Raw genomic sequence first — 72,089 nt, forward strand, 5'->3', positions numbered from 1 at the left:
TTCGGACGGCCCACCGGGATTCGCTCCCACATCCAAATGGAGAGGGCCCATACACATCCACACATACCGGACGTGACTTCCGCTCTCTGGGTCGCGTCGTCAAGCTACAAACCATGTTCAGATGATAAGATGTCAAAATGTAAAGCAGCACACGTCTTATATTTGAAAGAAAGTGATATTCAGTTACCGAACGGTATAGGTAGGCGAGTCCGGCGGCCCCCCAGCTGTACCCCGCATCCCAGTCCTTTAGGAAGTCGAGATACATCCATAGGGCAGAGTTCCCGGAGCAGTCCGGAAACACTACCTCCGTGAGAATGTACCACAGGTAGGCCCTGGCGTACTGCTCCACCACCCGGGGCTCGGCATCTTCCGGGCACTTGCTCCGGTGCTCAAGGAGCCATGACAGCGGTATGCCGGAAGTCCGGTTGCTCTTAGCGGGGGGGGGGGGGGGAGGGGGGTAGTTGCCGATGAGGCTGACAACCCTCTCGTGCCAGTTCGCCCTCTCCACTCTTCCTGTGAGAGCACGACCCTCGAGCGGTAGTGCCATAATCATCGCCCAATCCTCGAGGGTCACGGTCATCTCCCCACATGGAAGATGAAAGTTGTGCGTCTCTGGCCGCCACCGGTCGATCAAAGCCGTGAGAGCTGAGTGAACGAGCGTCGGCGGCTTATGCTTGAACTGCAGGACGAAACCCAATAGTCGGGCTCTCCTGAAGAACGATGCGTACCGATCGTCGTACTCCATCTTAACCGTCGTCTTGTGAGCCCTCATCCGCAGTGGCGACAACATATGTGAAAATCAATAACCAAAGCATAATTAGCATGGACATAATAGTTAGCAACTTGTTTTCATCAATTCGAAAGATTTGGTTTAAAATGGTAATTACCACTCCATTCTCAATGAAACGGGCACGGTGACGCTTGTCGAACCTAGGGTCAAGCATTGTGTACTTCATGCCGATGTCGTTCGCAAGAGGTGGCCTCCTAAAAGAATTGCATAAGCATATCAAAAGATTTTTCAACATGAACTAGGGTTCAACATTAACTACGAAACATATCGATGCATAACAAAAATTAATCACATCCAACCGAACCTATGAGTTCAATCTTTGAATAATCATATATCAAGATTATCATGAACATGAACTAAATACAATACATATATCAAGAACCAAATAAAATACTTTTATGAAGATGCAATCACCATGGTTCAAATGCATCATAACACATATTTCTCCAACAACATCCAACATGCATCATCTCATTTTTTGTTAAAAACAAAAAAAATGAACTAGGGTTCATCTTGAGGATTCATACACTACATATAACAAATATATCAAATATTCATCTCCAATATTCATCATACACTACATCCAATACTTGCATCATAGCATAGGAACATGCATCATCTATCATAACAAATACCTCCAACATCCATCATATAAAAAAAACCATTCAAATCAAATATGAACTAGGGTTCATCTTAACACAACCATACCAACTATTCAATATAGTTCATATCTAACACAATATAACATCTAGAATCAACCTAAATCAATCATAGGGTTATTTTTTTTCAAATAGGAGTGATTTGAATCGAATAATGCGACGAATCGAAAGGTGTTTGATTAAAACTTATTGGAGGGATTGAAAGAGCTTACTTTTCTTTCTTCGGGGCCATCTCGATCCGCAAAATCCGTCAAGAAACGAAGAAGATCGGAGGGGGGACTGGAGGGGATGAGAGAGGGCGAGTTGGAGCAATTGCTCTGTTCTTCGTGATGGGGGGCGGCTAGGTGGGAGGGGAGAAGGGGGTGGGGGCGGCCGGCCCGCGGTTTATATATGTTCACACCCTACCGCCAGAGACTCTGGCGGTAGGTTCAGACATCCTACCGCCGGGAGGAGCGGCAGTAGGGTGTGACGGAGGGGGCACGGAGGCCGTTATCGTTGCTGACGTGGACAAGTTTGTTACTGCCGCAGGTCTCGGCGGTAGGCTATATGATCCTACCGCCGTGCCTCGTGGCGGTAGGGGAAATGGTCAAATCTCGAAAAACTTTCAAACTGGGGTTAGATCTCGATTTTGTTTAACAAAAAAGTCAAAACACGAAATTTTGCCATGGCAGGTGGGCCGGGGCCAGCTCGCGTGGGTGTGCGTGCGGCGCCGTTGACCCGGGCGAAGCAGCGGCACTGGCACGGCGGCTGCGCCTGCACGGGGGAGGCCGGGCTCGGGTTCCGAGACGAGACGCCCTGTCACGCCGTCCGTTCCCCGGGCCGGATCCCGCGGGCGGCACGTCCAGAAGCGAGGGATCCCTTCCGCTCCAAACGTTGCGCTGCCTCGGCCAGCTGAGCAGCTTGTTTGCCCGATTAACGCTACTCCTAGTAAACCTTATCCTTACGGTCAGAGCAGGGCCCCGAACGAACGAAGATTGACGGTCTGTCCCGCCCCCGCGCCCCCTCCACGTTGCATCCATCGCGCGCCACGCGGGCCTGTCCCCTCCGTTAACCTTCCCGATCAACGCCGCCGTGCCCGCGGCGCCGTGCCCGCGGCGTGTCACGGCGTTTTAACCGATGCCGTTATACCACCAACTGTTTGTTTAGCTCAGTGGACCGGCATACTTAGTAGTACCAAACAAACAAACGAACTCGTGACACCAGCACCTGCATCGCCGGCGCCCGTTCCGTGCACCGCCACGCCTCACGCGTCCGTCGTGCTCGCCCCGCAGAGTAGCTTGCCGCGCCCGCGCACCCGCCGTCCACCCACGTCACGCCACGCCCCGGCGGCGACGCCCCCGAAAACACACGGACCGCGTCGCGCTCGCGCCAGCCCCGGGACCGCGCGCGCTGCCCCCAACGGGCCAAGGCAAACCGACAAGCCGCCCGTCGCCGTCGCACGCCACCGGCACCGCGTCGCCGTCGTCTCCGCACCCCCGCCACGCGCCCCGCCCGTGCCTCCTCCCTCCCCCCGCAACTAGTCCAGGCGACCCGCGGGTGATTTTTCTTTCCCTCTCGCTCGGTCCGCCCCTGCCGCTGCCGCGGCGCCAGCGCCAGCCCCACCACGCCGCCCCGCGCGCCGCGCCCCCCATCCCCATTTTTTAAACCCCCCTTGTCTCCCTCCACTGGCCTCCCCCCTCCCCGCTCGCTTCCCATCTCGGCCTCTGCTCGTGGCCTGCCTCTTTGCCTCCCTCCTCCCACAGCCGTGTTCCCCTGGCCGTCCCGAAGCACCCGCGCCCCCACCTCCGCCGGAGCTCCCAAGCGCGCGCCGCCGGGCCGACAACGAGCACCTGGTGCTCGGGGGAGCCGGAAGCTGGCCAGCAGCGCTAGCCCGCGGCCGCGTGCTGCATGCGCGGAGGCGCCGCGCGCGAGCTGCACGGCGACGGCGCGGCGGGCAGCGACGCGGGCATCTCTCGCTTTACGCGGCGGGCGGGCGCACCGCGGCTCGCTCCTCGCCTGATCGCGGATTTTATACTCGCCGCCGCCGCCGCCTCGTGCGGCCTGCTGTAGCTGGAAAGGCGCGCGGGCGCCTTCCGAGCCAGTGGCAGCGCCTAGCTGATAGAAAGGTGGAGGAGGGACAGGAGGGGAGGTGGATATTCGCGTATCGGAAGGCCAGATTTGGATCGGGATCTCGCCGGGATGAAGGACCAGGGATCGGCCGGCGTCTCGCCCGGCCCACCGGAGGGTGCGAATCTCCTCTGCCCATGCTTACTCACTCTACTACTTCATTAATTAATACTCCAATTCCCCTCAAGGACCCATTAGTACAAGCTTAAGCATTTCTGCATTTGCTAAGTTCATTCATGGCCATTGCTATTGCTGTACCGTGCACCCAGAGTCAGTCAGCTGTAGCGGTTGGTTGCAACTGATTTCTGTTACATCCTGCACAAGATTTGTACTTTTCTGCATGAACTTCCTATGAATGTTTGCAAGATAAGCATGTACTACTGTAAAGTCTGATGGATGCACTGTAAGTAACCACTGGGCGCGCGTTTGCGAAGCAGGGGAGAAGAAGGCCATCAACTCGGAGCTGTGGCATGCCTGTTCCGGGCCTCTGGTGGCGATGCCGCCGGTGGGCAGCCTCGTCGTCTACTTTCCACAGGGCCACAGCGAGCAGGTGCGTCATTTATCACTCAATAACTGTAGGAAACATGCCAAAAATCATGACTAGTTTCTGAAAATTCCCCTTCTCGAACGCCACTGAAAGTTCCCCCTTCTTGGGCAGGTCGCCGCTTCGATGCACAAGGAGGTGGACATCATCCCCAATTACCCTTCCCTTCCTTCTAAGCTGATCTGCAAGCTTCTGAGCCTCACCCTACATGTATGTGTTTATTTTCCCCCCTTTTCTACCGTGGTTGCAATGTGACAGCTTGCCTTTTGTTTCTATTCTATTCCCGTTTTACTGATTGGGCACACATATTTGTTTGCACAGGCAGATTCTGAAACGGACGAAGTTTATGCTCAGATGACGCTTCAGCCTGTTAACAAAGTAAGTTAGCGGATTTCTCTTGATTCCCGTGCTATGTGTTCTCTTTGAAATTTCTCATAACATCTCTGCATATGCATGTCAGTATGACCGGGACGCAATGCTGGCATCTGAGCTGGGTCTGAAGCAAAACAAGCAGCCGGTGGAGTTCTTTTGCAAGACGCTGACGGCGAGCGACACAAGTACTCATGGTGGATTCTCGGTGCCACGTCGTGCGGCGGAAAAAATATTCCCACCACTAGTAAGAATAATTACTTCATAACCTTGAAATAACTTGGATCAGAGTATGAATTTATCAGATTTAGTAAATACCTGCCTTACCAGGGTAACATGTTCGATAGGACTTTACGATGCAACCACCCGCTCAAGAGCTGATGGCCAAGGATCTTCATGACATTCCATGGAAATTCCGACACATTTTTCGAGGTATGTATGCATTTAATGTCAAATATAAGTTGATAAGCAGTTCCCTGCCATATTTTTTGTTGTGGAGCAATTACTTATGTTTAGCCATATTTTTACAGTTAGTGGGTACAGTATCTCGTGCAAACGTGAATTTTGTGAAATTTCACATTTTAACCGAACTTACAAATTGTACCCTTCTAGTGCTACAGTTAGTGGGCACAATTTCATTTCGAAAACTTTGCTGTTAATTTTCATGGACTTAGTCACCAATTTGCATTTTTGCCAGATATGTCCTAGTATTAGCGTTCTTTTTCTTGGAACTTTAAGGCAGTCTTTGCACTGGGACATGTTGGCTGGTCAATCAACAACATCGTGTACTTATCCCTCTACTTTTGTGCACATGCACATGCAGGTCAACCGAAGAGACACCTTTTGACAACTGGTTGGAGTGTCTTTGTCAGTACAAAAAGGCTTTTAGCTGGTGATTCAGTTCTGTTTATAAGGTAGTGTCATCAAATTCCGAATTTAAATGGCAGAGTTCTTAAACTATTTACAAGGAATAAACTTCCTTTTCAGGGATGAGAAATCTCAGCTTCTCTTAGGCATACGGCGTGCTACAAGACCTCAGCCAGCTTTATCGTCATCAGTTTTATCGAGCGACAGCATGCACATTGGGATTCTAGCAGCAGCAGCCCATGCCGCCGCAAACAGTAGTCCTTTTACTATTTTCTACAATCCAAGGTAGTGTAGTTGTTACTTGATATTCCGCATGCACACTCTGTTGCTATTCAGCACAATAAACTCATAATGTTTGTTTTGGATAGGGCGAGCCCATCAGAATTTGTCATTCCTTTAGCAAAATATAACAAGGCTCTGTATACACAAGTTTCTCTCGGGATGCGATTCAGGATGCTGTTCGAGACTGAGGATTCAGGGGTCCGAAGGTACATGGGCACAATCACGGGTATTGGTGACTTGGATCCGGTGCGGTGGAAGAATTCTCATTGGCGAAACCTTCAGGTGTGCCACTGGTCTCATTTTCAATTCTGCAGTGCTGTCATATCCATATCACCCAGCTATGTTTAGTAAGAAAACATCTCCATCAAATAGTCAGCTTACATTTACACAAGTCAACCCTGACACTGAGCAAATATTATAGATACCAATAATCTGATACAAACGTAAATGATATTTGCATTTCTCCTGACTTGATCTCCTTTTTCCAAGATAGGTTGGCTGGGATGAATCAACTGCATCTGAGAGGCGCACTCGTGTTTCGATATGGGAGATTGAACCAGTTGCCACACCTTTTTATATTTGTCCACCACCATTTTTCAGGCCAAAACTTCCTAAGCAGCCAGGAATGCCAGGTGCATATACTTCTGCTTATTGAGTTCTTTCTATGGCAGTATGATTTAGGAACAGTACAGTATTTTTGTTGGTATTCTCAACCTTTGGGCGTTTCGGCCTTTTAATCCTGTTATCATTCTATTTTTGTTGCATTCATAAGCTGGTATATAGGACATTGCAAACTTAAGTTCTATATAAGTGTGGGAAGGTATTTTCCTAAATATGGTACTTCGTGCATGTGTATACTCATGAATTAACAGCAAGAAGTGTGGAGTATTTGTTGAATTATAAATATAAGTTGAATAAACATACAGACTTATATTTCAAGCATATGGTTGCTCTTGCTTGTATGGAAACATGTGATCAGTAAAAATTGTGAAGTTCTTGCTTTTAATACATATGCTGAAGTTAACTTCTTGATCAGTTTTAACTTTTAAGCACTTTTCTGAAGACTTGTTTGGTCATTATATAACTTGCAAACTTAATATATCTTGCAGATGATGAAAGCGAGGTTGATAGTGCTTTCAAAAGAGCCATGCCATGGCTTGGTGATGACTTTGCCCTAAAAGATGTCCAAAGTCAATTATTTCCAGGCCTGAGCTTAGTTCAATGGATGGCTATGCAGCAGAATCCTCAGATGCTACCAGCTGGTGCCCCAGCTGTGCAGGCGCCGTACTTGAACTCCAGTGCAATGGCTATGCAGGATGGGATGGGCACTGGCAATGACGACCTGATGAGAAGATTCAATATGCAAGGCCAAAATATTGGTTTACCTAACTCACAGCAGGTTGGCTCAAAAATGGATCACCCCGCAATGGCTCAACATCAACAGCAGTCCCACCAACTACAACAGCAGCAGCAGGTCCAGCAATCACAGCAAAGTTCTGTGGTTCAGCAACAGCAAGCCCAATTGCTGCAGCAGAATGTCATTCATCTCCAGCAGCAGCAAGAACATCTCCAACGTCAGCAGTCACTGCCACAGCAGCAGCAAGAGCATCTCCAGAGGCAGCAGTCACAGCCACAGCAGCAGTTAAAGACCGCTGCAAGTATGCCGTCAATGGAGCAGCATAAGCTGAGAGAACAACAGCCCCAAGGTGGACAGGCTGTTTCGCAAGCACAAATGTTGAGCCAGATTTTCCAGCCATCTTCCTCTCAGCTACAACAGTTGGGTTTACCAAAGTCGCCTACCCAGCGCCCAGGATTTCCAGGTTTACCAACTGCGTCTTCTTTGCAGCAGCCAGCTCTAGGCCAGGCACCACAGGTCCAGCAAGCAGCAGAATATCAGCAGGCCCTTTTACAGAGCCAGCAACAGCAGTTACAACAACTGTCACAACCAGAAATGCAGCTCCAGCTGCTTCAAAAGATCCAGCAGCAAAATATGTTATCTCAACTGAACCCGCAGCATCAGTCGCAATTGATGCAACAGTTATCTCAGAAAAATCAGGAATATCTCCAGCAACAGATTTTGCAACACCAGCTGAGCGGCTCTGATGCTATGGTCCAGTTCAAACAATCACATCAAACACCTTCAAACAACATCACAGGATCTCTGACGCCCCAGCAGCTTGTAAGGTCTCACTCAGCACTTGCCGAGAGCGAGGATCCATCAAGCTCAACTGCTCCATCTGCCAGTCGTCTTTCTCCAATGAATTCATTGAGCAGAACACACCAAGGGAGCAGAAACTTAACTGACATGACAACATCGCCACATATTGACAACTTGCTTCAGGAAATTCAAAGCAAGCCAGATAACCGAAACAAGAATGATATGCAGAGTAGCAAAGAAGCGATCCCTGTACCCAATCGATACCCAGTTTCAGATCAACTGGATGCGTCATCTGCCACGTCCTTTTGTTTAGATGAGAGCCCACGAGAAGGCTTTTCCTTTCCCCCAGTTTGTTTGGACAGCAATGCTCAAGTCGACCCAAGGGATAACTTTCTTATTGCGGAAAATGTGGATTCACTGATGCCGGATGCCCTGTTGTCAAGAGGGATGGGTTCCGGAAAGGATATTTGCAATCTTCCTTCTGGGCAAAGGGATCACAGGGAGGTTGATAATGAGCTATCCTCTGCTGCATTCAGTTCCCAGTCATTTGGTGTGCCTGACATATCCTTCAAGCCTGGATGTTCAGGTGATATTGCTGTTAATGATGGTGGAATGCCAAGCCAAGGATTGTGGAATAATCAAACACAGCGGATGAGAACTTTCACAAAGGTTGGTACTGTTTACTTTTAAGAGAGTGTTTATCACGGATACCTACACGTGCACTCTCAAAATTGTGAAGTACCCTGTGAAGTATATTTAGTACACACTGCACTAGCCACAACTGATCCTACATGCCTCTTAACTTGAATATGTGTACTTGGTTCTGGATTGGGGAATTATGCTTAGAAATACTTGAAGTTTTTCTTTAACTAATAGTTGGTTTGTATATAGCCCTGCAAATTCATAAAACATGTTGTTTTTCAACTCCTTTGCAAATCCTTTAACCCTGCAAATTAGTAGAACCATTTCTTTTAGCATTGGGTATTGAAATCTATTTAAATAGGGCCAGGGAGGCTGTTATGTAGCCTAAATACCCAATGGTCAATTGGTACAAACTAATAATCTGAATTTGAAGCATTCCATGGAGGTTGTGTTTGTAACATTTTCTCCATATCCATGTCTATTTTGATCATGAGTTATCCTGTTTTGCTAGGACTAAATATTATCCTTATGTCCTGGAGCATCACTAACTCCTGTTCCAAAGTCACATGTGTACAAGTCCTAACCTAACAATCGAAGCGTCCTTAGATCATTATTTACACCCAAGTTATTCTTAATTCCGTATTCGAGTAGCATTAATTTTTGTTATGTGCCAAACTTTCTTGATTTGAAGGTTCAAAAGCGTGGATCTGTGGGGAGATCAATCGACATCACACGGTATACAAATTATGATGAACTTCGGCATGATCTTGCATGCATGTTTGGTATTCAAGGCCAGCTTGAAGATCCGTACAGAATGGACTGGAAGCTAGTCTATGTTGATCATGAAAACGACATCCTCCTTGTTGGGGATGACCCATGGGAGTAAGTTCTTCCCTTCCACTATCATCTATCCAGTATTATCCGCAACGCTTTCTTAAACCGCCCACCTCAATCCCTCATGATTCGGAAAACTTTGTCAACAGGGAGTTTGTGAGCTGTGTGAAGAGCATCAAAATATTATCATCTGTTGAAGTGCAACAGATGAGTTTGGATGGCGACCTTGGCGGTATCCCTTCACAAACACAAGCCTGTAGTGCTTCCGATGATGCAAATGCATGGAGAGGATCCTGATGTACATACTAAATTGATGTGCTTCTTACCATTGTTTAAAGGATACCCAGAGGTTTAAGGACCCAACACACAGCTAGTATTATTCTGAGGTTAGACCTAGAGCCAACTCACTGACAAAATTGATCAAATGCTTCTGGTGAAAGGTGTTCAGCGAACCGCCTTATTGCGGAGCTGTTGCGTCTTGTTCCCACTAAAATACGGTGATCTATCTTCATGATCAGATTATTTTCGTTTTTGGCATACAGAACTGCTCCGAATTTCATAAGCTACATGTGTTTACCTGGGACTTGCAGCCATTGTAATGTTACAAGTTGATCAACTATCTGAATGTATATATGTGCGATTTATGTACCTTCCGATGTAGTAATAGTTCCACTACTTATACTGAAGTAAAAAGTTGTATTGGCCAGAGAAATCCTGCTCCAGTGTCTAAAGAATTACTACAACACTTGTGTTTTGTTCTCTCCATAGTGTAGATGAGCCAGCACCAACTCACAATTGTGAATGTTTGCCTTTCATGCCGTTCCTAGTTTTCACTTTGGGATACGTGTGGTGGTTGGACCCACCAGTGCTTTTGTTGTATCGAGGGAGAGAAAAACATTGGGAGTCTTCTGCGTTTTCTTGAAAAAAAAAAAAACATTGGGAGTCCCTAATGTCAGACTTGGGTAAATACCACCGGTGCTCTTATTTACTGCTTTTGTTGGAGTAGGGCGTTTTGGTGACGGGGCTCCATGAAGGCCCATTTTTTTGAAAAAATAATAATCAAAATCAAGACTTTTCGGTTTAATAAAAATCTGAAACAAATATGCATGTGTATAAGGATGAAATATATAAGATGTGTGTGTGTGTGTGTGTGTGTGTGTGTGTGTGTGTGTAAATATACAAGATGAAATGCCTTGAATTGCGATTTGTACAAAAATAAATAATTTCATGGACTTTGAGGATGAATAGTAATATAGTATCATGTGCTGAAAATAATAATACTCCTACTCAACCATTGGGCTTGCTGGTTAAATTCCGTTTAGTGACACTGCAACAAAATTGCAGTGTTACTACCGTACCCATTCTTTTGGTGACAAGTCATTTAACTTACATTGTTCCCGGCTTGCATGTTATTATATCGAGTGGCTCACCATCTGGCCAAGCACTCTTATGATACTCAATCTAATTTTTGTGTGTGGATATACTCAATCTAATTTTGATTGGAATGAAGATCCTTCCAATTTCATTATGCTTTTTTGTAATAAATGATGTAACTGTGTTGGCTGAGAAACAAAATACCCAGAGGCTTTCCCTTCAAAAAAAAAAATGTTGATCCCGGCTTGCCGGTTAAACTATGCATTAAAGTTACGCTCCATATCACGGTTGGCCACTCTTTTCCTTTTGTGCAGTCCCTTTTTTTCTTCTTCTAATTTGGTGTTTATTGTGGTTTGATGGCTTTGATGCCGTTCACCGTTGTGATCGTCTCGTCGCAAATGCCCAACAACTGCCATAGTTGTGCGGGTCACCGCACCCGATCCTACCGAAGTGGTTGAGGGCGAGCTTGTAGGGTGCCCCGTTTTAGTCGAACTCCGGATGAGACAGGCATTCTCCCTGAACGCGGTTTCTATTAACAATGAAACTAGGTTTTAGAGCTACCAGATGAGGAACCCCAAAAATATTTGAAACTGCAAATATTATTACAAACTAGAGTAAGAATGCAATATGGTAACTCTGTGTTTGCGCATAAGCATAACCACCATGGCTTTCATCCATATGGAGCGCGCTCCACTCAGCTATAGTTGCAGTAACTGGACTTTTGTGAGACTGGTTTTTCTCCTATGCATGGGAGATATCGTGCATGGCATCACCATTAACTCCATTATAAGCACATGGGCTCCACCCTATCCCCTAACCAAGATTCTTTCTCTCCCTTCAATCCATCCATGCATTTTAAGCTCAGTCTCTAATTGGAAAGTATCCTAGTTTTTAAACATAAAATTTGATTCATGATCATCTTACATGTTTGTGTTCCTGGCAACGAGATCTTTTCAACAAGACTAACCTTGAATATTATTTGATCATTTTTGAAACATGAATTTTAAAACTTCATGAAACTACAAAAACTATGATTGTTAGACTTTTTTTTTTGTCAATTTGCACAAGTTATTTTCCGTTGTTATTAATAAACTTACTAATGTGTGCAAGAACACAACGTGGGTATATATCCACGCGAAAACCATCATGTATTATTCCATACATGCATGTTTCATTATGTTTCGTAAACTCAAAATTTAAAATTTCAAACATATTAAATGTTGAACTTGTTTCAAAGATATCATCGAAAGAAAGACACACGTTCATACAAATTATTTACCCTGTATTTATTTTAAGGAGAAAAGTGTATTTTTCGTCCCTCAACTCTTAACGAAGTCTAGATTTCATCCCTCAACTATGAAACCGGACAACTTGCACCTCCAACTCTTGAAACCGGGCAAACTAAGTCCCTCTCCCGATTGCAAGCGGTTTCTAAATGACATGGCGTGGTTTTGACCGGGTCTGCGTCCACGTGGCAATTCCCGATGGGTCTTCTTCTTATTCCTTCTCGTCCTAACTCAGCTCGGCATTTTGTCGAGCAGTTCCAGTGCGTCGAGCAATATGAGGAGAATGTGGGCGCGGAAGCCTCCGGCGAAGTGGCATTGGTCCCTGACGACCTCCGCAAGGCAGCTCTGGTGCGGTGTCCCCCAGCGTGCCGCTCGCGCCGTCGAAAACGAGCTCGGCTGCTTGAGCAGGACGACGGCAGCAACGCGTGTCGCTGGAGCGGGAGCTCATGGCCACGCGTGCACCACCACACACCGGCTTGCCGGTCACCGTCCGTTGGCTGCATGCACCGCTGCGAGCCACCGCTCGAGCTGCCGCACAGTTGTTGTCCGCCCCGCGTTGCTCGTCAACACCCCATCCGCGCCTTGAGTCCTTGACCAAGCTCGCCGTGCCGAGACATTGTTGGCCCTGCTGGCCCTCGCCACCGGATCCGTCCCTTGTCCAAGCTCGCTGTGCCGAACCGTCCTCGTCCTTACTGGCCACGCCGATGTGTGCAGGGGAAGCCGGAGGTGTCGGAGCCTCGGAGGAGATCCATCGTTTATGGTCAGGAGAGCAGCATGGCCATGCGAGCGCACGCACACCACCTGTTCGATGTTTTGCCTCAATGGAGTTCACATGAGCGCTACGTGTGTTTTCGTTTTCTTTTCTTCTTTGTACCTAAAAGCTTGGTCACGTGTCACTTTGGACTGGTAAAAACCACGTTGAGTCAGCATGATACTGCTCGAGGGATAAAACTTGTCCGGTTTCAAGAGTTGGGGTGCAAATTATCCGATTTCGTAGTTGAGGGATGAAATTTAGACTTTGTCAAAAGTTGAGGGATAAAAAATATACTTTTCTCTATTTTAAAATATATGGTTGTTTGAAGTTTAAGATTCAATATAAAATCCACGTCCACATATACTAGTGCGTAGGAGAGAGAACTAGTAGATGCAGCCTTGCTCCATAAAGGTGTCAAATGGATTTAGATAGAGTCAATTACACCATAGGTGTCTACACTTGGCAAGAAAATTCAATTTGATGCCGAAACTTGCGGCATACGGATATGTGGTGACAAAACTTGGTTTCGTCGTGCAAATACGGTCAAAATCACGTTTGGATACGAACTGGGTGCTGACGAGGCCCGCCAACGTGGTGCGGGACTCACTGTCAGTGGCTGGACCGTGCGGGCGCGCGCGTGTGGCCCTGGTTTTCGCAAAAAGCCCTTGGAATTTATTTACTTCTCACAAAAAAGCCTCCTAAAAAACACACATTCAGAAGCTAAGAACACACATGCAAACTGTCAGAAACAGTTGTCAGAAACACGCATGCAAAACTTGACTTTGTCAAATGGTTGTTTGAAGTTTAAGATTTAATATAAAATCGACGTCCACATATACTAGTGTGTAGGAGAGAGAACTAGTAGGTGCAGCCTTGCTCCATAAAGTTGCCAGCTGGATTTAGATATGAGTGCATGCATCTCTAACAAGACGGACGGTTTAGCCATGCACCGGATATCATATGCATGGTAGAATCACTTTTCTCCGTCTTTTGCCCACTGTTTGTTTTTCACATGTGCGAACGTCATGTCACTGATAATTACTCCCTCCGTTTCATATTACTTGTCCTTTATTTAGTACAACTTGCATATATATCATGCAAAATATTTTTTCCCTTTTCCTTTCTTCAGTTGTGGGTAGATCTTCTTTGTTGTATTATGGGACACTGCACTTAACCTAATTAAACCCGCAGGCTCTGGTGTACTTCTCAATATGTTTCCAAGTAATATATGTAACCTTACATATATATACCTACCATAATGCATAGGGTCTGGCTAGGAATCAGTCGACTGGGACTTCGCGAAGTCTCAATCGGCTGACGTCAGCGTACATTTTTTATGGCGCAGCACTTGTTTTCAGCTTACTTTTCCTAGAGGAACTAAGCCAGATTTTGCTCTACGCATCGCTGCTTGTTTCTCCACTCGCGATCGTTGCATGGGCCTGCAGATCGGCCCATTTTTCTTCTTTCGCATTGCACGTCACGTGCTCGTGCTATGTTCCTTCTCTTCTTTTTTTTAGATCAGTGTTGCTTCTCTTCTTTTTTTTAAGATCTATGTTCCCTCTCTTCTCTGTGTACTTCTCGCATATTTTTTCTCATCATTTTTTAAAATGGGTTTGAGTTGTATAAAAATATATTTTATGACAAAGAAGTAAAATATCAAAAATGGAAAAAAGAACACAAAATATAATTCCTACTCTCCATATCATCTTGCTCGCTCTTTGTTTTTCCTATCATTCTTCAAAAAACAATTTGTATTGTAAAAAAGATCTTTCATGTTAAAAAAATTAAAAACAAAATTAAAAATCTTAGTTGCATGTAGGGTCTGTCTAGGTCTCCATTGACTGAGACTTCGTGAAGACTCAGTCGACTGATGACATCAGCATACGTATATGACATCAGCACATGTACAAACCAGACCTGCTTCGTTTATGTGACTGTTTTTGTGTTTTTGCTGTTATGGGCTGGCTTTGTACTTCTACTGGGCCTTTATCTCATCCTTTTCTTTTCCCTGCGATCTGTTGCTTTTTGCCGGATTTTTTCCTCTTCTTGTACTTGGGCTGTATGACTGCAAATATAATATGTGTTTTGCTATCCAGCTACAACCTCAGCGTTTCTCAAAAAAGCTACAACCTCAACGAGTGAGGTAACTTTTTTTGTTCAAATCATAGCATTTTTTTTCTGGAAAAATTCTTGTATATGCAATACAGTGCATGCTTGTAGTGTTTTTTTAGATGGGCATATAACTTATTGTCATTTTTTGTTCATAAAAAAATACAAAGGATTTGAACACAAAGAAACGATATTGAAGAAACAATAATAATTTTGTGCTTCCTATTGCTTGCTGACGAGCTATGAAGTTGTTGCCCGCGGTTGTTAAAGTACGTAAGGACAAAGGACAACACACACAGGTATATATAGTGTATACATCATTTTTGTTACATGAACAATTTCCAAAAATTACATGAACATTTTTTAAGAACCGTGAACAGTTTTAAATTTTATGGACAGTTTACAACAAATATGAATTATGTTTTCAAACACATAAATACTTTTTTTAAAATACATGAACATTTACTAAGAATTGCATGAATAATTCTAGAAAATGTTTCATCGCGTATTGAAAAAATGTTCACCGCATATCGGAAAAGTGCTCAATAATTATTTTTAGAAAAAACTTGAACATGTATTTTTTAAATATTCATATACACACAAGGAAATATATTTCTACTAATGGGAAATGAAAATCATATTAAAGGGGGAAAAGAGCAAATTAACCAGATAAACAAGCGGAAAAAAAATAAAAATAATAAAATAGAGAAAGGAAAATTAAAAATGAAAACCAAGGATAAAAACAGAAAAAGGGGAAAAGGAAAAGGGGAATGAGAAGAAAAACTGAAGTTAAAAAATTAGGAAACAAATTCACAGTTGCAGTCTTGTTGTATCGCTTGCATTTGCGGGATGATTGTGACACATGCAGTTGAAGGTTTAGCGGCATACATGCAAGTGGCCAATATCCCTTGGCGCAAGTTGCAGTCGAGCACAACACTTGCAGTTGCGTGCCTAGTGACAGACATGCAACTGCCGCCCTACCCCCGATAAACACCACAGAGTTGCAGTCGGGGTGATACTTGCAGTTGCATGCCTAGTGGTAGACATGCATCTGCCACCAACCATTGACAAAAATACCACAAACCGCATAGTTGTAGTCGTGTTGCACACATGCACTTGTACTCAGGGACGACACTGGCAGTTGCGTGCCAAGTGGTAGACATACAACTGTCCCTCCCCACTGGCAAACACCATAGAGTTGCAGTCGTGGGCGACACTTGTAGTTGCATGTCTAATGACAGACATGCAACGGTCCCTTCCCCGACAAAACACCACAAGTTTGTAGTAGCGTCGAAGACATGCAGTAGCACTCCGGGGAAAACTTCCGATTGCGTACATTTTAAGACGACATGCAACTGCCCCCTCCCCACCAACAAACGACACAGAGTTGTAGTCGGGGGACGAACTTGCGATTGCATGCCTAGTGACAAACATGAAACTGCCCTCTTCCAGCAAAACACCACAGAGTTACAGTCACATTGAAGACATGCAGTTGCACTCGAGAATGACACTTACAGTTGCATGCCTAGTGATAAACATGCAATGCCCCTCCCCCGACAAAACACCATAAAGTTGCAGTTGCATTGAAGACGGGCATTTGCACTTGGGGGCGACACTTGGAGTTGCGTGTCTAATAGTAGACATGCAATTGCTCCTCCCACCGACAAACACCACAGAGTCGAGGGTGACATTTGCAGTTGCATGCCTACTGTCAGACATGCAACTACCCACCCCCCCTCCTGTCATGCTCCGACAAAAAAAGGTCAATTGCAGTTGTTTGGGTAGAGTACATGCAGTTGCATTCTGGGGCAACACTTGCAGTTGCATGCCTAGTGTCCGACATGCAACTACCTTACTGCGCCCACACACACTCTCCCGCCGCCCTCCAGCAAAACAAGGGTCGATTGCAGTTGAGGGTGACACTTGCATTTACATGCCTAGCGTCAGACATGCAATTGCGCCCCCCACCTCTCTCGCCGCCCACTGACAAAACAAAGGCCAGTTGCATTTGGATGTGTCGGCATGCAGTTTCACTCGAGGGTGACACTTGCAATTGCATGCCTAGTGTCAGACGTGCAACTTCCCCCTCTCCCGCCACACTCCGACGAAACAAAGGTCTGTTGTAGTCGGATGGGTAGACATGCAATTGCAGTTGGGGGCGACACTTGCAGTTGTGTGCCTACAGTCAGACATGCAACTACGCCCCCTCCCGATGTCCTCCGACATAACAAAAAGACTAGTTGCAATCGGGTGGGTAGGCATGCAGTTGCAGTCAAGGATGACACTTGCAGTTGCATGCCTAGTCTGCAACTACCCCCTCTCCTGCCGCCCATCGACAGAACAAAAGTCAATTGCATTCGCTTGTAGACATGCAGTTGTAGTCAAGGGCGACATTTGCAATTGCATGCCTTGTGAAAAACATGCAACTACCCCTCCCCTCTTCCACTGTTCTCCGATAGAACAAAGGTCAGTTGTAGTCGAGGGCGCACTTGCAGTTGCATGCCTAGTGTTATGTATGCGACTTTACGGTGCGCTCGTAAAAAAAACATAGCACATAAACACAATAAAAAATTATTTTTGGGTAATACACAAAGAAACAAAGTAAAAAAAATATAGACAAGATACAAATAAGCAAATAAAACAAAAGTCCATGTAGAAAAGGCAACGACAACTCAGAATAAAAAAAATTAACACAACAACATGTGAGAATAAAAATTGTTCATGTGTGTCAAAATGTAGTTCTTAAAAAATTGAATGTTCCATATTTCCTAAACAAGAAAGATAATAAATAAAAAATGGAAATACAAGTAAAGAAATAAAAGGAAAGTCTACTAAAAATAAATGAAAAAAGAAAGTTAAAAAGCTAGACAAGTACACGTGTATACTGTATACATACACATAGAGTCAGCTGCCCCATTAACTTTCTTTTTCTGTACATACACGGTGCACACAACCCAGCAAAAAAGAAGAAGAAAACATACAAAGATTTACATGGACAGCTATGACAATATAAAAACAGAAAAGCACAAGAGAACGAGCTGCAAGCCACAATCCACAACCCACGTAGCGGAAGGCATACTATGCTGCTGCCAGCCTCTTAGATAGGAAAAGCCTAGTGTGTTTTGAAAAAGAAAACACATCAGCGACTGAATACAGTTCGATGAAACTTGGCGGCTAATCTCGTCGACTGAGACTTTGTAAAGTCTCGGTCGACTGATTTTTAGCGTTCCCCTTGCATGTAAGAGATGCAACCGGCCACCGCCGAGGGGAGTTGCGTGTCAAGGGTTAACATGAAACTGAATAAAAAAGGACATACAACACCCCCACCTCATTTACCCCCCACCCCAACACACAAAGTTGCAGTTGTGCTGAAGACATGCAGTTGGAGTTCGTGTCGACATATGCAGTTGTCTGTCTAGTGGAGGACATGCAACTCTCCCCCTTCACCGACGAACCACTACTAAGGTGAAAATCGTGTTGGAAAATATGCGGTTGTAGTCAGTAGTTGTGTGCCTAGTGGCAAATATGCAACTACCCCCTCCCTCGGACAAAAGCACCACATAGTTACAGTGGGAGGCAACACTTGTAGTTGCACGCCTAGTGGCAGAGATGCAACTGCCCCTCCCGACAAAATACCACACAGAGTTGCAGTCAGGTGAGGCACTTGAAGTTGCGTGCCTAGTGGCAAAAAACTGTCCACTCACCCCGAGTAAAAACATCACATATGGTTGCAGTCGGAGGCAAGACTTGCAGTTGCATGCCTACTGGCAGACATGCAGCTACCGTTTCCCGAAAAAACACCACAGAGTTGCAGTCACGTTGAAGACATGAAGTTACAGACGGGGGGCAATACTTGCACTTGCATGCCTAGGGATGAACATACAACTACCACTCCTAGAAAACAACTTAGAGTTGCAGTCAGGGGCGACACTTGCAGTTGCGCGCCTAGTGGCAGACATGCAACTGCCCTCTCCCCCCAACAAATAACATCACATAGTTGCAGACGTGGGCAACACTTGTAGTTGCATGCCTAGTAACAGACATGCAACTGCCCCTTCCCAACAAAACAACATAGAGTTGCAGTCACATTAAAGACATGCAATTGCAGTCAGGAGCAATACTTGCAATTGCATGCCTAGTGATTGACATGCAACTTCGATTCCTAGAAAATACCTCAGAGTTGCAGTCAGGGGTGACACTTGCAGTTGCGTGCCTAGTGACACATATGCGACCACCTCACTTTTCCGACAAAAACACCACAGAGTTGCAGTCGGTGGCAACACTTAAAATTGCATGCCTGGTGGTAGACATGCAACAATCCCTCCCGACAAAACACCATAGAATTGTAGTTGCATTATAGAGAAGCAATTGTAGTCGGGGGTGACACTTTAGTTGCATGCGTCCCTAGTGTCAGACATGGAACTTTCCTTCCTCCACAAAAAAACACGACATATTTTCTTTTGGGGGCAACACTTGCAGTTACATGCCTAGAGTCAGACATGAAACTATTCCCCCCCGGATAAAAACACCACAGAGTTGCATTTGTGTTGACTACATGTAGTCGCAGTCAGGACTGACACTTGCAGTTGTGTGGCTAGTGGCGCACACATGCTACTGCCCCATCCACAGACAAAACACCACTGAGTTGCAATCGCGTTGAAGACATGTTGTTGCAACTGGAGCGACACTTGTAGTTGCATGCCTAGTGATAGATATGCGATTGCCCCCTTCCCCGACAAACACCACTGAATTTTTGTAGCGTTGAAGACATAAAGTTGCAGCCCGAGGTGACACTTTGCAGTTGCGCAGCTAGCAGCATATATGCAACTACCCCTACCTCCAGTAAAAAACCAGTGAGTTGTAGTCACGTTGAAGACATGAACTTGCAGTTGGGGTGACATGTGAAGTTGCATGCTTAGCAACAAACCTGCTACTTTCGCGTCCCTCAATAAAACACCATAGACTTGCGGGCATGCTTAAGACATGCATTTGCAGTCGCAGGGGTGGAGGACACTTGCAGTTGCATATATAGAGCTAGACATGCAACTACAGAAAAGAGACATTTTCTCCCCGGGACAGAAAAAATGCATTTATTCCCTGTGGAATGAATCATATTTGTGTGTTTTTTTTCCAGGCGATGGGACAATAACAAAAAAAATGCAACCATTAGTGTTGCCAGGTTTGTGGACACGAGCTATTACACGTACATTTATCAGAGCATCCATCCCTAAAAAAACCTAGAAAAGACGATATTATCGCACACATACATCCGAAACATGTAATTTGCATAGACGTCAAAAAGCCTACATAAAAAAACAAAACCAAAAAAGGAATGATTCAGAAACCCCACAGACCGACACTGCATGCACGCGAAAACGAGAACAAAGCAAATGTGCCACACGGAAAACCATAATGCCCACTGGGAGAAAGCACAAGACTTATTACATTTCATTTGACATGTGAAGGACTTAGATACGCGTTAGACAATAGTCATCCAGAAATAGCATAATGCACGATTTTAAGCCGTGCTCCAAAAAAGTATCAATAAAATAAGAAAAAAAAATAAACTAAAAGAAGAAAATAGAAGTGACATAAGAAAAAAAAGGAAATTGAAACAGATTTTTTAAACAAAAACAGCAGAACAAAAAATCTATATAACGGTTTGCGAGTTGACAAAGATTTAGCAAAGCCAAAACAAAATGAATGGGTTGATAAATAAAATAAAAAACAAAATGACTAAATTTGAACAAAGAAAATGGAAAATAAAAAATAACTAAAGCTAATAAATACTAGGTATGTGAAGTTTATACCACTACTCAAACCTACACGTTGCAAAAGTCGTTGATAATACAAAAAAAGGCCAAAAGGGGTCACACGACCCTCTCGATCAAAAAGGAGAAACAGAAAAAAGCAATGGCATCACTGCTCACGGGACAAAAAATAATCACATAGAAACTCAAGTACATGAATGAAACGACGGCCCAGGAAGAAACGAAAAGCCCAGAAGAAAAGATAGCGAACAAATCTCACGTAACTCGGTCGACTGAGACTTCAGTAATTCTCAGTCGACTGAGAATTAGCACAACCGTAATGGGGTCTGGCTAGGAATCAGTCGACTGGGACTTCGCGAAGTCTCAGTCGGCTGACGTCAGCGTACATTTTTTATGGTGCAGCACTTGTTTTCAGCCAGGTTTTGTTACTTTTCCTAGAGGAACTAAGCCAGATTTTGCTCTACGCATCGCTGCTTGTTTCTCCACTCGCGATCGTTGCATGGGCCTGCAGATCGGCCCATTTTTCTTCTTTCGCATTGCACGTCACGTGCTCGTGCTATGTTCCTTCTCTTCTTTTTTTTAGATCAGTGTTCCTTCTCTTCTTTTTTTAAGATCTATGTTCCCTCTCTTCTTTGTGTACTTCTCGCATATTTTTTCTCATCATTTTTTAAAATGGGTTTGAGTTGTATAAAAATATATTTATGACAAAGAAGTAAAATATCAAAAATGGAAAAAAGAACACAAAATATAATTCCTACTCTCCATATCATCTTGCTCGCTCTTTGTTTTTCCTATCATTCTTCAAAAAACAATTTGTATTGTAAAAAAGATCTTTCATGTTAAAAAAATTAAAAACAAAATTAAAAATCTTAGTTGCATGTAGGGTCTGTCTAGGTCTCCATTGACTGAGACTTCGTGAAGACTCAGTCGACTGATGACATCAGCATACGTATATGACATCAGCACATGTACAAACCAGACTTGCTTCGTTTATGTGACTGTTTTTGTGTTTTTGCTGTTATGGGCTGGCTTTGTACTTCTACTGGGCCTTTATCTCATCCTTTTCTTTTCCCTGCGATCTGTTGCTTTTTGCCGGATTTTTTCCTCTTCTTGTACTTGGGCTGTATGACTGCAAATATAATATGTGTTTTGCTATCCAGCTACAACCTCAGCGTTTCTCAAAAAAGCTACAACCTCAACGAGTGAGGTAACTTTTTTTGTTCAAATCATAGCATTTTTTTTCTGGAAAAATTCTTGTATATGCAATACAGTGCATGCTTGTAGTGTTTTTTTAGATGGGCATATAACTTATTGTCATTTTTTGTTCATAAAAAAATACAAAGGATTTGAACACAAAGAAACGATATTGAAGAAACAATAATAATTTTGTGCTTCCTATTGCTTGCCGACGAGCTATGAAGTTGTTGCCCGCGGTTGTTAAAGTATGTAAGGACAAAGGACAACACACACAGGTATATATAGTGTATACATCATTTTTGTTACATGAACAATTTCCAAAAATTACATGAACATTTTTTAAGAACCGTGAACAGTTTTAAATTTTATGGACAGTTTACAACAAATATGAATTATGTTTTCAAACACATAAATACTTTTTTTAAAATACATGAACATTTACTAAGAATTGCATGAATAATTCTAGAAAATGTTTCATCGCGTATTGAAAAAATGTTCACCGCATATCGGAAAAGTGCTCAATAATTATTTTTAGAAAAAACTTGAACATGTATTTTTTAAATATTCATATACACACAAGGAAATATATTTCTACTAATGGGAAATGAAAATCATATTAAAGGGGGAAAAGAGCAAATTAACCAGATAAACAAGCGGAAAAAAAATAAAAATAATAAAATAGAGAAAGGAAAATTAAAAATGAAAACCAAGGATAAAAACAGAAAAAGGGGAAAAGGAAAAGGGGAATGAGAAGAAAAACTGAAGTTAAAAAATTAGGAAACAAATTCACAGTTGCAGTCTTGTTGTATCGCTTGCATTTGCGGGATGATTGTGACACATGCAGTTGAAGGTTTAGCGGCATACATGCAAGTGGCCAATATCCCTTGGCGCAAGTTGCAGTCGAGCACAACACTTGCAGTTGCGTGCCTAGTGACAGACATGCAACTGCCGCCCTACCCCCGATAAACACCACAGAGTTGCAGTCGGGGTGATACTTGCAGTTGCATGCCTAGTGGTAGACATGCATCTGCCACCAACCATTGACAAAAATACCACAAACCGCATAGTTGTAGTCGTGTTGCACACATGCACTTGTACTCAGGGACGACACTGGCAGTTGCGTGCCAAGTGGTAGACATACAACTGTTCCTCCCCACTGGCAAACACCATAGAGTTGCAGTCGTGGGCGACACTTGTAGTTGCATGTCTAATGACAGACATGCAACGGTCCCTTCCCCGACAAAACACCACAAGTTTGTAGTAGCGTCGAAGACATGCAGTAGCACTCCGGGGAAAACTTCCGATTGCGTACATTTTAAGACGACATGCAACTGCCCCCTCCCCACCAACAAACGACACAGAGTTGTAGTCGGGGGACGAACTTGCGATTGCATGCCTAGTGACAAACATGAAACTGCCCTCTTCCAGCAAAACACCACAGAGTTACAGTCACATTGAAGACATGCAGTTGCACTCGAGAATGACACTTACAGTTGCATGCCTAGTGATAAACATGCAATGCCCCTCCCCCGACAAAACACCATAAAGTTGCAGTTGCATTGAAGACGGGCATTTGCACTTGGGGGCGACACTTGGAGTTGCGTGTCTAATAGTAGACATGCAATTGCTCCTCCCACCGACAAACACCACAGAGTCGAGGGTGACATTTGCAGTTGCATGCCTACTGTCAGACATGCAACTACCCACCCCCCCTCCTGTCATGCTCCGACAAAAAAAGGTCAATTGCAGTTGTTTGGGTAGAGTACATGCAGTTGCATTCTGGGGCAACACTTGCAGTTGCATGCCTAGTGTCCGACATGCAACTACCTTACTGCGCCCACACACACTCTCCCGCCGCCCTCCAGCAAAACAAGGGTCGATTGCAGTTGAGGGTGACACTTGCATTTACATGCCTAGCGTCAGACATGCAATTGCGCCCCCCACCTCTCTCGCCGCCCACTGACAAAACAAAGGCCAGTTGCATTTGGATGTGTCGGCATGCAGTTTCACTCGAGGGTGACACTTGCAATTGCATGCCTAGTGTCAGACGTGCAACTTCCCCCTCTCCCGCCACACTCCGACGAAACAAAGGTCTGTTGTAGTCGGATGGGTAGACATGCAATTGCAGTTGGGGGCGACACTTGCAGTTGTGTGCCTACAGTCAGACATGCAACTACGCCCCCTCCCGATGTCCTCCGACATAACAAAAAGACTAGTTGCAATCGGGTGGGTAGGCATGCAGTTGCAGTCAAGGATGACACTTGCAGTTGCATGCCTAGTCTGCAACTACCCCCTCTCCTGCCGCCCATCGACAGAACAAAAGTCAATTGCATTCGCTTGTAGACATGCAGTTGTAGTCAAGGGCGACATTTGCAATTGCATGCCTTGTGAAAAACATGCAACTACCCCTCCCCTCTTCCACTGTTCTCCGATAGAACAAAGGTCAGTTGTAGTCGAGGGCGCACTTGCAGTTGCATGCCTAGTGTTATGTATGCGACTTTACGGTGCGCTCGTAAAAAAAACATAGCACATAAACACAATAAAAAATTATTTTTGGGTAATACACAAAGAAACAAAGTAAAAAAAATATAGACAAGATACAAATAAGCAAATAAAACAAAAGTCCATGTAGAAAAGGCAACGACAACTCAGAATAAAAAAAATTAACACAACAACATGTGAGAATAAAAATTGTTCATGTGTGTCAAAATGTAGTTCTTAAAAAATTGAATGTTCCATATTTCCTAAACAAGAAAGATAATAAATAAAAAATGGAAATACAAGTAAAGAAATAAAAGGAAAGTCTACTAAAAATAAATGAAAAAAGAAAGTTAAAAAGCTAGACAAGTACACGTGTATACTGTATACATACACATAGAGTCAGCTGCCCCATTAACTTTCTTTTTCTGTACATACACGGTGCACACAACCCAGCAAAAAAGAAGAAGAAAACATACAAAGATTTACATGGACAGCTATGACAATATAAAAACAGAAAAGCACAAGAGAACGAGCTGCAAGCCACAATCCACAACCCACGTAGCGGAAGGCATACTATGCTGCTGCCAGCCTCTTAGATAGGAAAAGCCTAGTGTGTTTTGAAAAAGAAAACACATCAGCGACTGAATACAGTTCGATGAAACTTGGCGGCTAATCTCGTCGACTGAGACTTTGTAAAGTCTCGGTCGACTGATTTTTAGCGTCCCCCTTGCATGTAAGAGATGCAACCGGCCACCGCCGAGGGGAGTTGCGTGTCAAGGGTTAACATGAAACTGAATAAAAAAGGACATACAACACCCCCACCTCATTTACCCCCCACCCCAACACACAAAGTTGCAGTTGTGCTGAAGACATGCAGTTGGAGTTCGTGTCGACATATGCAGTTGTCTGTCTAGTGGAGGACATGCAACTCTCCCCCTTCACCGACGAACCACTACTAGGTGAAAATCGTGTTGGAAAATATGCGGTTGTAGTCAGTAGTTGTGTGCCTAGTGGCAAATATGCAACTACCCCCTCCCTCGGACAAAAGCACCACATAGTTACAGTGGGAGGCAACACTTGTAGTTGCACGCCTAGTGGCAGAGATGCAACTGCCCCTCCCGACAAAATACCACACAGAGTTGCAGTCAGGTGAGGCACTTGAAGTTGCGTGCCTAGTGGCAAAAAACTGTCCACTCACCCCGAGAAAAAACATCACATATGGTTGCAGTCGGAGGCAAGACTTGCAGTTGCATGCCTACTGGCAGACATGCAGCTACCGTTTCCCGAAAAAACACCACAGAGTTGCAGTCACGTTGAAGACATGAAGTTACAGACGGGGGGCAATACTTGCACTTGCATGCCTAGGGATGAACATACAACTACCACTCCTAGAAAACAACTTAGAGTTGCAGTCAGGGGCGACACTTGCAGTTGCGCGCCTAGTGGCAGACATGCAACTGCCCTCTCCCCCCAACAAATAACATCACATAGTTGCAGACGTGGGCAACACTTGTAGTTGCATGCCTAGTAACAGACATGCAACTGCCCCTTCCCAACAAAACAACATAGAGTTGCAGTCACATTAAAGACATGCAATTGCAGTCAGGAGCAATACTTGCAATTGCATGCCTAGTGATTGACATGCAACTTCGATTCCTAGAAAATACCTCAGAGTTGCAGTCAGGGGTGACACTTGCAGTTGCGTGCCTAGTGACACATATGCGACCACCTCACTTTTCCGACAAAAACACCACAGAGTTGCAGTCGGTGGCAACACTTAAAATTGCATGCCTGGTGGTAGACATGCAACAATCCCTCCCGACAAAACACCATAGAATTGTAGTTGCATTATAGAGAAGCAATTGTAGTCGGGGGTGACACTTTAGTTGCATGCGTCCCTAGTGTCAGACATGGAACTTTCCTTCCTCCACAAAAAAACACGACATATTTTCTTTTGGGGGCAACACTTGCAGTTACATGCCTAGAGTCAGACATGAAACTATTCCCCCCCGGATAAAAACACCACAGAGTTGCATTTGTGTTGACTACATGTAGTCGCAGTCAGGACTAACACTTGCAGTTGTGTGGCTAGTGGCGCACACATGCTACTGCCCCATCCACAGACAAAACACCACTGAGTTGCAATCGCGTTGAAGACATGTTGTTGCAACTGGAGCGACACTTGTAGTTGCATGCCTAGTGATAGATATGCGATTGCCCCCTTCCCCGACAAACACCACTGAATTTTTGTAGCGTTGAAGACATAAAGTTGCAGCCCGAGGTGACACTTTGCAGTTGCGCAGCTAGCAGCATATATGCAACTACCCCTACCTCCAGTAAAAAACCAGTGAGTTGTAGTCACGTTGAAGACATGAACTTGCAGTTGGGGTGACATGTGAAGTTGCATGCTTAGCAACAAACCTGCTACTTTCGCGTCCCTCAATAAAACACCATAGACTTGCGGGCATGCTTAAGACATGCATTTGCAGTCGCAGGGGTGGAGGACACTTGCAGTTGCATATATAGAGCTAGACATGCAACTACAGAAAAGAGACATTTTCTCCCCGGGACAGAAAAAATGCATTTATTCCCTGTGGAATGAATCATATTTGTGTGTTTTTTTTCCAGGCGATGGGACAATAACAAAAAAAATGCAACCATTAGTGTTGCCAGGTTTGTGGACACGAGCTATTACACGTACATTTATCAGAGCATCCATCCCTAAAAAAACCTAGAAAAGACGATATTATCGCACACATACATCCGAAACATGTAATTTGCATAGACGTCAAAAAGCCTACATAAAAAAACAAAACCAAAAAAGGAATGATTCAGAAACCCCACAGACCGACACTGCATGCACGCGAAAACGAGAACAAAGCAAATGTGCCACACGGAAAACCATAATGCCCACTGGGAGAAAGCACAAGACTTATTACATTTCATTTGACATGTGAAGGACTTAGATACGCGTTAGACAATAGTCATCCAGAAATAGCATAATGCACGATTTTAAGCCGTGCTCCAAAAAAGTATCAATAAAATAAGAAAAATAAAATAAACTAAAAGAAGAAAATAGAAGTGACATAAGAAAAAAAAGGAAATTGAAACAGATTTTTTAAACAAAAACAGCAGAACAAAAAATCTATATAATGGTTTGCGAGTTGACAAAGATTTAGCAAAGCCAAAACAAAATGAATGGGTTGATAAATAAAATAAAAAACAAAATGACTAAATTTGAACAAAAAAAATGGAAAATAAAAAATAACTAAAGCTAATAAATACTAGGTATGTGAAGTTTATACCACTACTCAAACCTACACGTTGCAAAAGTCGTTGATAATACAAAAAAAAGGCCAAAAGGGGTCACACGACCCTCTCGATCAAAAAGGAGAAACAGAAAAAAGCAATGGCATCACTGCTCACGGGACAAAAAATAATCACATAGAAGCTCAAGTACATGAATGAAACGACGGCCCAGGAAGAAACGAAAAGCCCAGAAGAAAAGATAGCGAACAAATCTCACGTAACTCGGTCGACTGAGACTTCAGTAATTCTCAGTCGACTGAGAATTAGCACAACCGTAATGGGGTCTGGCTAGGAATCAGTCGACTGGGACTTCGCGAAGTCTCAGTCGGCTGACGTCAGCGTACATTTTTTATGGTGCAGCACTTGTTTTCAGCCAGGTTTTGTTACTTTTCCTAGAGGAACTAAGCCAGATTTTGCTCTACGCATCGCTGCTTGTTTCTCCACTCGCGATCGTTGCATGGGCCTGCAGATCGGCCCATTTTTCTTCTTTCGCATTGCACGTCACGTGCTCGTGCTATGTTCCTTCTCTTCTTTTTTTTAGATCAGTGTTCCTTCTCTTCTTTTTTTAAGATCTATGTTCCCTCTCTTCTCTGTGTACTTCTCGCATATTTTTTCTCATCATTTTTTAAAATGGGTTTGAGTTGTATAAAAATATATTTTATGACAAAGAAGTAAAATATCAAAAATGGAAAAAAGAACACAAAATATAATTCCTACTCTCCATATCATCTTGCTCGCTCTTTGTTTTTCCTATCATTCTTCAAAAAACAATTTGTATTGTAAAAAAGATCTTTCATGTTAAAAAAATTAAAAACAAAATTAAAAATCTTAGTTGCATGTAGGGTCTGTCTAAGTCTCCATTGACTGAGACTTCGTGAAGACTCAGTCGACTGATGACATCAGCATACGTATATGACATCAGCACATGTACAAACCAGACCTGCTTCGTTTATGTGATTGTTTTTGTGTTTTTGCTGTTATGGGCTGGCTTTGTACTTCTACTGGGCCTTTATCTCATCTTTTTCTTTTCCCTGCGATCTGTTGCTTTTTGCCGGATTTTTTCCTCTTCTTGTACTTGGGCTGTATGACTGCAAATATAATATGTGTTTTGCTATCCAGCTACAACCTCAGCGTTTCTCAAAAAAGCTACAACCTCAACGAGTGAGGTAACTTTTTTTGTTCAAATCATAGCATTTTTTTTCTGGAAAAATTCTTGTATATGCAATACAGTGCATGCTTGTAGTGTTTTTTTAGATGGGCATATAACTTATTGTCATTTTTTGTTCATAAAAAAATACAAAGGATTTGAACACAAAGAAACGATATTGAAGAAACAATAATAATTTTGTGCTTCCTATTGCTTGCTGACGAGCTATGTAGTTGCTGCCCGCGGTTGTTAAAGTACGTAAGGACAAAGGACAACACACACAGGTATATATAGTGTATACATCATTTTTGTTACATGAACAATTTCAAAAAATTACATGAACATTTTTTAAGAACCGTGAACAATTTTAAATTTTATGGACAGTTTACAACAAATATGAATTATGTTTTCAAACACATAAATACTTTTTTTAAAATACATGAACATTTACTAAGAATTGCATGAATAATTCTAGAAAATGTTTCATCGCGTATTGAAAAAATGTTCACCGCATATCGGAAAAGTGCTCAATACTTATTTTTAGAAAAGACTTGAACATGTATTTTTTAAATATTCATATACACACAAGGAAATATATTTCTACTAATGGGAAATGAAAATCATATTAAAGGAGGAAAAGAGCAAATTAACCAGATAAACAAGCGGAAAAAAATAAAAATAATAAAATAGAGAAAGGAAAATTAAAAATGAAAACCAAGGATATAAACAGAAAAAGGGGAAAAGGAAAAGGGGAATGAGAAGAAAAACTGAAGTTAAAAAATTAGGAAACAAATTCACAGTTGCAGTCTTGTTGTATCGCTTGCATTTGCGGGATGATTGTGACACATGCAGTTGAAGGTTTAGCGGCATACATGCAAGTGGCCAATATCCCTTGGCGCAAGTTGCAGTCGAGCACAACACTTGCAGTTGCGTGCCTAGTGACAGACATGCAACTGCCGCCCTACCCCCGATAAACACCACAGAGTTGCAGTCGGGGTGATACTTGCAGTTGCATGCCTAGTGGTAGACATGCATCTGCCACCAACCATTGACAAAAATACCACAAACCGCATAGTTGTAGTCGTGTTGCACACATGCACTTGTACTCAGGGACGACACTGGCAGTTGCGTGCCAAGTGGTAGACATACAACTGTCCCTCCCCACTGGCAAACACCATAGAGTTGCAGTCGTGGGCGACACTTGTAGTTGCATGTCTAATGACAGACATGCAACGGTCCCTTCCCCGACAAAACACCACAAGTTTGTAGTAGCGTCGGAGACATGCAGTAGCACTCCGGGGAAAACTTCCGATTGCGTACATTTTAAGACGACATGCAACTGCCCCCTCCCCACCAACAAACGACACAGAGTTGTAGTCGGGGGACGAACTTGCGATTGCATGCCTAGTGACAAACATGAAACTGCCCTCTTCCAGCAAAACACCACAGAGTTACAGTCACATTGAAGACATGCAGTTGCACTCGAGAATGACACTTACAGTTGCATGCCTAGTGATAAACATGCAATGCCCCTCCCCCCGACAAAACACCATAAAGTTGCAGTTGCATTGAAGACGGGCATTTGCACTTGGGGGCGACACTTGGAGTTGCGTGTCTAATAGTAGACATGCAATTGCTCCTCCCACCGACAAACACCACAGAGTCGAGGGTGACATTTGCAGTTGCATGCCTACTGTCAGACATGCAACTACCCACCCCCCCTCCTGTCATGCTCCGACAAAAAAAGGTCAATTGCAGTTGTTTGGGTAGAGTACATGCAGTTGCATTCCGGGGCAACACTTGCAGTTGCATGCCTAGTGTCCGACATGCAACTACCTTACTGCGCCCACACACACTCTCCCGCCGCCCTCCAGCAAAACAAGGGTCGATTGCAGTTGAGGGTGACACTTGCATTTACATGCCTAGCGTCAGACATGCAATTGCGCCCCCCACCTCTCTCGCCGCCCACTGACAAAACAAAGGCCAGTTGCATTTGGATGTGTCGGCATGCAGTTTCACTCGAGGGTGACACTTGCAATTGCATGCCTAGTGTCAGACGTGCAACTTCCCCCTCTCCCGCCACACTCCGACGAAACAAAGGTCTGTTGTAGTCGGATGGGTAGACATGCAATTGCAGTTGGGGGCGACACTTGCAGTTGTGTGCCTACAGTCAGACATGCAACTACGCCCCCTCCCGATGTCCTCCGACATAACAAAAAGACTAGTTGCAATCGGGTGGGTAGGCATGCAGTTGCAGTCAAGGATGACACTTGCAGTTGCATGCCTAGTCTGCAACTACCCCCTCTCCTGCCGCCCATCGACAGAACAAAAGTCAATTGCATTCGCTTGTAGACATGCAGTTGTAGTCAAGGGCGACATTTGCAATTGCATGCCTTGTGAAAAACATGCAACTACCCCTCCCCTCTTCCACTGTTCTCCGATAGAACAAAGGTCAGTTGTAGTCGAGGGCGCACTTGCAGTTGCATGCCTAGTGTTATGTATGCGACTTTACGGTGCGCTCGTAAAAAAAACATAGCACATAAACACAATAAAAAATTATTTTTGGGTAATACACAAAGAAACAAAGTAAAAAAAATATAGACAAGATACAAATAAGCAAATAAAACAAAAGTCCATGTAGAAAAGGCAACGACAACTCAGAATAAAAAAAATTAACACAACAACATGTGAGAATAAAAATTGTTCATGTGTGTCAAAATGTAGTTCTTAAAAAATTGAATGTTCCATATTTCCTAAACAAGAAAGATAATAAATAAAAAATGGAAATACAAGTAAAGAAATAAAAGGAAAGTCTACTAAAAATAAATGAAAAAAGAAAGTTAAAAAGCTAGACAAGTACACGTGTATACTGTATACATACACATAGAGTCAGCTGCCCCATTAACTTTCTTTTTCTGTACATACACGGTGCACACAACCCAGCAAAAAAGAAGAAGAAAACATACAAAGATTTACATGGACAACTATGACAATATAAAAACAGAAAAGCACAAGAGAACGAGCTGCAAGCCACAATCCACAACCCACGTAGCGGAAGGCATACTATGCTGCTGCCAGCCTCTTAGATAGGAAAAGCCTAGTGTGTTTTGAAAAAGAAAACACATCAGCGACTGAATACAGTTCGATGAAACTTGGCGGCTAATCTCGTCGACTGAGACTTTGTAAAGTCTCGGTCGACTGATTTTTAGCGTTCCCCTTGCATGTAAGAGATGCAACCGGCCACCGCCGAGGGGAGTTGCGTGTCAAGGGTTAACATGAAACTGAATAAAAAAGGACATACAACACCCCCACCTCATTTACCCCCCACCCCAACACACAAAGTTGCAGTTGTGCTGAAGACATGCAGTTGGAGTTCGTGTCGACATATGCAGTTGTCTGTCTAGTGGAGGACATGCAACTCTCCCCCTTCACCGACGAACCACTACTAAGGTGAAAATCGTGTTGGAAAATATGCGGTTGTAGTCAGTAGTTGTGTGCCTAGTGGCAAATATGCAACTACCCCCTCCCTCGGACAAAAGCACCACATAGTTACAGTGGGAGGCAACACTTGTAGTTGCACGCCTAGTGGCAGAGATGCAACTGCCCCTCCCGACAAAATACCACACAGAGTTGCAGTCAGGTGAGGCACTTGAAGTTGCGTGCCTAGTGGCAAAAAACTGTCCACTCACCCCGAGAAAAAACATCACATATGGTTGCAGTCGGAGGCAAGACTTGCAGTTGCATGCCTACTGGCAGACATGCAGCTACCGTTTCCCAAAAAAACACCACAGAGTTGCAGTCACGTTGAAGACATGAAGTTACAGACGGGGGGCAATACTTGCACTTGCATGCCTAGGGATGAACATACAACTACCACTCCTAGAAAACAACTTAGAGTTGCAGTCAGGGGCGACACTTGCAGTTGCGCGCCTAGTGGCAGACATGCAACTGCCCTCTCCCCCCAACAAATAACATCACATAGTTGCAGACGTGGGCAACACTTGTAGTTGCATGCCTAGTAACAGACATGCAACTGCCCCTTCCCAACAAAACAACATAGAGTTGCAGTCACATTAAAGACATGCAATTGCAGTCAGGAGCAATACTTGCAATTGCATGCCTAGTGATTGACATGCAACTTCGATTCCTAGAAAATACCTCAGAGTTGCAGTCAGGGGTGACACTTGCAGTTGCGTGCCTAGTGACACATATGCGACCACCTCACTTTTCCGACAAAAACACCACAGAGTTGCAGTCGGTGGCAACACTTAAAATTGCATGCCTGGTGGTAGACATGCAACAATCCCTCCCGACAAAACACCATAGAATTGTAGTTGCATTATAGAGAAGCAATTGTAGTCGGGGGTGACACTTTAGTTGCATGCGTCCCTAGTGTCAGACATGGAACTTTCCTTCCTCCACAAAAAAACACGACATATTTTCTTTTGGGGCAACACTTGCAGTTACATGCCTAGAGTCAGACATGAAACTATTCCCCCCCCCCCCCCCCCCCCCCCCCCCCCCCCGCCCCCGATAAAAACACCACAGAGTTGCATTTGTGTTGACTACATGTAGTCGCAGTCAGGACTGACACTTGCGGTTGTGTGGCTAGTGGCGCACACATGCTACTGCCCCATCCACAGACAAAACACCACTGACTTGCAAAAGTCGTTGATAATACAAAAAAAAGGCCAAAAGGGGTCACACGACCCTCTCGATCAAAAAGGAGAAACAGAAAAAAGCAATGGCATCACTGCTCACGGGACAAAAAAATAATCACATAGAAGCTCAAGTACATGAATGAAACGACGGCCCAGGAAGAAACGAAAAGCCCAGAAGAAAAGATAGCGAACAAATCTCACGTAACTCGGTCGACTGAGACTTCAGTAATTCTCAGTCGACTGAGAATTAGCACAACCGTAATGCATATTGTTTTCATTGTCGACATAATCACATATATAGCCACTCGTCCGGCACCGCTTTGGGTACGCGATTTATATATGCGACAAACAGATCATCGTCACGTCGTCGTAAAATTGTGTTTCCAGTACGTTCTCGGCCATGACGACCACGGCGTACGTCCCGCCGTCGCTCTCCGCCTCGAGCGTGGCCATCGTGCTGGCCACCGGGTCTCACGTGCTAAGGATCGACTCCTTCTCGCAGGCAGCTGCGATGCTCGCCAACGGCGAGTGTCTCAAGTCGCCCAAGTTCCAGGCGGGAGGGCACACCTGGCGTATCCGCTGCTACCCCAACGGATCGGCGCAAAAGTACGACGGCTACGTCTCCCTCGTGCTGGAGCTCGCCAGCCACGTCGTCAAGGACGTCCGCGCTGAGTTCCGGTTCATCCTGGTCCCGCTCCGGCGACAGGGCTGGCCGGCGCCGGCGACGTACGAGCACGCCGACGTGGTCACGTTCGAGGAGAAGGGCGGGCAGTTCGGCTTTATGAACTTCGTCAGCAGGGATTGGCTGGACAAGTCGGAGAAGCTACTCGACGGCGCCATCGCCGTGAGGTGCGACGTGACCGTCCTGACCCAGCAGCCGGCGCCGGTGCCTGTCGTCGAGGAGCAAGAGCTGGAGCGGCTGGGGCTGGTGTGCGCCTGCAAGGACGACGCGTGCAAGCGCATACACGCGGGTACCGTGGAGGCCGCCAAGGCCTTAGGGACGATGCCCCGTCGACGCCGCCGGGTGAAGGAGGCGTGTCTAAGGCTCCTCGGGCGTCTTCGTGTGGAATAAGCTGCCACCTTTCTTTTGTGTGATCATTATCTATGAATCTGGTTAGGATCGTCAGATAAATTTGCCGCAACTTCTTTAGAGAAACAGATGTTCTGAAAATCTGAAACATTATTGCTTGTCTGCCCTTCTACAATTATGTTTCCTGGCCTTTTATGTTAGCACTAATTTGTTATGATGTATCAGCATGTAGTTTTGAGTTTTGCATGTAGCTAGTTGTACTCGATCGGTGCCGGCAAGATGTACGTGTGATATGTACGTAGACAGCGAGTGGTCAGCCCAGAGATCGTGCGTGGTGAGATGCTACTGCCGTGTGAGGCGGCGGAGATGCGAGATGCAAGTGCCGTGTGAGGCGGACACCACACGAGAACTCAAGCCGACGGCCAGCAAAGAGTGTCAGCCGAGTGATTTGGTATAGTGCATGCAAGTCATTTAGCCGTGCATGTACAAGTGGTGGCCGGGTCATGTGTTCGTGTACGCATGAGTTGTTAGTAGTACTAGTCGTCAACCCGTGCACTTGCACGGGCTAGCAATTAATAAACATAAAATAATTATGGATAATGCAAATTTAATGCATAACCAAGATCACATTACTTTTAATCTAAAAAATACCACATTACTTTTTCCACCTTTATTATATGCTTGATTGGGCACTAACTGGGTCTTTATTCATATATGCACAGTATCTCTCTCTCTCTCTCTTTCTCTCTCTCTCACACACACACCCGTGTATGTGTGAAATCCCGTAATCATGTTTTTTCTCTTAGTTTTTGTGGGAAATCAAATAAAAAATTTGTGTGACAACTCTATTTTTTCTATAATGAAATCACTTCAACTGAAAAAAATAATACTTAATCACTTTGGTGAACAATAAAAGACGTCTCCATTTATGTTGTCTATGGGAATGGAATAGTTATTATTGTTTCATCATGTCATGATCAACCTAAGTTGAATGTCCACAAATGTTATACTGAATGCCATTCTTTCTATTATGTTTATGTTCATCGCGTGCAAAGAAATTTTCCGTGAACAAAGGCAATGCATGATCTGGTTATATATGTGCACATGAAATTCATAAAGTTTGAAAGCAACACCTGAACTATAACTTATTCATAAATAATTGAGATGAGCTGCTGCACTGTTTTAAAATAAAAATGAAGTACACATAAAGTAAGACCTCTATCTCTATTGACAAAAAAAAATAATGCATGGACCAGACCATTTCTAGAAGACTAACACTTATTGAATCATACACCGGAGCTTCCATTTTTGTCTTGCGATACTCTCTGATGCTTGACATGTATCCGAAATTTATGCCATGCAGTGAAAGGCATATGAGAATAGGTATTTCCCTAGCATATACAATATGTTATGGACAACATGCTGCTACATTAGTGATTAAGCCAAAAGAAAACAAAAAATAGTGTATAAGAGTTATTCCCCGCAAAAAAACTGATACTATTCATATATAAAGATGAAATGCTTTGTAGATTATCATCAATATCAATGTTGCAAATCATTGATTAAATATGAAATAAAAATGGTGTATCATGCTAAGGGTAGCATCTAAAGGCTATAGTGACAATGAAGATCGAGTTACAAAAATGGCTCCACCTGACCTAACTATTGATATGTCTTAACTGCACAACACATGTAAATTTCCATGAAATGCCTTGAGTAATTTTTTTAATAACAAAATATTTGAACAATAATTTAAGTAGCTTCTATTTGTTGAATCTACCAAATAATTGCATGGAAATAATTGTAGGTTAATTTGAAATATAATTCTAGATGGAGAATAGTCGCAGTTGAAATGTCTTCCTTCATATTATGTTGTTGGCATGTGGAAATAGCAATAACGGAAAGAAATGATAGTTTCTTTCACTGACGAAAGAGAACAATTATTGGCATTTTGAGAAAAAATACGTGAAACATTATCAATCTATTTCATTATTTATGATTCTACTCCGTGTATTGATTAGCCATGGTGAAAAACTACCAGTGGGGTAACAGGGTTGATGGATATACATAAAATATATAATGAACGCTTAATAACTATCAAACCTTTTTTATCTATCAAGACTTATGCCCTTGAAAAATCAATGAGTAAGAATACATGGATGTAGATGAAAAATATGAATTGCTAGGTTCAAGTTGGAACGACTGTTCTTTGTTTAGCTCTAATTTTAATGAAAAATAGTGTAAATAAGCAATACATGTTTTTGAAATCAATTGTTAATTAAGTAGAATTTGTTTGCTTCGAGTCATTACTATTGATAAATTTGACGTGACACCTTATATGATATCAGATCCATGAAAATAATAATTGAACTGACCATATGAAGATTTTAGCGCTTCAGATTTAGCCAAAAGTGTGCAAAAGATGGTAGTGCATAACAATTAGTCCAGGTAAGAAAGAAGAGGATGGTATATATTGACATCATGTTCAACTGAACCTTGTAGAAATCATGTCACCCTCTGGTTCTTTTAACAAAAGAAACTTATTTTATATTAGTCCAACAAAATCGTTCATTTTGCAGGAAAATACAGACACATTGTTTGTCACGCGGACAAATCAAATCAATAAAGTACATTTTTGTTACTATTTTTATGAAACTAAAGTTGTCATCTATTATCCAACAAAATCATTAACAGCCGTAAGAATATTTATCCCTTGTTCACCTGAAGGATGTACGTAGGCTGAATCTGAGTGTGCAAAAATCCCTGAGGCCAAAACAATCGTGGTACCAAAGCTAAGCTTCCGCTGAGCATATATACTATTCTAGAATAATATCTCTGAAAGATACTGTTTCCTTACGGAAGAATATGGTATTTTTGTGTGCATATAAATGAATCACCGAAAACATTCTTTTACAGTAGTCTATCGCTTACTTCTCTGAAGTCAATTGTATTATAATTTATCCTCTAGATCATGTAATGTGAGAAGTAGATGCAGGATGACGTGCAGGTAGAAATAGATTAGCAGAAAGATCTTGCACACTCACCTTGAACGTTTGGAATAGTTCTGCAGTTAACTCAGCCCAGCCATTAATAGGATCTTGAGTATATATTAAGACCAACCATCAAAGTTAGCTACAGTAGTCCTGGGATCTACCTCTTTCCTTTCACGCAATACCAGAAGTGAGTAATTTCAACTCTGCGATTCAACTTATGAAGGGATTAATTAAGGCAGACATACCTATGAAAATCAATGGTGTCTCGCTCTCGCTATTTGTTTGGATATGGCTTCATCGAGCATGTTACATGAACCATTGATATAACCGTCGCGCAGTGAGCCCACCAGCTACATGTAGACATACCGATGAGAAGTTGAGTACCAATAGTGTCTCACTATTTGTTATTTGTTGGAATAATGTGGCTTCATCGAGCATGTTACCTGGATCATTGATATATATAACGCCAACTACAGGGATCAAATTACACTTGGCCCTTGCTAGATCGTGCACGTTGTCGTAGTTTGGTGTATCTAAGCATAGCCTTGGCCCACCACCATGAACACCAGGAACCTGGATCCATCTGCTCGGTGTTCGCCGTGCGCCATGGCATATAGAAAATGATGGACGTGCTCGCATAGATTCTGCTTTAATTTCACGGAGAGGGGGCAGTTGAGTTGCCGCGTACTCTCCAGCAAGAATACAAAGCCTAGCTCGCCAGAAGCAATCTCCACATACGAAGCTAGCTTCCGCAAGTTGGTTAATCGATCAGCAAGTAACATATATGGAGTACCACACGCCCAAATCAATCTATGGCCAAAGGCACATAAAGCTCTGTACGTGCATGCATGGCCATACCTGGTGAGAAATCAATCGGTCATACTCTCACCTAGTATATCTTACCTAATTACACGGCCACCTTGATCGCTAGTTAAACCAAACTAACTAACACATCACTCTAATTCAAGATTATGCTAACATATCTTACATTCGAGTTAATTCACTTCCGTACGTGCGTGATCGTCGAAAAGAACCAATAAAGCTCGCCAGAACCAATCTCCACATATGAAGCTAGCTTCCGTATGCTGATCGATGGACCTGCCAATAACACATACAAAATATGACACACCTGAATTGATCTATGGCCAAAGGCCCATAAAGCTCTGTGTAAACGTGCTTGCATGGCCGTACGCCTGTACCCGGTGAGAAATCAATCAGCTAGCTGATGTATACCAGCACATCTTACCGTGCCCGGACAGCTCTAAAAGTAGCAAAGTTCTAGTAGCTTCTGTCGTGCGTGACCGTCTGAAAGAATCTTGTCTCGCCTCGGAAAGGTCGGACTGTGGCAGTAGCACGGCCGATCGAGTCCATGGATCTCTACTTCTAGAACTCTTCCTCCCTTGAAATCAATGGCAAGAGGAATCGACTTGCTACGTCCTGGAGAGCTCATTGTTTTTGCTCAAAATATGAGATGACTGGTGTTTGATGATTTAGGTTACGGGAAGAGGCAGGGTTGTGAGGGAGAAAGAGAAGCCATGGCTTTGTCGTGGCGGCGACATGTGGGGAATATGATCGAGGATAGGAGATCTGTTAGACCGGGAGATTAGGGTAATGGAACTAAGGGATGACTCCGCCTCTAATCTTGGTGATCCAATGGTTTAGATGTTCAGATGGATTATAAATTGTAGTATTAATTATAACTAAGTTTTTTTATGGGGGATTTTACGAATCGATCTATTCCGTAATAATTCGGCCCCACCATATTAACGGTTCATAAAATCTAATTAATGTCAGAATTTAGTTTTCTATGGAGGATTTCATGAATCGATCTACACCGTAATAATTCGCCCCACCAGATTAACGGTTCATAAAACCTAATTAATGTCAGAATTTAGTTTTTTATGGAGGATTTCATAAATCAATCTACACCGTAATAATTCGGCCCCACCAGATTAACGGCTCATAAAATCTAATTAACGTGGGAATTTATTGAGAGACGATAATTAGATAGATATAGATATAGATATAGATAGATATAGATATAGATATAGATATAGATATAGATAGAGGTATAGATATAGACTAGTCTTTGGAAGCCTGGAGTGAGTCTAGGAGGTTAGCTGGATGGAGGCAGTTGTGTTAGAGCATCTACAGCTGGACTTAACAAATTCGGTTCCTCAAAACGCTCGCGGACGCGGCCACGCGCTTCGGCGGTACTGACCGATCACACCTCATACTTGGTGCTATGCATCCGAGTATCTCATATTTCATCTTCTAGGTCCATACAAATCATGGAAAAGAAATCCTACGTACTATGCACATCACGCTAGTCTAAATACGCCTCGTCGTCAAAGATGCCCATGACGTCGGTGCCATGCGTCGGGTAAATGGGCGCGGTGGAGGTCTCCGGCTCCTCCTCCTCATCCATATACGCGGGCATCTCGTCGACGTCCGCGACGTGCTCCTGCTTCGCCTCCTGCAGACGACGACGCTTGGCGTCCGCCGCCGATTCCGATAGGAGGGAATCGAGGATCGTCCGTTGCTTCGTTGCAGATCCTCCTCCAGCTCCTCCCCCCGCTCCGCGTCCTCCCCGTCCTCGTCCACCTCCACCTCCTCCACCAAGTCCTCCTCCGGATCCACTGCGTCTGGAGGTAGCCCCGCGGTGATCCTGGCTTCGCGCCTTGCCCGGATCTGCTCAAGGAGCTGTAGCAGCGCTCCGGCATTAGATATGCGTAGCTCCTTACCCGGTGGCGCGGGGGCATGGCTACTAGTGGTGGCGAGTGGAAATTGGTGGCGGTGGCGGACAGGATGGAGGAAATATGGACGGGGTAGGGTTTTGGTGCCGACGGTCGGCTTAAATAGCCGGGCTAGGGCACTACGCGGCCTGCTGGAGTGGCGGCATGCGGTGACGGAGGAGACGAGTTTCGGACCGCCGGGTTTCAGAGTGTTTTCTTGTGGGACCCGGCTATCAATCCGACGTGGCGGACGCGCCCAGGCCTCCCCATATCCGCCCTCATATTTGGGCCGGATATGAGGGGTGCCAGTCAGCCCATGCATTTGAGGCCCGTTTAAGAAGCCTATCTAAATCGTTTGTTTTTTGACCGGTCATTGACCAGGCTGTTTCCGCCTGGGCGTATGAGGGGGGTTTAGGGTGCCCGGCTGTAGATGCTCTTAGTGGATGGTAGAAGTGGTCATGATGTAGTGGGGTAGTGGCGGGAGTGCATGACACAAGTGCCTGGGTCCTATGTATATCTGTATATATATGTTGCATTGGAGTAATTAATGAAAAGGAGCCGTGATGGTAAAGTGTGTGTGCGTGTGAGTTCCCGGGCATACAAATGCTTCGAATTTCATAAGCTACCTGTGTTTACGTGGTATTTGCAGCTATTGTAATCTTACAAGTTGATCAACTAGCTGGTGTATATATGTGCGATTTATATACCTCCTGATGTAATAGTTCCATTACTGAAGTAAAAAGTTGTATTGGCCAGTGAAAACTTGTTCCCGTGTCTAAAGAATTACCACATTGTTGAGGATATAACCCCAAGGTGTGACCCGCCCAGGAGGGGCCAGGTCAGACAGTTGGCGACTTAATATGACAAAGGCCCAAGAAGGTGAAGTGTGAAGACGGCGGCTCACAAAGGTGGGCCTGGTGGAGGCCTAAGACCTGATCGTGTAAACCGCCATATGCTAGCTTGCCTGTTAAGGCAAGTGACTTAGAAACCAGGTCGGTCACGTTGTGTGATCCGGCTCGGACTCTTGTAAGTCGTCGGGCTTCGACCTGTGTATATAAAGGCGAGACCCGGCGGTGGGTTAACTTAGGAGACAATTGATTGATAGCTAGGTCAAGCGTATTCGCTCCCTTGTAATCGAAACTCAAGCAATACAACTAGAAGCAGGAAGTAGGCTTTTACCTCGTAGCGAGGGGCCGAACCTGGGTAAATCCCTTGTGTCATTTGTCTCGTTCAACCCCTTCAAGCTAACCTACGCCGCGATGGCTCCACACCTAAGTCCTTTCACTAGGGCATCTGCCGTGACAAAACCACGACAGTTGGCGCCCACCATGGGGTCAGAGCACGGTGGTTTCGAGTCCTTGAAGGGAAATTTCTCAGTGATCGAAGGATACGCCGTGGGCAGGATGACCAAGAGTCGCCGCGGCAAGATCTACATCGACGACGCTGGCTGGGGCCCCGAAGCCGACTCAATTGAGTATGGGTACTGGGCAGGCGTACGAGTACCTTTGGCGGAATTCACGTCTTCATCGGCAAAATCGGCGAATTGGAGCCTGAGCCGGACGCCTGCACCGGCATCATTGAAACGGATCAGCGTGCGCAACCCGCCAGGGGTCAACCCGGCCGGAAGCGCGTCTTTGTGGGCTTTGTTCATGGGGCGGATCTTGAGGAAGGATCTGTATCTGATGGAGAGACGACCATCTATTCAGGTGATGAGTCCTCGACTAGATAAACTGAATCAATCTACCAGCTTCAAAACAGCGGACTTGGGGGTTATTCCGATGGTGACAGTATTCTGGATTCCTATGAGCCGCCGAGCAGGGCTGCTGTTTTCATGGCTGGTACACAGCCGATGCTAAATTTGTTAACAGCCGCGGCTATGACGTCCGGCTCAACTGCTGCTGCGACAGCTGGGGCGAGCGACTCAACACGGCCGCCGGCTCAAGTCTTATCTAAGCTCTTAGATGCTTTTGCAACTCTGTTAGCTGCAGAGGTAACTCCGGCGAATCAAGCACAACATAATACAGAAGTTGCCCGAGGAGATCTTAACACAGAGAACGCCAGGATGGCAAGTGAGTGGACTTCGTTGGAGGCCGAGTCACAGCAGATAAGAGCAGAAGCTTTTCGTCCGAGTCCGGATCAGAACACGTCCAATGCTGTTCTTCAAAGAGGCATCAGAGCCGTTTACCTTCACAATTTGAGGGGCAAAATCTTTTCAACACACCTGGGGCAGGAACGAGCAACCCGCCCGGCGTGACCCGGGCTGTTGAGGCGCCAGGAACCGGAGCGGCGGCTCAACCTCGTGTGCCAGACCCGTCCCGTAGGGATTTGACCCCACCTCAACGGTTTTCAACACCTTCTGGACATTATTCTAACCCGGTGGATAACATGATAGTAGCAGCCACACGACTGGCAGCTATCCCGATCGAAGGCGAGTCTCCAATGGCGATAGAGACCCAGAACGCGGTGGAGCTTCTTCAGACGGCCGTAGCACAGCAGGCGGCTTATTCGTACAGTCGCGAGCGTGTCCATTCAACTCCCCGCCCAAGTCGAAGCTACAGCCGGCGCATTGAGTCGCCGGCGGTTTCCAGTAGCGAGCGGCACCGTGACATGCCTCGTAATGATGACCCACCCCATAGTTGAGAATGTTTGGTTCTCATGTCTTGCTGTTCCTCTATGGATACGTGTGCTGGGACCCACTAGTGCTTTTGTTGTATTCGTTTCTCTGGTTATATTGAGGGAGAGAAAAACATTGGAACTCACCTTTGTCTCTGTTGTCTTCTTTGGGAAAATTACACATATATACTGTCTTGAGACACAAAGCGTTCTCCAACCCTAGCCGCTACATGACTTCTCCTCTTTGCCACCGCAGCGGTCTCTCCCCTCTCCCGTCTGGCAGGAGTGAGGACCCACCCTCAATTAATCATAGTTCTACCGTTCTAGGTATTTTCTCCACTTAGTTTTGGTTCCTGGCGGAATTAACAAGGTAGTGGTGATCATAGTTGCCAAGTTCCGGGGTTGATTGGGTCGAGGGACGGGAACGAGGGTCGAGGATCGTTGGTGGCTAATAACAAGGAACACCGGGGATATACTTCTTTCGAATAACCCATCGATAAGTGGAATGCATCCCAAATTGTTTGGGAACAATGATAATTGATCCGGAAATGATAAGATGGTTCACGAAACGAAGGTGCATAAGATGTCTAAATCACCATGACAACAAAAAATGATTAAATTGATTGATTCCATTATACGGGTAGCGGATCGCTAATTGCATGGTGTGATTGTAGGTAACCCTGTTATCTATGTTTCCTATACATGGCTGTTGTTTTTCACAATCGAGGGAAGTGCAAAACATTGAAATACAATAGAGGAAGGAAAATGATTCTATTCAGTCGACCATACGAGTCTTGCGCTGGGTCACACGCCGGACATTGGATCCTTCTCGATCCAAAGCACATCGTTGTGCCACGTCTTCCCGACCCCCCCACTGGGTGTTTCCAGGTGTCGTTGTTCACGAGATTTGTTGCAACCATTTCCCAGGGGGGGGGGGGGGCGGCATCCATTTACCAATTAGGGAGAGGAGCGGGGGCGACCGCAGGGTGATGGCTTCGGTGGCGGCATCCCGGGAGGGAACTTAGTTGCCCGACGACTAATGTCGCCCTCGGAAGGTAAACTGCATGCCCCCCGCCATTTCCATGTTCCTTTGTGCTCCCATAGTGGGGGTCGCCATGGGGGGAGGTGGCGTCTGTGTTCCCCAACTGGTATTTTGGGAGGGGAGAAAATAGGGGGTGCCAAATCTAGCGATGGGTAGGAGTAGGCTTTGGAGATGTTTTGAAGTTGTTGTGTTGTTCATGAGGGTCAAATAGATGCAGTATTGTGTGATGAATTTAGGGTTCAATTTTGTTACTGGGATGATATATGTGTCAAATCGATGCAGTATTGTGTTGATACATGTTTTTTTGCTTATATAGGGGGTCAATTTCCTGTAGTATTGTGGTGATTTAGATGGAATATCTTAGGGGGTCAATTTCCTGTGATTGATAGGTTCATTATCTTATTGCATACCGTGGTGATATAGGGTTCATTTTTGTTGTTAGGATGACATAGTTAAATTAGTTGCAGTAATGTGAACCATATAGAGGGGTGCCAAAATTTCTGTGATGATAAGTTCACTTTTGCTGCATATATCCTGTCATGACAGGTTCATATTGTGTGTGTGTGTGTGTGTGGGGGGGGGGTTCTAAAATGAGTTTTGCTGCAATAATGTGTATTGATAAGGTTTTGATGCAATTAATTTGTTTCTGATAGGTTTTTTCAGCTTTGTTCATATGATTTATGGTCATACATATTTTGCCCTTTTTCTTCATATGCTCCTTGTTAGTTGTGTCACACAATATTAAGGTTCATTTGATTTTTTTGTGTTTGTTGGCTGTTCATGGGGAAGAGCAATGTAAATAGTTATTTGGGGGGTAGATAGTTAATGGTGTGGATCAATGTTTTTACATTACAATGCAATGCGTTTTTGCTTCAACTCTTCCCCTTTGTTGCTGCAGGCACTGCAAGAGAGAATAATAATAAGAAGAAGGCTCTAGGGAATATTTGCGGGTTCAAATAAGGGCTTAAACTGAGAGTTTTTTCCTTTGGTCATTTTGGCATTGATAAAAAAAGAATGGTGATGGACAAGAACCCTAATGGCGTAGAGTTGGTAGAGCGTTGTTCATGCCCTCGGACTCCTCGTTGAGGGATGTCGAGTGCCGCTCGATGCTGTGCCGCTGTATCATGTTCCTCATGTTGTCGCCGAAGTAGTCGGCCATGACGTCCACCACTGCCAGGACCTTGTCGTTGCCCGCAAACGTGTACTGGTCTAGATCTAGAAGGCCCTGCATGATCAGGCCCCTGCCCGCCACGAAGAAACACATTGAAAGTGATGTTTATTAGAATGCGTTATTGTTTATGATGTGGTATTGTTTATAATATGTGTCCCTGCTATGGTATGTTGTTGTGTATAAATTATGATTATATATTTTTATTTATGATTATGTGTTGATCAAACTGATGCTTTGCAAACGTGGGCATTTCTCCGCGAGTGCCCGTTTTGTTGGGAACGTAGTAATTTCAAAAAATTTCCTACGCACACGCAAGATCACGGTGATGCATAGCAATGAGAGGGGAGAGTATTGTCCACGTACCCTCGTAGACCATAAGCGGAAGCGTTATGACAACGCGGTTGATGTAGTCGTACGTCTTCACGACCGACCGATCCTAGCACCGAAGGTACGGCACCTCCGCGATCTGCACACGTTCGGCTCGGTGACGTCCCATGAACTCATGTTCCAGTAGAGTGTCGGGGAAGAGCTTTGTTAGCACGACGGCGTGATGACGGTGATGATGAAGCTACCGGCACAGGGCTTCGCCTAAGCACTACAACGATATGACCGAGGTGGATTATGGTGGAGGGGGGCACCACACACGGCTAAAAGATCAATGATCAACTTGTGTGTCTATGGGGTGCCCCCTCTCCCGTATATAAAGGAGTGGAGGAGGGGGAGGGCCGGCCCTCCTATGGCGCGCCCCATGGGGAGTCCTACTCCCACCGGGAGTAGGATTCCCCCCTTCCATGTAGTAGGAGTAGGAGAGAAGGAAGGAGGAAAGAGGGAGAAGGAAAGGGGGCGCCGCCCCCCTTTCCTAGTCCAATCCAGACCAGAGGGGAAGGGGGCACGAGGCCTGCCCTGGCCGCCCCTCTCTCTTTCCACTAAGGCCCATAAGGCCCATTAAACTCCCCGGGGGGTTCCGGTAACCCCCGGTACTCTGGTATATGCCCGAACTCACTCGGAACCCTTCCGATGTCCAAACATAGTCATCCAATATATCGATCTTTATGTCTTGACCATTTCGAGACTCCTCGTCATGTCCGTGATCATATCCGTGACTCCGAACTACCTTCGGTACATCAAAACACTTAAACTCGTAATACCAATCGTCACCGAACGTTAAGCGTGCGGACCCTACGGGTTCGAGAACTATGTAGACATGACCGAGACACGTCTCCGGTCAATAACCAATAGCGGAACCTGGATGCTCATGTTGGCTCCTACATATTCTATGAAGATCTTTATCGGTCAAACCGCATAACAACATACATTGTTCCCTTTGTCATTGGTACGTTACTTGCCTGAGATTCGATGTCGGTATCTCAATACCTAGTTCAATCTCATTAGCGGCAAGTCTCTTTACTCGTTCCGTAATGCACCATCCCGCAACTAACTCATTAGTCACATTGCTTGCAAGGCTTATAGTGATGTGCATTACCGAGAGGGCCCAGAGATACCTCTCTGACAATCGGAGTGAAAAATCCTAATCTCGATCTATGCCAACTCAACAAGTACCATCGGAGACACCTGTAGAGCGCCTTTATAATCACCTAGTTACGCTATGACATTTGGTAGCACACAAAGTGTTGCTCCGGTATTTGGGAGTTGCATAATCTCATAGTCAGAGGAACATGTATAAGTCATGAAGAAAGCAATAGCAATATACTAAACGATCAAGTGCTAAGCTAATGGAATGGGTCAAGTCAATCACATCATTCTCTAATGATGTGATCCCGTTAATCAAATGACTACTCATGTCTATGGCTAGGAAACTTAACCATCTTTGATTCAACGAGCTAGTCAAGTAGAGGCATACTAGTGACACTCTGTTTTGTCTATGTATATATGTACTAAGTTTCCGGTTAATACAATTCTAGCATGAATAATAAACATTTATCATGAAATAAGGAAATAAATAATAACTTTATTATTGCCTCTAGGGCATATTTCCTTCAATCTCCCACTTGCACTAGAATCAATAATCTAGTACAGATCGCCACGTGATTTAACACCAATAGTTCACATCACCATGTGATTAACACCCATAGTTCACATCGCCATGTGACCAACACTCAAAGGGTTTACTAGAGTCAGTAATCTTAGTTCACATCGCCATGTGATTAACACCCAAAGAGTACTAAGGTGTGATCATGTTTTGCTTGTGAGAGAAGTTTAGTCAATGGGTCTGCCATATTCAGATCCGTATGTATTTTGCAAATTTCTATGTCAACAATGCTGTGCACGGAGCTACTCTAGCTAATTGCTCCCACTTTCAATATGTATCTAGATTGAGACTTAGAGTCATCTGGATCAGTGTCAAAACTTGCATGACGTAACCCTTTACGACGAACCTTTTGTCACCTCCATAATTGAGAAACATATCCTTATTCCACTAAGGATAATTTTGACCGTTGTCCAGTGATCTACTCCTAGATCACTATTGTACTCCCTTGCCAAACTCAATGTAGGGTATACAATAGATCTGGTACACAGCATGGCATACTTTATAGAACCTATGGCTGAGGCATAAGGAACGACTTTCATTCTCTTTCTATCTTCTGTCGTGGTCGGGCTTTGAGTCTTAATCAATTTCACACCTTGCAATACAGGAAAGAACTCCTTCTTTGACTATTCCATTTTGAACTACTTCAAAAATTTGTCAAGGTATGTACTCATTGAAAAAAACTTATCAAGCGTCTTGATCTATCTCTATAGATGTTGATGCTCAATATGTAAGCAGCTTCCTCGAGGTCTTTCTTTGAAAAAACTTCTTTCAAACACTCCTTTATGCTTTCTAGAAAATTCTACATCCTTTCCTATCAACAATATGTCACTCACATATACTTATCAGAAAGGCTGTAGTGCTCCCACTCACTTTCTTGTAAATACAGGCTTCACTGCAAGTCTGTATAAAACTATATGCTTTGATCAACTCATCAAAGCGTATATTACAACTCCGAGATGCTTGCACCAGTCCATCGATGGATCGCTGGAGCTTGCACATTTTGTTAGCACCTTTAGGATTGACAAAACCTTCTTGTTGTATCATATACAACTCTTTTTTTAAGAAATCCATTAAGGAATGCAGTTTTGACATCCATTTGCCAGATTTCATAAAATATGGCAATTGCTAATATGATTCGGACAGACTTAAGCATCGCTATGAGTGAGAAAATCTCAACGTAGTCAACACCTTGAACTTGTCGAAAACCTTTTTGTGACAATTCGAGCTTTGTAGATAGTAACACTACTATCAGCGTCCGTCTTCCTCTTGAAGATCCATTTATTCTTAATGGCTTGCCGATCATCGGGCAAGTCAACCAAAGTCCATACTTTGTTCTTATTCATGGATCCCACCTCAGATTTCATGGCCTCAAGCCATTTTGCGGAATCTGGGCTCATCATCGCTTCCTCATTGTTCATAGGTTCGTCATGGTCTAGTAACATGACTTCCAGAACTGGATTACCGTACCACTCTGGTGCGGAACGTACTCTGGTTGACCTACGAGATTCGGTAGTAACTTGATCTGAAGTTTCATGATCATCATCATTAACTTCCTCACTAATTGGTGTAGGCATCACTTGAACTGATTTCAGTGAAGAAATACTTTCCAATTCGGGAGAAGGTACAATTACCTCATCAAGTTCTACCTTCCTCCCACTCACTTCTTTCGAGAGAAACTCCTTCTCCAGAAAGGATCCATTCTTAGCAACAAAGATCTTGCCTTCGGATCTGTGATAGAAGGTGTACCCAACAGTCTCTTTTGGGTATCCTATGAAGACACATTTCTCCGATTTGGGTTCGAGCTTATCAGGTTGAAGCTTTTTCACATAAGCATCGCAGCCTCAAACTTTAAGAAATGACAACTTTGGTTTCTTGCCAAACCACAGTTCATAAGGTGTCGTCTCAACGGATTTCGATGGTGCCCTATTTAACGTGAATGCAACTGTCTCTAATGCATAACCCCAAAATGATAGTGGTAAATCGGTAAGAGACATCATAGATTGCACTATATCCAATAAAGTACGGTTATGACGTTCGGACACACCATTATGCTGTGGTGTTCCAGGTGGCATGAGTTTGTGAAACTATTCCACATTGTTTTAATTGAAGGCCAAACTCATAACTCAAATATTTGCCTCTACGATCAGATCGTAGAAACTTTATTTTCTTGTTACGATGATTCTCTACTGCACTCTGAAAATCTTTGAACTTTTCAAGTGTTTCAGACTTGTGTTTCATCAAGTAGATATACACATATCTGCTCAAATCATCTGTGAAGGTCAGAAAACAATGATACCTGCCGCGAGCCTCAACACTCATCGGACCGCATACATCAGTATGTATTATTTCCAATAAATCAGTTGCTCGCTCCATTGTTTCGGAGAAGTGAGTCTTAGTCATCTTGCCCATGAGGCATGGTTCGCAAGCATCAAGTGATTCATAATCAAGTGATTCCAAAAACCCATCAGCATGGAGTTTCTTCATGCGCTTTACACCAATATGACCTAAACGGCAGTGCCACAAATAAGTTGCACTATCATTATTAACTTTGCATCTTTTGGCTTCAATATTATGAATATGTGTATCACTACGATCGAGATCCAACAAACCATTTCATTGGGTGTATGACCATAGAAGGTTTTATTCATGTAAACAGAACAACAATTATTCTCTAACTTAAATGAATAACCGTATTGCAATAAACATGATCAAATCATATTCATGCTCAACGCAAACACCAAATAACATTTATTTAGGTTCAACACTAATCCCAAAAGTATAGGGAGTGTGCGATGATGATCTTATCAACCTTGGAATCATTTCCAACACACATCGTCACCTCGCCCTTAACTAGTCTCTGTTTATTTTGCAACTCCCGTTTCAAGTTACTACTCTTAGCAACTGAACTAGTATCAAATACCGAGGGGTTTGCTATAAACACTAGTAAAGTACACATCAATAACATGTATATAAAATATACCTTTGTTCATTTTGCCATCCTTCTTATCCGCCAAGTATCTAGGGGCAGTTCCACTTCCAGTGACCATTTCCTTTGCAGTAGAAGCACTCAGTTTCAGGCTTGAGTCTAGCTTTGGGTTTCTTCACGGGAGTGACAACTTGTTTGTCATTCTTCTTGAAGTTCCCTTTCTATTCTTTTGCCCTTTTTCTGGAAACTAGTGGTCTTGTAAACCATCAACACTTGATGCTCTTTCTTGATTTCTTCCTTCGCCAATTTCAACATCGCGAAGAGCTCGGGAATTACTTTCGTCATCCCTTGCATATTATAGTTCATCACGAAGTTCTAGTAACTTGGTGACAGTGACTAGAGAACTTTGTTAATTGCTATCTTATCTGGAAGATTAACTCCCACTTGATTCAAGCAATCGTAGTACCCAGACAATCTGAGCACATACTCACTGGTTGAGCCATTCTCCTCCATTTTGTAGGCAAAGTACTGTTAGAGGTCTCATACCTCTTGACACGGGCATGAGTACGAAATACCAATTTCAACTCTTGGAACATCTTATATGCTCCGTGGAGTTCAAAACATTTTTGAAGTCCCGGTTCTAAGCCATAAAGCATGGTGCACTAAACTATCAAGTAGTCATCATACCGAGCTTTTCCAAACGTTCATAATGTCTGCATATGCTCCTGCAATAGGTCCGTCACCTAGCGGTGCATCAAGGACATAATTCTTCTGTGCAACAATGAGGATAATCCTCAGATCATGGATCCAATCCGCATCATTGCTACTAACATCTTTCAACTTATTTTCTCTAGGAACATATCATAAATAAAACGGGGAAGCTATTTGCGAGCTATTGATCTACAACATAGATATGCAAATACTATCAGGACTAAGTTCATGATAAATTTAAGTTCAATTAATCATATTACTTAAGAACTCCCACTTAGATAGACATCCCTCAAGTCATCTAAATGATCACGTGATCCATATCAACTAAACCATGTCCGATCATCACGTGAGATGGAGTAGTTTTCAATGGTGAACATCACTATGTTGATCATATCTACTATATGATTCACGCTCGACCTTTCGGTCTCCGTGCTCCGAGGCCATATCTGCATATGCTAGGCTCGTCAAGTTTAACCCGAGTATTCTGCGTGTGCAAAACTGGCTTGCACCCGTTGTATGTGAACGTAGAGCTTATCACACCCGATCATCACGTGGTGTCTCGACACAACAAACTTTCGCAACGGTGCATACTCAGGGAGAACATTTATACCTTGAAATTTAGTGAGAGATCATCTTATAATGCTACCGTCGAACTAAGCAAAATAAGATGCATAAAGGATAAACATCACATGCAATCAATATAAGTGATATGATATGGCCATCATCATCTTGTGCCTTCGATCTCCATCTCCAAAGCACCATCATGATCACCATCGTCACTGGCGCGACACCTTGATCTCCATCGTAGCATCATTGTCGTCTCGCCAACTATTGCTTCTACGACTATCGCTACCGCTTAGTGATAAAGTAAAGCAATTACATGGCAATTGCATTTCATACAATAAAGCGACAACCATATGGCTCCCGCCAGTTGCCGATAACTCCGTTACAAAACATGATCATCTCATACAATAAAATTTAGCATCATGTCTTGACCATATCACATCACAACATGCCCTGCAAAAACAAGTTAGACGTCCTCTACTTTGTTGTTGCAAGTTTTACGTGGCTGCTACGGGCTGAGCAAGAACCGTTCTTGCCTATGCATCAAAACCACAACGATTTTTCGTCAAGTATGTGCTGTTTTAACCTTCAACAAGGACCGGGCGTAGCCACACTCGATTCAACTAAAGTTGGAGAAACTGACACCCGCCAGCCACCTGTGTGCGAAGCACGTCAGTAGAACCAGTCTCGCGTAAGCGTACGCGTAATGTCGGTCCGGGCCGCTTCATCCAAAAATACCGTCGAATCAAAGTATGACATGCTGGTAAGCAGCATGACTATTATCGGCCACAACTCTTTGTGTTCTACTCGTGCATATAACATCTACGCATAAACCTGGCTCGGATGCCACTGTTGGGGAACGTAGTAATTTCAAAAAAATTCCTACGCACACGCAAGATCATGGTGATGCATAGCAACGAGAGGGGATAGTATTGTCCACGTACCCTGGTAGACCGTAAGCGGAAGCGTTATGACAACGCGGTTGATGTAGTCGTACGTCTTCACGATCAACCGATCCTAGCACTGATGGTACGGCACCTCCGCGATCTGCACACGTTTGGCTCGGTGACGTCCCACGAACTCACATTCCAGTAGAGTGTCGGGGAAGAGCTTTGTCAGCACGACGGCGTGATGACGGTGATGATGAAGCTACCGGCGCAGGGCTTCGCCTAAGCACTACGACGATATGACCGAGGTGGATTATGGTGGAGGGGGGAACCGCACATGGCTAAAAGATCAATGATCAACTTGTGTGTCTATGGGGTGCCCCCCTCCCCCGTATATAAAGGAGTGGAGGAGGGGAAGGGCCGGCCCTCCTATGGCGCGCCCCATGGGGAGTCCTACTCCCACCGGGAGTAGGATTCCCACCTTCCATGTAGTAGGAGTAGGAGAGAAGGAAGGAGGAAAGAGGGAGAAGGAAAGGGGTGCGCCGCCTCACGATGACATGTACCTAGGGTAGGACAATAGACCTGATCTAAGTACCATACCCAAGGACACTGCCCTACGGTCAAGAACATTCAAGAGGCAATGGATTCTACCGACTGAAATCATTACATGGTCCAACCCACTCGACTGAGGGTTCCACTCGGACAACCCAGTTCCATTCGACAAGAGTATGCTCACTCGAACATATCAGAAACCACTCGGAGTATAAGAAGACCTAAAGTCACTCTTAATGGCAACGGTCAGGCGTTCACTCCGTAGTTTTAATGATCATTGATATGACTTTAATGGTGGCATTACCAGTAACGTCCTATCTTTATGTACATTGAACCCTGTGTAAATGAGGGCCAGAGGGGTCTGGCGAACTCTATATAAGCCACCCCCCTCCTCAGGCACAAGGGTTCGCACCCCCTGTAACTTCACGCATAATCCAATCGACCGAGATCCCAAGCACCGAGACGTAGGGCTGTTACTTCCACCGAGAAGGGCCTGAACTCGTAAATCTTGCGTGCACAAGTTCATCACAGCTAAGATCTTGCCTCCCCATACCTACCCCTCATTCTACTGTCAGGCTTAGAACCACGATAGTTGGCGCCCACCGTGGGCAGGTGTCTTAGCGATTTTCTGGTGAAGTTGCAGTTTTTCCGATTCCCATCATCATGGTTTCGCGCAGTGGATTGGCAGAGGGCCGCGAGATCCGTCTCGGCGCGCTCGTCTTTGTCGTCGATGACTCCGCCTGGCTCCAGGAGGCCCCCCTTGATGTCGAGACACTCCCCGTCCGCGGGGCGATGCACTTCCGCGCGTGCGTTCGCGGCGTCTTTCTACGGCAGCCGTCAACTCAGTATCGGTCGGCTCCTGCAGTCTCTTCGCTTCCCGCAGTTCGCCGCCGTAAGCGACCTGGTCGCTCGCGGCTCCAACGGTGGGTGAAACACACGGTGGCACGCCAGTCGGCCACGCCCCAAGTCATGGCAATTGAGCCCGACGAATAACTCTACGGCTTGTTCGATCTGTCGGCTGGCTCCGTCGAGACCTTATCCGAGTGCGACAGCAGCGATCCTGCGGCAGAAGTCCTGATGGTCGACACGCCGCGCAACCCGCCTGGTTTCCGTCGCAACGGTGGCGGCAGAGATCCGTCGCGCATTCACAAAGAGTACCACCCCGAAACTCTCTCTTCACAACAGAGGGAGGAGCTTCACCGCCGCAACATGGATGCGCTCCACACACCCATCAGAGGAGAGACCTCTAAGGCTCGGGCCTTGGAGAAGGCGCGCCCTGCCAATCTGGCTGAGCGCACCCAACTGGAGAACCTTCAGCATGCACTCGACGAGCGTGCTCGGCAGCGGATCCCTGAGTCCAGTCGACGGCCGCGACAACTTTTCCCGCCACAACCTTAGGTATACCGCACTCCAATTTAGAATCTTACAGCTGCAGCCTGTATAGCAGAGTCCATTCAGCCCTCCCAGTCGGAGGCTGGAAGAGGTTTGATGCAGATCCGGGCTTTGCTCCGGGAAGCAGGAGAGCAGAACACGGCGGTGTCTCAGTCGCAAGACAAAATCCATAGCAGATCCGTGATGGCTGATACAGTCCAGTCGGCTCACAGCCCAAGATCGCCTCAGAGGCATGAGGGACGTGGGTATCGTCAAGAGCAATACTTGGGTCGGAATCATGAACAGTTTGATAATCATTTCAGTCGCGATGACCGCCGTCGAGTGCCTACGCCCCCTCCGAGGGGTGGGTCATATGTGCCCCGTCATCATGATGACAGGCGCCCATACAGCGATGAGTGGAGATTGCCAGTCGACCCAAGGGAGCCTGGGTTTGATGCCAGGTCAATTTTGGTGCAAGGTGTGGTCGATAGGAACCGGGCACACAGAGAAGGGCGAGACAGAGACTGCCCGAGTGGAAGCAGAGTTCACGTTTCAGGCCCCGAGTGCTTTAGCAGAGCCATCAGAGCCGCTGAGATCCCTCCCAACTTCAGGTTGGTGACTGGAGTTAGTAAGTTTACCGGTGAGTAGAAGCCTGACACTTGGCTCGAAGATTACCGAGTGGCTGTACAGATCGGTGGTGGAAATGATGAAGTAGCTATGAAACATCTTCCTCTGATGTTAGAGGGTTCAGCCAGGGCATGGCTGAATCAGTTGGCTCCTGGCAGTATTTTCAGCTGGGAAGAGCTGGCCCGAGTGTTTGTCAGAACTTTCGAGGGTACTTGCAAACGACCAGCGGGGTTGGCAGAGTTGCAACATTGTGTACAGAAGCCGAATGAGACCTTAAGAGATTACATTCAGAGGTGGACCACTTTGCATCACATAGTGGAAAATGTATCCCAGCATCAAGTGGTTTGCGCCTTCAAGGAGGGCTTTCGGTATCGAGAGCTTAATCTGAAATTCGGTCAGACAGGAGACATGACTCTGACCCAAATGATGGAGATAGCCACTCGGTATGCCAACGAAGAAGAATAGGATCGACTCCGCAGTGGAAAGGGCAAACCAGTCGCCCAAGACACTGGAGGAGATAGGAAACAAAAACGGAAAGCCGAGCCAGCAGGGCCTGGCGAAACTGCAGCAATTGTGACTCAAGGGAAGTTTAAGGGGAAGCCCAAAGGGCCTTGGATCCCCAAGAAGGTGAAAGATCAAGCAGGAAATGATGTTTTGGATTTACCATGTCACATTCACACTAAGAAGGATGAAGAGGGTAATCTGATTTATCCTAAACAGCCCAGTGTCGGCTCCTGATCCAGCAGTTCCGAGAGAAACAACCCAGTGAGTAGGAAAAGGAGTTGGACAAAGATGAGGATAAGGAAGAAGGCGATGATGGTTTCCCCAATGCCAACTCCACTTTGGTGATTTTTGCTGACGTTGAAAGCAAAAGTCGATTGAAGGTCATCAATAGAGAAGTAAACATGGTTGCTCCGACAACACCAACATATTTGAAGTGGTCCAAGACTCCCATCACATTCGACCAGTCCGACCATCCTCCGCGTGTTGCCACCCCCGGGAGGCAAGCGTTGGTGGTCGACCCGGTCGTTGGGGGCACCCGACTGACTAAAGTCTTGATGGATGGAGGCAGTGGCCTCAATATTCTGTACGCTGAGACCATCCGAGGGATGGGCATTCCGATGTCCAAACTCAGCGAAAGCAACATGCGATTCCATGGAGTCATTCCTGGGAAGAAAGCCGATTCACTCGGCCAGATAACTCTTGACATGGTTTTCGGTGATTCGACCGATTACCGTAAGGAAAAGTTGATAGTTGAAGTTGTGGATTTTCATAGTGCCTATCATGCTATCCTGGGCAGGACCGCATATGCTCATTTCATGGCTCGACCATGTTACGTGTACCTCAAGCTGAAGATGCCTGGCCCTAGGGGCGTGATCACAGTCACTGGCAATCGGCAGCGAGTAGAAGAGTGCCTCCAGAAGGGCTCAAAAATTGCTGATGAACAGATGACAACAGTTGAAATGCAGGAATATCAGAAGAATGCTGATCCGAGTGATTTGCCGCGGGCTAAGAAACCTGCCTCAGAGTCCGCATTTCAGTCGTCTGGTGAGACAAAGTCGGTTCATATTCACCCGACCGATCCCAATGCTGCTCCGACTCATATTTCAACGATGGCCGACAGCAAATAGGAAGAAGCACTCATCCAGTTCCTCCGTGAGAACTGGGGCATCTTCGCATGGAAACCTTCTGACATGCCGGGTGTGCCCAGGTAACTAGCTGAGCACCGTTTGCAGTTGACCCAAAGGTAAAACCAATCAAAGAGCATCTTCGATGGTCCGCCGTACAAAAGAGAAATGCAATTGGCGAGGAAGTGGCTCGGCTTCTGGCAGCTGAGTTCATCCGAGAGATTTACCACTCCGAGTGGCTCGCCAATGTCGTCATGGTTCCTAAGAAAGATGATTCACTCCGCATGTGTATCGACTTCAAGCATATCAATCGGGCCTGCCCGAAGGATCACTTCCCTCTTCCTCGCATCATCAGATAGTCGACTCGACTGCGGGGTGTGAGCGGTTGTCTTTCCTGGATGCATATTCCGGGTACCATCAGATCCGACTGTATGGACCCGATGAAATAAAAACAGCTTTGATCACCCCATTAGGGTGCTTTTGTTATGTCACCATGCCTTTTGGTCTCAAGAATGTTGGTGCCACATTCATGTGCATGATACAGAAGTGCCTGCTCACTCAAATCAGTCGGAATGTGGAGGCATATATGGATGACATCGTGGTTAAGTCACGCAAAGGTTCCGACCTGCTAACTGATCTCGCTGAAACCTTTGCCAATTTAAGGAGATATGATATCAAGCTCAATCCATCGAAGTGTACGTTTGGAGTTCCAGGTGGCAAGTTACTCGGTTTCCTCGTTTCCGAACGTGGGATCAATGCAAACCCAGAGAAGGTTGGCGCAATCCTCCGAATGAAACGCCCCGTGCGTGTACACGACGTTCAGAAGCTTACTTGTTGTTTGGCCGCGTTGAGTTGATTCATCTCTCGTCTTGGTGAAAAGGCGTTACCTCTTACCGACTGATGAAGAAATCTGACAAGTTCGAGTGGACTCCTGAAGCTGACGGCGTTTGCAGAACTAAAAACCCTGCTTTCCACCCAGCCGGTGCTTGCTGCCCCAATCAGCAAAGAGCCTTTACTGCTTTATATTGCAGCCACTGGACAGGTTGTCAGTACAGTACTCACGGTCGAGCGGGAAGAAGAAGGCAAGGCCTACAAGGTTCAGCGCCCAGTATATTATCGGAAGCTTGTCTATGGGATTTACTTGACCACAAAGAAGGTTGCACATTACTTCTCAGACCATTCAATTACAGTCGTCAGCGACGCTCCATTGTTAGAAATATTGAATAACAGGGATGCAACTGGTCGAGTGGCTAAATGGGTGATTGAACTCCTTCCGCTGGATATCAAGTTTGAGGCAAAGAAAGCAATCAAATCCCAGGCAATAGCAGATTTTCTCGTCGAATGGATTGAACAATAACTGCCGACTTAAATCCAGTCGGAACATTGGACTATGTTCTTCGACGGGTCCAAGATGTTGAATGGTTCAGGTGCTGGGTTAGTCCTGGTATCTCCGCGAGGCGACAAGCTCAGTTATGTTCTCCAGATTCACTTTGACTCCTCTAACAATGAAGCTGAGTATGAGGCACTTCTGTACGGGTTGCGTATGGCTATTTCACTCGGCGTCCGGCGCCTAATGGTTTACGGCGACTCGGATTTGGTAGTCAATCAAGTGATGAAGGAATGGGATGTTGGGAGTCCAGCTATAACTGGTTATTGCAATGCATTGAGAAACTTGGAAAAGAAGTTTGAGGGGTTAGAGCTTCACCATATACCCCGACTGAAAAATCAAGCAGCCGACGACTTGGCAAAGATAGGTTCCAAGAGGGAGCCCATTCCCAGCAATGTGTTTTTGGAGCATATTCACACACCTTCAGTTCAAGAAGATCCTTTCACTGAAGAACCCCCACAGCCTAAGAGCTCCACTGATCCGACTGAAGTTGAAATCCCAGTCGTGGTCGACTTGGTCATGGAGGTTTTGGTCGTCACTCCTGATTGGACGGTGCCATACATTGCATATATTCTTAGGAAAGAACTCCCAGAGGATGAAGAAGAGGCTCGTCATATCGTCCGTCGATCCAAAGCCTTTACTGTGATGGGTGGACAGCTTTACAGAGAGAGTGTCACCGGAGTCAGTCAGAAATGCATCACGCCAGAAGAAGGCCGAATGATCCTCAATGATATCCACTCGGGGACCTGTGGTCACCATGCGTCCTCTCGGACCATCGTGGCCAAAGCATACCGAGCCGGGTTTTATTGGCCACATGCCAACGAGATGGCGAAAGAAATAGTCGACAAGTGTGAGGGATGCCAGTTCTACTCCAACATGTCCCACAAACCTGCTTCAGCTTTGAAGACCATTCCACTCGTCTGGCCATTTGCAGTTTGGGGATTAGATATGGTCGGACCTTTGAGGACTGGCAGGAGTGGTTTCACCCATGTGCTCGTAGCAGTCGACAAGTTCACTAAATGGATTGAAGCTAAACCTATCAAGAACCTCGAAGCAAGCACTGCTGTCAGCTTCATCAGAGAGTTAACATTCATATATGGAGTTCCGCACAGCATCATCACAGATAATGGGTCAAACTTTGATTCAGATGAATTCAGAGCTTTCTGCGCTTCCCAAGGCACTCGGGTCGATTATGCTTCAGTCGCCCACCCACAGTCGAATGGGCAAGCAGAAAGATAAAATGGTTTGATCCTCAAAGGGCTGAAGCCTCGATTGATGCGTGATCTCAAGCATGCGGCATGCGCTTGGGTTGATGAGCTGCCATCAGTACTTTGGGGATTGAGAACAACTCCAAATCGATCGACTGCTCGCACTTCGTTCTTCCTAGTTACGGGGCTGAAGCTGTGCTTCCGAGTGACTTGCTTCACAATGCACCCCGAGTGGAACTTTTCTCACAAGCCGAAGTAGAACAAGCTCGACAAGATGCTGTTGATCTTCTGGAAGAAGAAAGAGAGATGGCCCTGATCCGCTCGACCATTTATCAGGAAGACCTACGTCGATTCCACGCTAGAAACATGAGAGGCCGAGCATTTCAAGAGGGAGACCTGGTTCTCCGAGTGGATCAGCAACGGCCGCACAAGCTTGCTCCCGCATGGGAAGGTCCCTTCATCATCACCAAGGTGCTCCACAATGGAGCGTATCACCTCTATAATGTGGAGCACAATAAAGACGAGCCATGCGCTTGGAATGCAGAGTTGCTCCGTCGTTTTTATACTTAAGCATTCAGACTATTGAGATGTAATAAGAAATACCTTTTTAGTTTGTTTATCAAAGACACAGTTTTACAGTCTTCTAAACGATTGTTATCGATTATACATGTGTTTGAAATCCCCCAGTGGGTGGCTTAGCTGCGAATCCGTTTCGCCTATGTTTGAAAAAATCCTACCGAGTGAAGAGCAACCCTCTCACTCGGGGGCTTAGCTGCGAATCCGTTTCTCCTAAGATTGAAAAAATCCTACCGAGTGAAGAGCAAGCCTCTCACTCGGGGGCTTAGCTGCAGTCCAGTACTCGCCTAAGTTTGAAAAAAATCCTACCGAGTGAAGAGCAAGCTGTTGGGATTCGTAGCATAATTTTAAAATTTTCCTACGCTCACCAAGATGCATCTATGGAGTATACTAGCAACGAGGGAAGGGGGTGCATCTACATACCCTTGTAGATCGCGAGCGGAAGCGTTCCAATGAACGTGGATGACGGAGTCGTACTCGCCGTGATTCAAATCACCGATGACTTAGTGCCGAACGGACGGCACCTCCGCGTTCAACACACGTACGGTGCAGCGACGTCTCCTCCTTCTTGATCCAGCAAGGGGGAAGGAGAGGTTGATGGAGATCCAGCAGCACGACGGCGTGGTGGTGGATGTAGCGGGATCTCGGCAGGGCTTCGACAAGCTTCTGCGAGAGGGAGAGGTGTTGCAGGGGGAGAGGGAGGCGCCAGGGGCTGTTGTATTGCTGCCCTCCCTCCCCCCCACTATTTATAGGACCCCTGGGGGGCGCCAGATCTCCAAGGGGGGCGGCGGCCAAGGGGGGAAGGGGGTGGCTTCCCCCACAAGCCAAAGGGGGGCGCCCCCCACCCCTAGGGTTTCCAACCCTAGGCGCAGGGGGAGGCCCAAGGGGGGCGCCCCAGCCCACTAAGGGCTGGTTCCCTTCCCTCTTCAGCCCATGGGGCCCTCCTGGATAGGTGGCCCCACCCGGTGGACCCCCGGGACCCTTCCGGTGGTCCCGGTACAATACCGATAACCCCCGAAACTTTCCCGGTGGCCGAAACTGGACTTCCTATATATAATTCTTCACCTCCAGACCATTCCGGAACTCCTCGTGACGTCCGGGATCTCATCAGGGACTCTGAACAACTTTCGGGTTTCCGCACATTCAAATCTCTACAACCCTAGCGTCACCGAACCTTAAGTGTGTAGACCATACGGGTTCGGGAGACATGCAGACATGACCGAGACGCCTCTCCGGTCAATAACCAACAGCGGGATCTGGATACCCATGTTGGCTCCCACATGTTCCATGATGATCTCATCGGATGAACCACGATGTCGAGGATTCAATCAATCCCGTATACAATTCCCTTTGTCAATCGGTAAGTTACTTGCCCGAGATTCGATCGTCGGTATCCCAATACCTTGTTCAATCTCGTTACCGGCAAGTCTCTTTACTCGTACCGCAATGCATGATCCCGTGACTAACGCCTTAGTCACATTGAGCTCATTATGATGATGCATTACCGAGTGGGCCCAGAGATACCTCTCCGGCACACGGAGTGACAAATCCCAGTCTCGATTCGTGCCAACTCGACAGACACTTTCGGGGATACCCGTAGTGCACCTTTATAGTCACCCAGTTACGTTGTGACGTTTGGCACACCCAAAGCACTCCTACGGTATCCGGGAGTTGCACGATCTCATGGTCTAAGGAAAAGATACTTGACATTGGAAAAGCTCTAGCAAACGAAACTACACGATCTTTATGCTATGCTTAGGATTGGGTCTTGTCCATCACATCATTCTCCTAATGATGTGATCCCGTTATCAACGGCATCCAATGTCCATAGTCAGGAAACCATGACTATCGGTTGATCAACGAGCTAGTCAACTAGAGGCTTACTAGGGACACGTTGTGGTCTATGTATTCACACATGTATTAAGATTTCCGGACAATACAATTATAGCATGAACAATAGACAATTACCATGAACAAAGAAATATAATAATAACCATTTATTATTGCCTCTAGGGCATATTTCCAACAGTCTCCCACTTGCACTAGAGTCAATAATCTAGTTACATTGTGATGAATCGAACACCCATTGCGTCCTGGTGTTGGTCATGTTTTGCTCTAGGGAGAGGTTTAGTCAACGGATCTGCTACATTCAAGTCCGTATGTACTTTACAAATATCTATGTCTCCATTTTGAACACTTTCACGAATGGAGTTGAAGCGACGCTTGATATGCCTGGTCTTCCTGTGAAATCTGGGCTCCTTCGCAAGGGCAATAGCTCCAGTATTGTCACAGAAGAGAGTCATCGGGCCCGACGCGTTGGGAATCACCCCTAGGTCGGTAATGAACTCCTTCATCCAGACTGCTTCCTGTGCTGCCTCCGAGGCTGCCATGTACTCCGCTTCACATGTAGATCCCGCCACGACGCTTTGCTTGCAACTGCACCAGCTTACTGCTCCTCCATTCAAAATATACACGTATCCGGTTTGTGACTTCGAGTCATCCAGATCTGTGTCAAAGCTAGCGTCGACGTAACCCTTTACGACGAGCTCTTCGTCACCTCCATAAACGAGAAACATATCCTTAGTCCTTTTCAGGTACTTCAGGATATTCTTGACCGCTGTCCAGTGTTCCATGCCGGGATTACTTTGGTACCTTCCTACCAAACTTACGGCAAGGTTTACATCAGGTCTGGTACACAACATGGCATACATAATAGACCCTATGGCCGAGGCATAGGGGATGACACTCATCTTTTCTCTATCTTCTGCCGTGGTCGGGCATTGAGCCGTGCTCAACTGCACACCTTGCAATACAGGCAAGAACCCCTTCTTGGACTGATCCATATTGAACTTCTTCAATATCTTGTCAAGGTATGTACTCTGTGAAAGACCAATGAGGCGTCTTGATCTATCTCTATAGATCTTGATGCCTAATATATAAGCAGCTTCTCCAAGGTCCTTCATTGAAAAACACTTATTCAAATAGGCCTTTATACTTTCCAAGAATTCTATATCATTTCCCATCAATAGTATGTCATCCACATATAATATGAGAAATGCTACAGAGCTCCCACTCACTTTCTTGTAAACACAGGCTTCTCCATAAGTCTGTGTAAACCTAAACGCTTTGATCATCTCATCAAAGCGAATGTTCCAACTCCGAGATGCTTGCACCAGCCCATAGATTGAGCGCTGGAGCTTGCATACTTTGTTAGCATTCTTAGGATCGACAAAACCTTCCGGCTGCATCATATACAACTCTTCCTTAAGGAAGCCATTAAGGAATGCCGTTTTGACGTCCATCTGCCATATCTCATAATCATAGTATGCGGCAATTGCTAACATGATTCGGACGGACTTCAGCTTCGCTACGGGTGAGAAGGTCTCATCGTAGTCAACCCCTTGAACTTGTCGATAACCCTTAGCGACAAGTCGAGCCTTATAGATGGTCACATTACCATCCGTGTCTGTCTTCTTCTTAAAGATCCATTTATTTTTTATGGCTCGCCGATCATCGGGCAAATCAGTCAAAGTCCATACTTCGTTTTCATACATGGATCCTATCTCGGATTTCATGGCTTCTAGCCATTTGTCGGAATCCGGGCCCTCCATCGCTTCTTCATAGTTCGAAGGTTCACCGTTGTCTAACAACATGATTTCCAGGACAGGGTTGCCTTACCACTCTGGTGCGGAACGTGTCCTTGTGGACGTACGAAGTTCAGCAGTAACTTGATCCGAAGCTTCATGATCATCATCATTAACTTCCTCCCAGTCGGTGTAGGCACCACAGGAACATTTTCCCGCGCTGCGCTACTTTCCCGTTCGGAAGGGGTGACTATCACCTCATCAAGTTCCACTCTCCTCCCACTCAATTCTTTCGAGAGAAACTCCTTCTCCAGAAAGGACCCGTTCTTGGCAACGAAGATCTTGCCTTCGGATCTGAGGTAGAAGGTATACCCAATAGTTTCCTTAGGGTATCCTATGAAGACGCATTTCTCCGACTTGGGTTCGAGCTTTTCAGGTTGAAGTTTCTTGACATAAGCATCGCATCCCCAAACTTTTAGAAATGACAGCTTAGGTTTCTTCCCAAACCATAATTCATACGGTGTCGTCTCAACGGATTTCGACGGAGCCCTATTTAAAGTGAATGCGGCAGTCTCTAAAGCATAGCCCCGAAATGAGAGCGGTAAATCGGTAAGAGACACCATAGATCGCACCATATCCAATAGAGTGCGATTACGACGTTCGGACACACCATTTCTCTGAGGTGTTCCAGGCGGCGTGAGTTGTGAAACTATTCCACATTTCCTTAAGTGTGTACCAAATTCGTGGCTTAAATATTCTCCACCACGATCTGATCGTAAGAATTTTATTTTTCTGTCACGTTGATTCTCAACTTCACTCTGAAATTCCTTGAACTTTTCAAAGGTTTCAGACTTGTGTTTCATTAGGTAGACATACCCATATCTACTTAAGTCATCAGTGAGAGTGAGAACATAACGATATCCTCCGCGAGCCTCAACACTCATTGGACCGCACACATCGGTATGTATGATTTCCAATAAGTTGGTTGCTCGCTCCATTGTTCCGGAGAACGGAGTCTTGGTCATCTTACCCATGAGGCATGGTTCGCACGTGTCAAATGATTCGTAATCAAGAGACTCCAAAAGTCCATCTGCATGGAGCTTCTTCATGCGCTTGACACCAATGTGACCAAGGCGGTAGTGCCACAAGTATGTGGGACTATCGTTATCAACTTTACATCTTTTGGTATTCACACTATGAATATGTGTAACATCACGTTCGAGATTCATCAAGAATAAACCATTGACCAACGGGGCATGACCATAAAACATATCTCTCAAATAAATAGAACAACCATTATTCTCGGATTTAAATGAGTAGCCATCTCGAATTAAACGAGATCCAGATACAATGTTCATGCTCAAAGCTGGCACTAAATAACAATTATTGAGGTTTAAAACTAATCCCGTAGGTAGATGCAGAGGTAGCGTGCCGACGGCGATCACATCGACCTTGGAACCATTCCCAACGCGCATCGTCACCTCGTCCTTCGCCAGTCTCCGTTTATTCCGTAGTTCCTGTTTTGAGTTACAAATATGAGCAACCGCACCGGTATCAAATACCCAGGAGCTACTACGAGTACTGGTAAGGTACACATCAATTACATGTATATCACATATACCTTTGGTGTTGCCGGCCTTCTTGTCCGCTAAGTATTTGGGGCAGTTCCGCTTCCAGTGACCACTTCCCTTGCAATAAAAGCACTCTGTCTCAGGCTTGGGTCCATTCTTCGACTTCTTCCCAGTAACTGGCTTACCGGGCGCGGCAACTCCCTTGCCGTCCTTCTTGAAGTTCTTCTTACCCTTGCCCTTCTTGAACTTAGTGGTTTTATTCACCATCAACACTTGATGTTCTTTTCTGATCTCCACCTCCACTGATTTCAGCATTGAATATACCTCAGGAATGGTCTTTTCCATCCCCTGCATATTGAAGTTCATCACAAAGCTCTTGTAGCTTGGTGGAAGCGACTGGAGGATTCTATCAATGACCGCGTCATCCGGGAGATTAACTCCCAGCTGAGTCAAGCGGTTGTGCAACCCACACATTCTGAGTATGTGCTCACTAACAGAACTATTCTCCTCCATTTTACAGCTGAAGAACTTGTCGGAGACATCATATCTCTCGACCCGGGCATGAGCTTGGAAAACCATTTTCAGCTCCTCGAACATCTCATATGCTCCATGTTTCTCAAAACGCTTTTGGAGACCCGGTTGTAAGCTGTAAAGCATGCCGCACTAAACGAGGGAGTAATCATCAGCACGCTACTGCCAAGCGTTCATAACATCTTGGTTTTCTGGGATTGGTGCTTCACCTAGCGGTGCTTCTAAGACATAATCTTTCTTGGCTACTATGAGGATGAGCCTCAGGTTCCGGACCCAGTCCGTATAGTTGCTGCCATCATCTTTCAGCTTGGTTTTCTCTAGGAACGCGTTGAAATTGAGGACAACGTTGGCCATTTGATCTACAAGACATAGTGTAAAGATTTTAGACTAAGTTCATGATAATTAAGTTCATATAATCAAATTATTTAATGAACTCCCACTCAGATAGACATCCCTCTAGTCATCTAAGTGAAACATGATCCGAGTTAACTAGGCCGTGTCCGATCATCACGTGAGACGGACTAGTCAAGATCGGTGAACATCTCCATGTTGATCGTATCTTCTATACGACTCATGCTCGACCTTTCGGTCCTCCGTGTTCCGAGGCCATGTTTGTACATGCTAGGCTCGTCAAGTCAACCTAAGTGTATTGCATGTGTTCCGAGGCCATGTCTGTACATGCTAGGCTCGTCAACACCCGTTGTATTCGAACGTTAGAATCTATCACACCCGATCATCACGTGGTGCTTCGAAACAACGAACCTTCGCAACGGTGCACAGTTAGGGGGAACACTTTTCTTGAAATTATCATAAGGGATCATCTTACTTACTACCGTCGTTCTAAGCAAATAAGATGCAAAAACATGATAAACATCACATGCAATCAAATAGTGACATGATATGGCCAATATCATTTTGCTCCTTTGATCTTCATCTTCGGGGCACCATGATCATCTTCGTCACCGGCATGACACCATGATCTCCATCATCATGATCTCCATCATTGTGTCTTCATGAAGTCGTCACGCCAACGATTACTTCTACTTCTATGGCTAACGCGTTTAGCAACAAAGTAAAGTAATTTACATGGCGTTATTCAATGACAAGCAGGTCATGCAAAATAATAAAGACAACTCCTATGGCTCCTTCCGGTTGTCATACTCATCGACATGCAAGTCGTGATTCCTATTACAAGAATATGATCAATCTCATACATCACATATATCATTCATCACATCTTCTGGCCATATCACATCACATAGCACTTGCTGCAAAAACAAGTTAGACGTCCTCTAATTGTTGTTGCAAGTTTTTACGTGGTTTGTAGGTTTCTATCAAGAATGTTTCTTACCTACGTATGACCACAACGTGATTTGCCAATTTCTATTTACCCTTCATAAGGACCCTTTTCATCGAATCCGTTCCGACTAAAGTAGGAGAGACAGACACCCGCTAGCCACCTTATGCAACTAGTGCATGTCAGTCGGTGGAACCAGTCTCACGTAAGTGTACGTGTAAGGTCGGTCCGGGCCGCTTCATCCTACAATACCGCTGAAACAAGATAGGACTAGTAGCGGCAAGAAGAATTGGCAACATCAACGCCCACAACTACTTTGTGTTCTACTCGTGCATAGTAACTACGCATAGGCCTGGCTCATGATGCCACTGTTGGGAATCGTAGCATAATTTTAAAATTTTCCTACGCTCACCAAGATGCATCTATGGAGTATACTAGCAACGAGGGAAGGGGGGTGCATCTATATACCCTTGTAGATCGCGAGCGGAAGCGTTCCAATGAACGTGGATGACGGAGTCGTACTCGCCGTGATTCAAATCACCGATGACCGAGTGCCGAACGGACGGCACCTCCGCGCTCAACACACGTACGGTGCAGCGACGTCTCCTCCTTCTTGATCCAGCAAGGGGGAAGGAGAGGTTGATGGAGATCCAGCAGCACGACGGCGTGGTGGTGGATGTAGCGGGATCTCGGCAGGGCTTCGACAAGCTTCTGCGAGAGGGAGAGGTGTTGCAGGGGGAGAGGGAGGCGCCAGGGGCTGTTGTATTGCTGCCCTCCCTCCCCCCCACTATTTATAGGACCCCTGGGGGGGGGGCGCCAGCCCTTGGGAGATCAGATCTCCAAGGGGGGCGGCGGCCAAGGGGGGAAGGGGGTGGCTTCCCCCACAAGCCAAAGGGGGGCGCCCCCCACGCCTAGGGTTTCCAACCCTAGGCGCAGGGGGAGGCCCAAGGGGGGCGCCCCAGCCCACTAAGGGCTGGTTCCCTTCCCTCTTCAGCCCATGGGGCCCTCCGGGATAGGTGGCCCCACCCGGTGGACCCCCGGGACCCTTCCGGTGGTCCCGGTACAATACCGATAACCCCCAAAACTTTCCCGGTGGCCGAAACTGGACTTCCTATATATAATTCTTCACCTCCGGACCATTCCGGAACTCCTCGTGACGTCCGGGATCTCATCTGGGACTCCGAACAACTTTCGGGTTTCTGCACATTCAAATCTCTACAACCCTAACGTCACCGAACCTTAAGTGTGTAGACCCTACGGGTTCGGGAGACATGCAGACATGACCGAGACGCCTCTCCGGTCAATAACCAACAGCGGGATCTGGATACCCATGTTGGCTCCCACATGTTCCATGATGATCTCATCGGATGAACCACGATGTCGAGGATTCAATCAATCCCGTATACAATTCCCTTTGTCAATCGGTAAGTTACTTGCCCGAGATTCGATCGTCGGTATCCCAATACCTTGTTCAATCTCGTTACCGGCAAGTCTCTTTACTCGTACCGCAATGCATGATCCCGTGACTAACGCCTTAGTCACATTGAGCTCATTATGATGATGCATTACCGAGTGGGCCCAGAGATACCTCTCCGTCACACGGAGTGACAAATCCCAGTCTCGATCCGTGCCAACTCAACAGACACTTTCGGAGATACCCGTAGTGCACCTTTATAGTCACCCAGTTATGTTGTGACGTTTGGCACACCCAAAGCACTCCTACGGTATCCGGGAGTTGCACGATCTCATGGTCTAAGGAAAAGATACTTGACATTGGAAAAGCTCTAGCAAACGAAACTACACGATCTTTATGCTATGCTTAGGATTGGGTCTTGTCCATCACATCATTCTCCTAATGATGTGATCCCGTTATCAACGACATCCAATGTCCATAGTCAGGAAACCATGACTATCGGTTGATCAACGAGCTAGTCAACTAGAGGCTTACTAGGGACACGTTGTGGTCTATGTATTCACACATGTATTATGATTTCCGGACAATACAATTATAGCATGAACAATAGACAATTACCATGAACAAAGAAATATAATAATAACCATTTATTATTGCCTCTAGGGCATATTTCCAACACAAGCCTCTCACTCGGGGGCTTAGCTGCAGTCCAGTACTCGCCTAAGTTTGAAAAAATCCTACCGAGTGAAGAGCAAGCCTCTCACTAGGGGGCTTAGCTGCAGTGCAGTACTCGCCTAAGTTTGAAAAAAATCCTACCGAGTGAAGAGGAGGCCTCTCACTCGGGGGCTTAGCTGCAGCCCAGTACTCGCCTAGGTTTGAAAAAATCCTACGGAGTGAAGAGCAAGCCTCTCACTCGAGGGCTTAGCTGCAGTCCAGTACTCGCCTAAGTTTGAAAAAATCCTACCGAGTGAAGAGCAAGCCTCTCATTCGGGGGCTCCCCTAAGTTTGAAAAAATCCTACCGAGGGAAGAGCAAGCCTCTCACTCTGGGGCTTAGCTGCAGTCCAGTACTCGCCTAAGTTTGAAAAAATCCCACCGAGTGAAGAGCAAGCCTCTCACTCGGGGGCTTAGCTGCAGTCCAGTACTCGCCTAAGTTTGAAAAAATCCCACCGAGTGAAGAGCAAGCCTCTCACTCGGGGGCTTAGCTGCAGTCTAGTACTCGCCTAAGTTTCAAAAAATGCCACCGAGTGAAGAGCAAGCCTCTCACTCGGGGGCTTAGGTGCATTCCAGTACTCGCCTAAGTTCGAAAAAATCCCACCGAGCGAAGAGCAACCCTCTCACTCGGGGACTTAGCTGCAGTCCAGTACTCGGCTAAGTTTGAAAAAATCCGACCGAGTGAAGAGCAATCCTCCCACTCGGGGGCTTAGCTGCAGTGTAACATCCCAAAATTCTAAATTTTGGAATGTTATATTAAATAGATAGTTTTGATTGATTGAATGATTGTTGGTGTGAAATTGAGTGAAATTTGAAACTTTTTGAAAGTTAAATGAGAGGGAATAAAAGGTCTTTCCCAAACTTTCATTTTTGCATTTATGATCTCCATGAATTCAAATTCATTTCGTCATAAAACCCTAGAGAGAAGACGATATGACTTCTTCCATTTAATTAAATGAAAAAGGGTTTTGAAAAGACTTGAATTACATTCGGAAATATTTCAAATTCATAAACTTCATGCAACTCAATGATTTTCATGAGAGAAGATAAAGTGACTTCTTCAAAACATATGAAATATGAGTTGGGAGTTTAAAAGGATCAAATTTAAAGTCCTTTTGGAAATTATTTTCAATTTGGAGTTATTTGGGTTATACTCAAATTATTTTTCTCCATAAATAAAATATATGGAAATTAGGGTACAATGATTCCCTACAATAGAAAATTGGAGAAAAATAAATTTGAAATTAGTTTGGTATTTTTAAAATGATTTTTATTGGATTTTATTAGAGCAGTAGCACTGTTTGCTTTATTCAATTTTGTGTGGATTTTATTTGACGCTAGAAAAATGTTCATGCTGCAGAAAATCTTTTTCTGAAAATTTTGATATATAATATGCCTATATATCCTTTCTTTATTTGTTGTTTATTCTTATTTAGTTCTCTAAAAAAATTATTTAAAAAAAACTTCCTTTCTCCGCCGAGGTGGGCCAGCCCAGCTAGCCAGCCAGGCCACGGCCCAGCCCAGCCGCGCGTCACCCTCGACCTCTCGTCGGACTACAGCGCCCGCACGACGCTGCCGTGGGCGAGCCGGACGCCTCCTGTCGCCGCCTCGCCTTGCCCCCTCCGCCACGCCACCGCCCTGCCTCCCTCCTATAAAACCCATGGACCCGGGCCCCGATTCTCCTCCTCCCAAGCCGCCTCAACCACCGCCGCATCTCACCGCCGCCGCCGTTGCCGTCGAAGGCCCCAGCCGCCGCCCGCGTCATCCCGGACCATCGCCGTCGTCACCACCGCACTCGCCGCTCCGCGCCACCCCTCCCCGAGCCCTTCGCCGCACTCCTCGACGACCGGAGCCGCCGCCCCAACCGGAGCCCAGCCGCCGCCGCCGCCCCCGCGTCGCCGGAATTCGCCGCCGCCGCCGCCGCCGCCCCCGCGTCGCCGGAATTCGCCGCCGCCGCCGCGGTAACTCCCCGCCCTCTCCCGCCGTCCGATCTAGATCCTAGGGCCCAGATTAGATCGCGTATTTTTTTGAAACGTTTTGTTCTGTTTAGCAAGCGTTCATTAGGTTAGCTCCAGTAGTGAATGAGTTCGTTCGTTAAGCTTCTGCAGCGAACGTTCGTCCTTTAGTTTTTTCTTTTTATTTTAGTTTTCTACTAGGGACCTATTCGCTAGTTTTCTTTTACAGATTAGTCCCTGTTCTTCAAACGGTCACAACTTTTGGCCCGTTTATCCAAATCCGATGAAACCAACGCCCACTTCTTTGTTACGATCCCCTCTATCCAGATAATGAACTTAAACATGTTTTTGAAAATTTAAAATTTGGTTTCTAACATATTTGAATTCAAACTTTTTTTGTTCATAACTCAAGTTTTATAACTCCGGTTTAGTTGATTCTTTTTGCAAATCGATGCTCTTGACCTAAACTTTCTGATAAGACCAAATTCACCTAATTTTGGTACTTTTAGACATTGTTTTCTGTTGCAAGAGTTATTTTCTTGGTTTTGAAGTTTTCCGAATTGTTTCCTTCATTCTTTCCGATCTTTTGAGAGATTGCTTATGTGTGGTTACTATTGCTTGCTTACGATAGATTGACCGGAGTGTGACGAGTAGAACTATCAGGAGTTATGAGTGCGAAACCTCTTCATCATCAGTACAGGCAAGTTCACACTTTGATCATATCCCTTTATTACCCAGTTTTTATGCATTAGCTCAGCCCTCAAACATTGCATTGTTAGGAATTGAGAACATGTGGGTATTGGGAAGTAGTTGATGAGGTAGGAACCTATTGTCCTGCATTCAAACCTTGGGAGTTACTACTACGTTGTGCTTATACTGTTATGCTATGCTCGTAGACATGGATTGGTTTGAGAGAATTCATGAAAGATGTGAGAGATGATTGTTAACTAAGGTTTAACTTAAGGTGGCTACTTTAATACACATCTGGGTGGATTGGTAGGGGCACCCTGGGGATATACCAGTGGACTTGCCCGGACACATGGGATTATACCAGTGTTGTCCTAGGAGATCCTGGGGTTATACCATGTGATCCTCCTATGGTTCGCCACCCAGGCTCAAAGGGATCATAAGATTATTCATGCTAGAAACTTCCGTATGCAGGCACAAGCTATTATGGGCTCTAGCATAGTTGAGTATGTTGCATGACCTCTTCCAGTGGTAGGCTAGCAGATGTAGGGGATGTAGGTTGGTACTGTCTACCCGGGGTTAGAGTTAATGCTTCTGAAAGACTGTGTCTCAGTCATCCGTTTCTCAAACACCGTGTAGTGCGAGAAATCGAACGGAGGAGGTCAAGTCTTGTGGGGAAAAGTGCGCAAAGCTCTGCAAAGTGTACAAACTAATCATGATTAGCCGTGTCCCCGGTTATGGACATCTTGAGTATCTGGTTCTTGGATTATCATATTGATCTCGTCACTCTACCTAATTAATTTGTTGGGTTGTTAATTATTATTTTGGGATTGAGATGGGGATTTACCATTCTCAATATTTATTCAACAAACTTTGTAGTTAAATACAATATATTCCTTTGTTGTAGGGAAAAATTGGCTTTATGCA

General features: G+C 45.3%; 3 protein-coding genes across 3 annotated transcripts; all 3 read left to right on the top strand.

Annotated features, from left to right (window-relative positions):
* The first annotated feature begins 2,942 nt into the window (after nt 1–2,942).
* On the top strand, nt 2,943–9,899 carry LOC109734748 (auxin response factor 16). Its single transcript, XM_020293937.4, has 13 exons — nt 2,943–3,673; nt 3,993–4,105; nt 4,214–4,309; nt 4,421–4,477; nt 4,560–4,715; nt 4,816–4,900; nt 5,292–5,382; nt 5,456–5,620; nt 5,704–5,899; nt 6,111–6,249; nt 6,727–8,444; nt 9,109–9,299; nt 9,401–9,899. Exons 1-13 carry the CDS (start codon nt 3,628–3,630, stop codon nt 9,546–9,548), a joined length of 3,201 nt encoding a protein of 1,066 aa, XP_020149526.1. The 5' UTR covers nt 2,943–3,627; the 3' UTR covers nt 9,549–9,899.
* Nucleotides 9,900–33,740: 23,841 nt separating this feature from the next.
* LOC109734855 (BTB/POZ and MATH domain-containing protein 3-like) lies at nt 33,741–34,412 on the top strand. The gene has a single exon (XM_020294034.1). The coding sequence runs from the start codon at nt 33,741–33,743 to the stop codon at nt 34,410–34,412; it is 672 nt and encodes a 223-aa protein (XP_020149623.1).
* A 21,105-nt stretch (nt 34,413–55,517) lies between these two features.
* Nucleotides 55,518–56,243, top strand: LOC141026910 (uncharacterized). Its single transcript, XM_073503788.1, has one exon. The coding sequence runs from the start codon at nt 55,518–55,520 to the stop codon at nt 56,241–56,243; it is 726 nt and encodes a 241-aa protein (XP_073359889.1).
* The last annotated feature ends 15,846 nt before the right edge of the window (nt 56,244–72,089 follow it).

Source organism: Aegilops tauschii, chromosome 7 (assembly GCF_002575655.3).
Source record: "Aegilops tauschii subsp. strangulata cultivar AL8/78 chromosome 7, Aet v6.0, whole genome shotgun sequence".
Classification (NCBI taxonomy): Eukaryota; Viridiplantae; Streptophyta; class Magnoliopsida; order Poales; family Poaceae; genus Aegilops; species Aegilops tauschii.

Excerpts from the sequence above, each read along its gene's own strand:
- LOC109734748 (XM_020293937.4), top strand. The coding sequence starts at position 3,628 with ATGAAGGACCAGGGATCGGCCGGCGTCTCGCCCGGCCCACCGGAGG. Across the intron at positions 4,310-4,420 it reads TTCTGAGCCTCACCCTACAT|GCAGATTCTGAAACGGACGA; the intron begins GTATGTGTTTAT and ends TTGTTTGCACAG. Across the intron at positions 6,250-6,726 it reads TAAGCAGCCAGGAATGCCAG|ATGATGAAAGCGAGGTTGAT; the intron begins GTGCATATACTT and ends TATATCTTGCAG.
- LOC109734855 (XM_020294034.1), top strand. The coding sequence starts at position 33,741 with ATGACGACCACGGCGTACGTCCCGCCGTCGCTCTCCGCCTCGAGCGTG.
- LOC141026910 (XM_073503788.1), top strand. The coding sequence starts at position 55,518 with ATGGTTGCTCCGACAACACCAACATATTTGAAGTGGTCCAAGACTCCC.